Genomic DNA, 63384 nt, shown 5'->3' on the forward strand with positions numbered 1-63384 from the left:
AGCATGGAGAACTAGTGCTGTCAAAAAAGGGGGTGAGGAGGGGCTGTGCAGCAGGGCCACCTGACTGGAGCTGTAGGCTTTAGAAGAGAGAAACTATCAAGTCTGTAGTCAGCAACCCAGCAGGGCGCAGATCATGAGGGGACAAGCCTCCCTACCTTCCTTTCCTCACACTCTCTGCTCTCCTACCAGGGTCCCCCTTTTGTTGAATCTGCCTGAAGGCAGAGTCTACAGGTCAGCCCCTCAGAGTACAGCAGGGTGCAGAGGGTAGGAGGAGAATCTGGAAGGGAAGATGATGGAGGAGGGGCTGCAGCAAGTACTTAGCCTCCTTTGTGGAAGAACAGATAGCTGATGTTCACTGTCACCAAGCAAAGATTTCATTGTATACTGAACATTCTCGAAACTGGGGTTGTTAAAGAGTTTATTTTCTTTATTATTGGAAATGGTATTTTAAAAGCCCTTACATTTCTTTTTCTTTTTTTGTAGGTACTGGGATTTGAACTCAGGGCCTCTCACTTGATAGGCAGGTGCTCTACCACTTGAGCCATGCTCCCATATCTTTTTTGCTTTAGTTATTTTTTTGGATAGGGTCTTGTGTTTTGCCAGTGGTCAGTGTCAGACCATAAGCCTCCTACCCATGCCTTCTGCAGAGCTGGATTACAATTTGCACACCACCACGCCCAGCACACACACTTTTACTTTGTAAGATGAATGCCTTTCAAATTGTTAACCACAGTTAATAGAAAGTTAGTATAGAAGAGTTAGTTAACCCAGCAGTAAAATTCAGTACAGATGGAAAAATGCTCCCGTTAATTTTTTTCTGGAAGTAGAATAGCTCTTAGATTTGTCCAAAGCCTGCAAATTTCTGAAGCAATCCCCCAAAACTCTGCTGCAAGCCTATGGTGACCCAGTGGGAGTCATCCCTCACCCTGTGCTAAGTAGGACTGTCTGCAGAGGACTGGGTGGGCATGCAGGATGATGACTGAGGACAGCTGACCAGAAAGGAGAAACAAGTTCAGAGCTGGAAATTGCACCACAGAATGAGGACCTGGCCATTTTTTCACAGAGCAAGGCACAGCATATGAAATGGCATGGCCACAAATTTGGGCCTTTAGAGGCAACGCTCAAACATGGCTAGCTATTTGGTTTTGGAGCTAGGACTGACTCTTTGGAAGAGGACAGAACTCATTCTAACCCTTATAAGACAGAGGCTTTCTCTACATAACCCATCACTGTCACCAATGTCAGCAGCCAGACAAGTTCCCTGCATACTAGGCTACACTGATTCTCGCCTTTGCAACCTCCCACCAACTCACTCCTCCATGCCTCGCTCACAAGGATTTCCCTGGGTAGACCTTATTGTTTCGCATCACTGTGCCTTTGAATATCATGTCAGACTGCAGGTTGAGTGCTGAAACAAGGAGACAGCAAAAATAGAGTGCCTTAAGTTAGAGTTTATAGTTCTCTCTCAAGCAGTCCAGAAGGGGTGGCACAGCAATGGCAGGGCAGCACTACTCCACACAGTCATTGAAGGACTTGGGTTCCTAATAGCTGGGTCCCTCACTTTCTCCTGGGGTATGGCCATCGTCCCCAGGCCTGCAGTGGGCTTACCTACATGACAGAGAGAGAGTCCAGGGTAGCTATGTCTTTGATGTTGCAAACCGATGCTCACTCCTGGTAGCATGACTGCACAATTACTGGAAAGTCTGATGCTAGGTGGTGACCATGTGCCCCACCCACACACATGGTCTTCATAAAAGGGGGACAATTAGAAACTTCCACCATAATGTCAGCTATTTTTCTTGGCCTGCAATGGCTTGTATTGACCTTGATCACTTTCCTTCCCTTTGTGAGTTAGTAAAAAAAAATCAACTTTCTCTATGCCTCAACCTGACATTTGTTAAATCCATTCTGTTGTAATTATCTGTGTATGACTTGGGCTGTGAGCTGAAGCAGAAGGCAGCCATAAATTACTGAACTCACTCCTGCAGTTTAATAACTTTTATAGTGTCTATAAAACCTCCCAGTTAACATGGCCTTCACTTGATCACTCTGCAGAACGTGATGGCTGTTGAAGAAAAACTGTTTACAGCCCTCATCATGCTCTTTTATGTGCTCCAAAGACAAAGACCTTCTGTGACAAGATACCATATCGTCTCAGGCACTGGTTTACAGTTCAGCTACACTGTCATTCCTTGCAGTGTCTGTGTCTCACTCTGCACTCTCTTGTAGGACCCGCTCAGCATTAGAAACAGACATTATTGCAATCATTTTCTTTCTTTTTTTTTTTTTGTGGTACTGGGATTTGGACTCATGGCCTTGCACTTACTAGACAGGTCTGGTACTTGAGGCATGCCCTCTGCTAGATATCATTGTAATCACAAAATTCTCTCACCTGTATCAAAATAAAATTTGCTCAATGGCTATACCTTGGCAGCTCATTTGTGCAGTTCATGGTGCAGAGAGCTGAGTTCCTCAGACCAAGGATCACTAATGTAGGCCTTCACTGAGTGTGTACAGAAAGTAGGATTCATTCATTCAACAAACAAATGAGTAAGTGAGTGAAGGGGCAAATAAAGTTGGCCAGTGTTGGGTCCAAAAGCTGGTTACAGAGTCTGGTTATGTCTTACTCCTCCACCGTCACTACAGGTGAGGATCTGACCGTTGACCAAAGCAGATTGTCATAATAAATGGATCTCATCCCGCTGAGGGGTAGGACAGAGTTTCCTGCTTTTCAGAGATCTTGGAAATTAAAGGAATAAATCCCACAGACTGCTTCTGTAGAAGGTGATGTAAGCAGGCCTCACAGGGCAGTCCTGTTCTGGCTCTTCCCCAATCCTTTTGGTGCAGTCCCTATGAAAGGAAAAGAAGAGACGGCAGAGCCCACAGGCCTCCTGTTACCTCAGAACCAAGCCTGCACCCTGTGTGTGGTGGAAGTTACCCAGAATCATGGTAACTACAGGCCACCACATTCACCCAAACAGGCTGGTTGGGACCTGGGTGTTTAGGAGAACAACATAAATTAGAAAAAGGATCTTATGTTAAAGATTAATATTTAGGGCAAAATGACAAACTGACTACATCCTGGATTGATGGACACTGACCCAGTCTCCTGTCTTGCATTCATTAATGTCTGGGAACTCTACAGGGCCAACTGGTTCTAGTGACAACATCTCAGAGTCTCTGGAACATACCAAGTCTTCCTAGAGTCAGTCATGTTTAGAGTCTTATATTTTCCACAATTGGCGTATGGGCTTTTGATTTTATAAACAGTCTAAATGAAAAATTCACTTTTAGTCTATCCCCCGAGTTTCCTGAATTCATTCTATCCTACACAAAATAGTGTAAGAAGTCTAAGGAAATTCCAACCTCCATCTTATTAACAAATAGATGTTTGGTGTTGATGTTTTTTTCCCCAAAGAGTAATAGGAAGCATCTTAAGGTATCAATTTAGAGGTTTTAAGACTTCCTCAAAACTAACCACTTTTTGGATAACTCCAAAAGTAGCAATTGAATAATAATTTGTATCACATTTTTAACTTGGGAAGAAAATACCATTGTTGAATGCAGCTGGGAAGATTTTCATGTCTGTAGAATCAAATTAAAGTTTAGTTAAAGTGAGAGAACAGGCTGTTGAGAGGAAGGCTCAAACACCCTTGTAACAAGATTTCCAAACTGGTGAAATAATATGTACCACAGCACAGTACTTTATGTTGTCTAACTTTGGGCCCAAATAGGATTCAAACACATCTGGATCAATCTGGTGAAGGGTAGGCACATCTTGGGGTTAACCATTGCCATGATAACTGCAGTGTGTGGCTGAAGGAGCAAGGGAGGGCCTGTGAGTGTGTGTGTTGTATATGTGTGTGCACACATGCGTGTGTGTGCACACGGCGTGTATGCGTGTGCGTATGCTTGTACATGTACGAGCATACCTGCACGCATGTGTGTGTGCACATGTAAGAGGAAACAATCTAGAACAGGGGCTAGCCAGCATGATGTCACTGTTCCTCACAGCTGATGTGATCCGTGAAACCCAGAGAACCCTTGTAATTGGGTGCCGTGGATCTGCCACAGGAGAAAGCACAGCTTTCCTGCAGCGTTCCTGCTCAGAGGCAGAACCCTGACCTCTAAGCTGTCTCCCCACCTTCACGCTCCCATTTCTCCTGCTGCACAGTGGATTTGAGCTGGATGTCTTTGTGGGCCTTCCTTCCAGGAATAACATTCTCTGACTCTAAGACTAGCTGCGACCAAAGAGACCTTAGCGTGGTGTGACTTAATAGCAAGGCCAGTGAAGGAACGCAAAGAAGAAGGGCATGGAATAGAAACTGCAGGTCCTGGCTCCTATGAGTGGAAGCAGAATCACTTCCTAGGCACAGCCAGAGGTAGCAGCAGCAGAGGAGCCTGGATGTCAGTCCTGTGTCACGTTCCCCACAACTTGTTTCCTTGAGAATAAGGGAGCAAGGCTGCTTCCTAACAGATAGGGGGTTTAAGTCACCTCTCTTCTCAAACTTTCCTTCTATCTGTTTCTGCTGTGCTGAATTCTGCTTTGCTGGTGTGCAAATGGAAAGGCAAGGGGCCACTGAAAGCAAAAGAAATTGTCCCCACCAGATCTGCCGGCACATTGTACTTCAGAGGTGGGTCGTGGGGGAAATGAAACCAAAGAGAATGAGTCTGAGATGGTTGGATATCTTGTTTGGCACACTGCACGCAACTTTACAAAGCAATTATGATTGGTTCCCAAAATTTTCTTAACGTTTTCACCTCCCTCTACTCTACTCACTCCCTGTATTTCAGCATGTTTTTTCCCCTATCATACTCTAGTCCTTGAATTTTCCACAATTTCCTTATTACTTACAAAGATCCCTAAGTATGACAACGATAAGGAGAATGGTATAGATAGACAATATAGGAAAACATCTTCCAAAATATCTCAGCAACACTAAATTCTTATCTGCAGTTATCTCTGGCTATTGAGAGGTGGGGAAAAAAAAGGTAGTGGAGACAAAGCAACATATACCTTTTTTAAAATGAGCTACTGATTGAGTCCTTTATTTGGAGATCCAATTATTTCCAGAAAAAAATATAACCAACAGTCCATTCTCTGCCATCCCCAGGTTGTTTTGTTCTAATGTGAATGGCATGCTCTAAAAGTAAATAGACGGGAGCCAGGCACCTGTGGCTCACGCCTGTAATCCTAGCTACTTGGGAGACTTAGAATTGGAGGATCACAGTTCAAGGTCAGCCTGGGCAAACCGTTCATGAGACTCTATCTCCAAAATAACCAGAGCAAAATGGAATGGGGGTGTGACTCAAGCAGTAGAGTGCCTGCTTTTGCAAGCATGATGTCCTTAGTACAAACCTCAGCCCTACCCCCTACCCCAAAAAAAGTAAGTAGAGGTAAAGGAAGGTTATTTTATAACTTACTGGTAAGTTATTTGCAGAATTAGAGGAAAATAACAGTGGTAAACAAGGGTAAAGGATATTGATTATACTAATAAACCAATGTTTAATGACATAATTCCACGCTCAACAGCAGTGCCCTCCCACACTGACTCTTGGCTTGGTTGTACTTATCGCATTTTCAATTAGGTTATAAGCAATGTTGCTGGAAGTAAGAGCTTCAGAAAATTCTCCCATGCTGGGCGCCAGTGGCTCACACCTGTAATGTTAGCTGCTCAGGAGGCAGAGATCAGGAGGATCACGGTTTAAAGCCAGCCCAGGCAAATAGTTCACAAGACCCTATCTTGAAAAAACCCCTCACAAAAAATGGTTGGTGGAGTGGCTCAAGGTGTAGGACCTGAGTTCAAACCCCAGTACCACAATAAAAGAAAAGAAAGAAAAAAAAGAAAATTCTTGCATGATTAGTACAGTTATTATGGAAGGCAATATGGAGGTTCCTCAAAAAGTTAAAAATAGAACTACCATCCAGTAATCCCACTTCTCGGTATATATCCAGAGGAAATAAAATCAGTATGTCAAAGAGACATCTGCACTCCTGTGCTCATTGCAGCATTATTCACAATAGCCAAGATACTGAACCAATCTAAATGTCTGCCAATGGATGAATGGATAAATAAAAACATGGCATATAAACACAATGAAATAAAAAGAAGAAAATCCTACCATTTGTGACAATGTGGATGAACCTTGAGAACGTTATGTTTAGTGAAATAACAAATGCTACATGCTCTCACTTATCTGTGGAAACTAAAAAAAAGTCAGACTCCAAGAAGCAGAGAACAGTGGTTTCCAGGGGCTGAAGGTGGGGGTCGAGGTAGGGGCTGTGTTGCTGAAGGAACACAAAGTTTCAGTTAGACAAAAGAAAGATGTTCAAAAGATTTGTTGTACAACATCGAAACTATAGTTACTAACAATGTATTGCACACCAGAGACATGGTAAGAGAATAGATTTTACGTGTTCTTGTCACAAAAAAAAGGTAAGTCTGTGAGATAATGGGTATGTTACTTAGCTTGATGTAGCCATTCAATAATGTATACATATGCAGAAACATCAAGTTGTATACCATAAATATATAAACATTTTATTAGACAATTAAAAATGATTTTAAAAGAATCCTCACATTTCCACTTCCTGTCTTGTGCCCTGGGAACAAGGGGATTCTGGGAATGAAACATGTGTTGTGTATCCAGCCTCTTAGCTGAGGCCATCATAGATTGGATGTCAGTTAGATGAGTCCCACCCATGTGTGTAAGAACAGACAGGCCCCAAACTGACCAGAAGAGCTGCCCAACAAGCTGTAGACAGGAGAAACAACTGTCATTTTATATCACACTTATTACATGAAGTGATTTGTTATGCAGCAATAGCTAGCTAATACAAATTAACTATTTATTGAGTGTTCTCTACCAGGCTCATTTTTATGCATCATTCACAAATCATTTGATCCTTGTAACAACTCTTGCAGGACTATGACAAATCCCATTTTTAAGTTCAGTACATGGAGGCTAAAGTACAAATCTTCAAAATGATTTTTCACATACATTTAGCATCACAAATGCCCTATACCATAGATAGGAGGTATTATTTTCTCCACTTTACAAATAGAAACTAAGGCTGAGAAGTGCTGAAGATTACAGCAACTAAATGGCAAGGAAGTGACAAATCAGGATCTTCTGATTTAAAGTTGTCTGGTCCTCCTTCCACCACATGAGTTCAGTGGGTCTGCAGAAGGCCATTCAGGACAGAGGGAATGCAAGAATGACAGGTGCATGATTTTTTTTCTTTGTGTCATTTTCAGAATGGGGTTTGTGTTGTTATATTTCAGCAAAACTCATTGGAAAGTTTTTCCTGCCTCTATTTTGTTCAGAGCTTGCAGAAGGAGGCTTAGCCACCTAGAAGAACAAATCTCTTCCTGCTGTACAGGTTCTGCTTCCTTCCAGAGCACCATATGCGTTGTTTTTAATAATGGACTTGAGAGCTGTATCATCCATCCATTCAGTAAATGATAACATAGTATTCACAATAGTGTTTCCTCTGGACTCTGATGACTCATGTTTGGCAGTAATAGAATAATTGGGGTTGGATTTACCCTTTCACTGTAATCCACAAAATATATGGGCAAGTGTTCTCAGGCAATAGGAAAGAAACAGTGAAGGAATGGGATCCTTGACATAAGGGATCTATAAACAGTGAGCACCCTGTTCACCTGAACTCTGCCCAGGGTCATGTTCTAAAACAATGCACAAGAAGATGGGTTCCAGTGATGATAAATGGCTGTGCTGACTGAGGAGGCAGAGATGACAATGTGGAGCCGTGAGTGTAATTGGAATTTGCTGGGCCACGTGCTGGACAAGAGGGAGCTGCCCATGGAGTCTGTGTGGACCTCACTGCAGGGTATCAACTATGGGTAGACAACATGAGACTTCAAGAAGCCCCGTAGGCAGTGGCTGTTGGGGACCATGCTGAGCAGGGGTTCCAGGGTTGGACAATCCCAACAGATTTGGAGTTCTGTTCCTGCTACAACAGAGCAACCCATGCTGGCCCCTTGGACACTCAGATGAAACTCTAGAAAGGCCAAGTCCTGGAATGGTGGTCATATATTACACAGAGGTCTGTAACTTAGGAATAAGGCAGCCATCAAAATACAGGCACCCTGGCAAAGCCTAAAGTCAGGGTGAAAAGGATTTAATATATCTTCTAGTTATCTAACTGCCAGAATCAACTCCAGTCCTTTCAAAGAAGAAATCATTATTTAACTCATTACAAAGTATTATTCACAATGTTCAGCATACCATATAAAATCTTTGAACATTTAAAAATCAAGGAAATGTGGCCCATCATCAAGAAAAAGGTCCTTAACAGAAACAGATTCCAAGATAATCCAGGTGTTGGACTTATCAGGTGAGAGGACTTTAAAACAACCATTATGAATATGTTTAAGAATTTAATGAAGATTAATTCTAGCTACTCAGGAGGCAGAGATAGGGAAGATCACAGTTTGAGGCCAGTCCCAGCAAAAAGTTAGCAAGGTTCCATCTCAACAAACAAGCTAGGAGTAGTAATGTGCACTTGTAATCCCAGCTACATAGGTAGGAGGATCTCAGTTTAATGCCAGCCCTGGACAAAAATGCAAGACCCTATTCGAAAGATAACTAAAGCTATAAAGAGCTGGGAGCATTAGCTCAAGTGGTAGAGTGCTTCCCTAGAAAGTGGGAGTCCTGAGTTCAAACCCTAATACTAACAAAAAAATAAACAAAGACTAAGATGAAGAGAATAACTAATGAGTAAACAGATTGGAACCTCAACACAGAAATGAAACTAGAAAAAGCAAGGAAATAAATGGAAATTCTAGAACTCAAAAGTAAAATGTTTGAGATGAAAACTTCACTAGATGTCTTCAACAGCAAACAAGATGCAGCAGATGGATCAGTGAACTTGAAAACAGGTCAGTAGGCATGCTCTCATTGGGAAAAAAGATGTAAAAAGAATAAGAAGCTACTCTGTGACTTACAAGGCCATGTCAAGTGATTTAATATGCATGTGCTTGACAGTACAAATGAAGAGGAGGAAAAATACAAAGCATCTTAGAGGAAGTAATGCTCAAATAGTTCCCCACATTTTATGAAAAACAACAACCAACAGAAATGAGAAACTCAGCAAATTGTAAGTACAATCAATTCAAAGAAAACCACATGTAGATATACTATAGCCAAACTGCCTGAAAATTAAAGATAAAATCTTTAACTTACCTGGGGGGAAAAAATTTACAGAATGTCAATGATGAGTGTGATGTCTGACCTCTCATCAGAAACTAGGGAAGCCAGAAGACAATGAAAAGACCCCTTTAAAGTGCAGAAAGGGGAAAAGATTAATATACTCCAAAAATGAGGGTGAAATGGGCATTGCCAAATATGTGAACACAGATGTCCTCATCGCAAACCTCCACCAGGAGAAATGTTAGAGAGAATTCCTCAGGCTGAAAGGAATTTCACATGCAAACAGATCTACAGAAGTAATGAATGTATATGCTGGACTATAAATGACTATCATTTTTACCTTTTCTTAATTACATTAATAATTCAGGACTGCAGGTATGGCTCAAGTGGTAGAATGCTTGCCTAGCAAGCGCAAAGCCCAGAGTTCAAATCTCAGTACTGCCAAAAAAAAAAAAAACCCCAAAAAACTGATTGTTTAAAGTAAAAAGAAAACTTATTCAGGTTTACAATTTGTGTATAAAATATATAATAACCAGGCATTAGTGGCTCACACTTGTATAATCCTAGCTACTCAGGAGACAGAGATCAGGAAGATTATGGTTGGAGGCCAATCTGCGAAACAAAATTGACACCCTATCTCAAAAGTACCCAACACAAAAAAGGGATGGTGAAATGGTTCAAGTGTGAGGCCCTGAGTTCAAACCTAAGTACTGAAATATTCAGTATATGTTCACAGCACAAAGATATAAACATACTAGGGACTTTAATTTCTGGTATCTAATATTTATTATAGTTAAATGTCATTTAGTCATGATTACAGTTTGCCGTTTGTTATGTTAGTAACCAACCAGGGGAACAGAAGAAATAGAAGGCATTGCTCCTTGACCTCAAAGAAGTTGCAAGGAACAGAGAAAGTAAAACATACAACTTTAAAACACCTCACCAATAACTAGGAAGTGATGAGTGAAGAATCATAAGAACAGGGAAGGTGACTACACTTTCCTAGGTTTTATTAAACAAAGGAATATTGCTCATCTGCAGATATTTTATGAAATAGGAGGAGAAAAATTAGGTTTTGCCTCACAATTGATGTCTAGCCCATGGATTTCAGCCCCACCTGACCTCACCTAGGCACTTTTGCACAATGAAACTACATAAATATCCTCAGTGGCTCTGGTGTGAGTGAGTAGATAATTGGGGAAGAGCTCTAGGATCCTGAGCTGTGTATCAAATAAAGGCCTGGACACAGATTGTTCTCCAGTCCCAAGAAAGTAATGACTTCCTCATGACTTTTCAGCAAGAGCTTGAAAGAATCTGAACTCCAGTACTTGTTGTGAATTTTCTATCTAGCTTGAATAAACTTCTCTTGGTCTTTCTATTTCAAATGATCTGATGGAAATGTTTTATATTTATGTTTCATCTTTAAATTTCTTTTTTCAGAAAAATTACCAAGGCAGGTGTTCAAATAAAAAGAGAAAACATAAGGTTTCCACTTGTTTGTTAGTATTGGATATTAAAAAGCCCAATGTTACTAAGCAATAACTCTCTGGAAGGATCTTACAGGAGCCTTTTCCCTCTTTCTACTGTACACATTCATATGTGCACACATCCGTCTGCGCTGCTACAAATATTAATTTAAAATTGGCAACATGATTATCTTAAAAGATGAAATGAGTTGTCAATTGCCAAATTGGGAATTACTGGCTCCTGCCATTTAAAATGATGACTATGAAGGGTGTAGAAATTTAATTTTAAACTTAGAGTAAATGATATCACTTGTATCTTAAACAAAATAAACAGCTGGAGGTGTGGCTCAAGCAGTAGAGGGCCTGCCTAGCAAGTGTGAAGTCCTGAGTTCAAACCCCAGTATTGTCAAAAAACATGATAGCATTTGATGTCCTCAGTGCAAAGGAACTAATGCAGAAACTTTAAAGTGACAGAGGAGAAGGGGGCTAGGAACTAGAGAAAAGGTCAGTTCTAGAAGAGTCAACTTAGAATGTAACACATATGTACAGGAAAGCAATGCGAGTCAGCTCCCTGTATAGCTATCCTTATCTCAACTAGCAAAAACACTGGTCCTTCCTATTATTACTTATACTCTCTCTTCAACAAATTTAGAGATAAGGGCAGAACAGTTTCTGCCTGGAAGCAAGGGGGTGGGAGAGAGAGGAAGGGGGTGGGAAGAAAGGAAAGGGGAGGGGGTAAGGGGGGAGAAATGACCCAAACATTGTATGCACATATGAATAAAAGATATTTAAAAAGTAAACAATTTAAGATAATTTTTCTAATGATGCTCTCAAGATGTATAGCTTTCATAATTACCAAACTATTCATGTATACTGTAGAAAATTTTGAAAATAAGAATAATTAAGAAAAATACATATTCCTCTCATTTAGAAATAAGTAATGCTAACATTTTTGTTTTCCTTCTGGTTTGTCTTTTCTATATGCACAGGCATATCCAGACAATAACATAAAAAGTCATTTTTAGATAACTTTTATTTTTTATTTTTACTTATTTATTTTGTGGTGCTGGGATTTGAACTCCAGGCTTTGTGCTTGCTAGGGCAGGTGCTCGACCACTTGAGCCATGCCCCCAGACCTTTAAATAACTTTTAGATTATGCTGCACTAACCATTTCTAATGTTTTCTTTCAGGTAACCTATTGTTAAAGCTCTTTCAAACACATTATCTTAAGTATTGGTCATAATTATCTACTGCCATTGTGGTAGCTGACTCCAGGATGACTATTGTCTTCTGGTATTCACGACTCTCTGTAGTGCCCTCCCAAAATAAATAGAGCTAGCCAATAAGAAATTTAAAAAATAATAGAGTATGACTTCCAAGGCTAGGTCATAAAAGACATTGCAGCTTCCATCTTGCTCTTTTCTGGATTATTCACTGTGGGAGAAGCCAGTTGACCTGTCATAAAGACTCAGGCATCCCTATGGAGGCTTCTATGGGTTGAGAAATTGAGATCTCTTGCCAATAGACAGCACTAATTTGTCAGGTATTTGAGTTTGTCACCATGGAAGTGAACCTGCCCACTTTGGACAAGTTTTGAGATGACGGCAATATTGGCCAACATGTGGACTATTGCCTCATAGAGATTCAGAGACAGGACCACCAGACCTCTCTACTCCAGGGTTCCTGACCCACAAAAATAGTATGTAGTAATAAATAGTTCTAGTTTTATACATCTAAATTTTGGGGTAACTTGTTGCACATACATATCTAATAATTATCTTGGCACCACAAATGGGATACTTCCATAACAAAACCAGAAAATGTGGAATGGCTTCACAACAGGCAAAAAGAGAGACTTTGAGAAGTGAAAGTAGAAAGTGTACTGAACAAATTTTTAACAGAAACCTTCAGGGGATAAAGGAGACCAGTGGAAGGGGTGAATTCAAGTATGATATATGGTATGTTGTAAGAACTTTTGTAAATGCCACAATGTACCCTTGACAAGCACAATTAAAAAAAAAAAAGGAAAGAAACTTTCAACCTGATAACCATCAAGGACACTGATGAAGATGTAGAGAAAAATTGGAAACTAGAAGAAAAGAGATTCTTGTTAGATTGTGATAGAAAATTTAGCAACACTGTCACATGAAACAAATATGGAAGAAAAGATGTAACTAATGAAGGGGGTGATTTAGCTTAGGAGATTTCCAGGCAGAATGTTGTTTGGATTCTTCCTACTGCTTACAACAATATGTGAGAGAGTGGGAAGCTAAGGGAAAACTGTTAAACAAAAGGGAGTTGAGACTTCCTGGTCCTGAAATTTTCCAGATGACAGACAATACTAACATTGTAGAATGGCTTGCAGTCAAATATCAATGCAGGGAAACATAATCTGAAGATGAAGCTGAAGTAATGGCTGCAAAATCTTAATTTCATAATTAAGAAAAATTTAAGTAAATACTTCAGAGTGCTACAGAGCTTCTAAGAAGGCTAAGGACTTTGTCCTTCAGATGTTTAACAAAAACTGAAGGCAAAAAATGGCTTGTCTTGAAGAAATTTATTGGTATAGCTTTTGCCTAAAGGAACAAACCTGTCTACAACCCTTTTGCAGGTTGTTTACAAAGTGAAATATATGCATATATGTAATTATATTATGGTTAAATACTATACACACACACATAGAACCAGAAATCATAGAACATAGAAAGAAACACATAGAAAGATGACTTCAGGTACCCAAAACTGGATAGGCAGAAGTAGGCTGACAGCACCTCCCAGCTGTAAAATACAGGGCACCTCTAATAGAACAGGAAGTAACAAAACCAACAGCTAAGCAGGTTAGGTTACAGCCAAGAGCCATGGAAGATCACTCCCAGAAAATAGATTTCAGTCCTAATTAAGAAACTTGCAGCATTTACCTGGTTGAATGTAGAACTGCTAGGGACCCATTTTCCTGTTTCCCCACTTTGAATGAGGATATCCACAGCAGTTATCCTATGCCCATCATTGGTGTATGTCAGATGTGGGAGGGACAAATGACTTGTCTCTTTCATTCATGGGGCTTCAGATCGAGAGGAACTGTCCTTGAAGATATATACTAAAAGAAATATACCTGAAAGGCATCATCCTCCCCTGGACCCAATTCAGATGGTAAAATTCTGGAATCAGATGCTACAATGGCACAAATTTTGGGGGGGTAGGAGGGTCTCATGAAGAGGACATGTGAGGGACATGAAGACTGGGGACTAGAGGACAGACTATAATAATTACTCACCTCAATTATCCTCAGCGACCTTACCCCTGGTTGTCATCTCCTTGTTGAGTTCCATAATATATATATAAGACTAATCCATGTGATCAACATGGAATTGCAAGAACAACAGTGTGGCTTTGTAAAACAGAAGGCAGCTTCCATTTTGCTCCTCTGTGTCACTCACTATGGGAAAATCTAGTTGCCATGTCACAAGGACGTTTAAGCAGTCCTGTGGAGAGACCTCCTGCTAGTAAGCAACACTAATGCACCGAGCCTGGTGTGTAAGCAGCTTTGGAAGCAGAAACCCCAGCCCCACCCATCCAGCAGTGACTACAGCCCTGGACAAAATCTTGACTGAGTGGCATGATGGATCCAGGGGCAGAACCACACTGGTACTCCTGGGGTCCTGATCCACATAAACAAATGCTCATTGTTTCAACGGAATACTCCATTTTGGAGTATTCTCTATGTATTAATGGGTAAATGACACAGCCTCATTTCATCATAGGGATAGACCATAAGTTATGTGACCCTTCTCCAATGTTGAACATTTAGATTTCTTCTTATTTTTCATCATTATATGGTATGGTTTGTCCCCTGAAGTTTCATGTGATGGCATGTTGGTCCCCAGAGTTAGGAGGTGATGGAATCTTTAAGATTGCTCTTTAAATAGATATTTAGTTATTGAGCCCCAACTGACAGCCAGATATTGTGTCCGATAGACAGGGCATCTATGTTAACTTTCCCAAGAGCACTGACAAGAAGACATTTTATCATCAGTTTAGATAGGAAAGTGATACTTGAAAGTATTTACATAGTTAATAAGAGGAGTCTAGTAGAAGGTGATTGGGGTACGTCCCTTAGAAGGGATTAATGTGGTTCTCTCAGAACCCAGTAAGTTCTAGCAGGAGTGAGTCGTTAAAAAGTGAGAACATCTCATGCATTCACTCTCTGCTGCGTGCACCTGTCCTTCTCCTTTCTCTGCCATGTTGTGATTCAGCCTCACCAGAAGCTGAACAAATGGGGCCTCCCAATGTTGGACTTGAAACCTTCAAAACTTTGAGCTAAATAAATGTCTTTTCTTTTTGTGCATCTTAATGGGTTTCATCATGACATTTTTCATACATGTATGTAATGGGTTTTTGATCAGATTGACCTCCCCCAGCTTTAGGAATTTTGTTACAACAACAGAAAATAACTCATATGTTATAATACTGCCATGAAGAGACTGATAAATAATAAATTGTCTGGTTATCTAAATATGTGCCTATACTAAACTCCTAGAAGTGAAATTATCAGATGTATTATCCAAGAGGAGTTTTTTTGGTGGTACTGGGATTTGAACTCAAGGCCTTGTGCTTGCTAGGCAGGTACTCTACCACTTGAGCCACACCTTCAGCCCTTTTCTCTTTAGGTATTTTTCAGATAGGGTCTCCAGTTTTTACTCAGGCTGGACTCAAGATAGTGATCATCGTACCTACACCTTCTGCACAGGTGGAATTATAAGTGTGCACTATCATGCTCAGCTTAGAGCTGTTTCTTTATTGCATTCTACTTAAATCAGTGCATTCACCAAACAAGTTACACAAATACATGCAATAATTTTAGCTGAACACTACATGTATAACCCTCAAATGTGTGTGCATTTTCTTATAATCTCTAATTATTGCCAGGGAGTTGTCGCTGATTTTGAAACTATAATTACCAGGAGGGGAGTCATGGAGAACCTGGTGACTGAGGCAGTTTGTCCACCTGAGCCAGCTCACTCCTTACCTCAATCTCTGGAGAGTCTCCTCTCCCCAGACAATCTCCTCTGAGATGAATAAGCCAGGTCTCCTGTTTAGCATTTGCTTCTGGGGCCACTGCTGAGCCACTCTCCCACTACTGGCAAGTTCTTGCTTGTGAGAGTTTCTGCTAAATTAGCTGGTTCTTACCCCTCAGGGAATATTCAAGCCCCAAACCTGACAGGGTTTCTTCCTGAAGCTTAAATGTGCAAGATTGCATGTCGTTAACTCAACTACCCATGGTGACAAGTCTCAGGAACAGGTGGATCCTGTAGCTGAACCACATAGTTGATTTTGCCTATGAAATGCTCCCTTCTCTACCAGCTGCCTGGGAAGGGATGGATTTAATCAGGACGTGCTGCTTCTGCTCACTTTTGTCCCATGTTCCCTGAAGACAACCTCAATGCTGAGGAAAAGAGATAAACACGGTAAAGAAAACAAGAGAGAGAAAAGGGTTTAACAAGTGAACAGCAACTCAGGAGCAACAAGGATTGTGTGTAATCTCAGTTCACGCTGCAGTGTGCATCTTCAGGCTTGGCGCACATGCTGAGTGTGACTGCCGCCAAAAGGAGACTCTATAATTCCCACACATGAGGACACTGGTGGGGAAAGATCTTTAAACGGCCTTTCAAGAACACAGAAAATAGAGAGTAGATGGTTTTCCATAGGCAAAGGAGAGAAAGTGCCAGAAGCCAACACATAGACCATTGCAGTACTCTGTGAGCGCTCTCTGACATGAATGGCAGAGATCATGGTTTCCAATTTCAGCAAAAGAGATAGCACTTGTGAGAATTCCTCATTCTTATTTGGAAAACTCCAAGCTGAAGCATGTGCCATGTTTACTCACAGTAAACAGCAACCTAGACCTTCAGGGAACAGGGCAACTGTGTTTGAAGTGGTTAGAGAAAACCTGAGAAAGCTATCCTTGGTGCTCACCCATCCATAAATCTATTAAAATATCACATCCTGGAACCTCCAGAGAGTAAATTTCCCATCACAGTTTCATGGTGCTTTACCGTCTCTCCATTTAGCTCATGAGATATTAAGGAATTCACAAAACGGATTTATGATTAATTTTATTTCAAATGAATATATAGCATATCAGATCAAGTGAGCCAGAGAGAGGGAATTTGAAATGAAATTAAAATAGAACGTGAATTTAAAAAGGAGCCAAAAACCATGACTATGTAGATAACTCTAGGAAACGAATATGGATGGAAGAGTGAATGGGTCAAACAGCCTTTTGGAAAATTAGTGGTATTTGTAAATCCTTGTTGAACCTTGATTCATGTTGAATGTCAACAGCACATGTCTCAGTCCATGATTCTCAGTTTGATTCAGACAATACCATGTGCCTCACACTGAGATGGAGTGAAAGAGAATACTTCTACCCAGAGAAGAATCCAGAGGACAATTTTACTACCTTATCAGCAAAAGGAAGCAATGCACTAAGTCAGTTCAGCAAACATTCTGGAAAGCTGACTGTAGGCCCTTCACAAAGCCCCAATAAAAGCCCAAATAACGTCAAGCTGCCAATGACTCTTTAAAGTCATACCACATATTGACTTTGTAATTAATAGTATGCATCTGAGCACAAAGGATTTGCTTCTCTAATTATGCTTGCTTAGGGTAATATTAAAATTAGCCTGATCACCTCCAGAGGAGGAAGTGTGTTGGACAACAAGATAAACAAGGATTAAGGATACCCAACTGTGAAGAATTCTATAATAAAAAGATTAATATCCATGATCCTACAGATAAAGCATGGCTTCTCTTACAGCCCTCTATTTCTTCTTCTCTGTGCCTTTTTATTTTCTGAGAAATTGTATCTGAGCACTTAAAATATGAAAATATTTATAAAATCATGGATCATGAGAGGAGAGAAAAAATATTAGACACCTACTAGAGGCTAGATATTATATTGTGTTACATAAGTTATCTATTTTAATCTTCCCAAGATCCCTGACGAGAAGGTATTTTATCATCAGTTCAAACATGGGGAAACAGAAAGTTCTTATATAACCAATCAAAAGTTGAATATGGTCCATCAAGTTTCAAGCCTATGCCTTTCAACTATATAGTGAGCTCTAACCCTTTACCATCCCAACTTACAACAGCTAATGGAGAAATGGGCCAGGGAGAAGATATGACAGTTCTCAGGAAAAGAGCTACAAATAGTTCTTAAACATATTTTTAGATGTTCAATTATACTCCTAATAAGAGAAATGCAAGTTAAAACTTCACCTATCAAAATGTTACTGGATGGGTGATCTAAGGAGACTCTGGTCAGAGGATTCCTAGGCATTTAATTTGTGAACATCATTTTCAGTGGTCATGTGCAGTCTGTTTCATGACTCCAATTTGATTATTATAATAGACTGTTAATTCACTGTGACTTTGCTCATTGCTTGGAAGAAGTACTTATAGTGTAATTCTGCTATTTTAAGTACATAGTTTTGTAACACTGTCCTGAGACAGTGTATTTTATTGTGTTATCAGTTTTGATTTAATGTCTCTATCCCATTCCCCTGATGTTTCTGGAAGACAGAAAATATGTTTTCTTATATTTCTTTGTATTCCATCTTCAACTTCTAACTATGTTAACACAATGAATATTGAATAAAAGTGATTGCTTGGTCAATTGATTCTGAAGCAATTCTAAAAGCTAAAAAAACAATAACAACAACAACAACAAAAAAAAAACCCCACAAAAATGTAAAGTTTATTGAAGGTGAGGGAGAGGCACCTACAAGAGATAGTAGGGGTGACCTCTGGCTGGGTGGGATAGAAGCTCTGGTTTTTGTTTCAGAGGGCCTTTATAAATTGAAAGGGCTAATGGTGGGGGAAATCTGGGCGGTCCTTGCAGGATAGGCCAGGTGGTTGACAGGTTTGATTGACAAGGTCTTGTCATGCAACAGGGGTCACTCTGCACATGCACTTATGCTAACTTTCAGGTATTTTAATTGCACATGTGAGGTGTGATCAAAATTCAAGTTTTAAGCAGAGGACTTTTACCTGAGAGGTAATCAAGGATGAAATTCCCTCTAGGATTCCTGTCTTACAACTGCAAAGGATTTATAATTGAAAAGAAATTTATAATGGCATTGGGCTAGATAAGAAATTTAGCATGAAATACACTGAGAAAAGCCTCATGGTGTCAAAGTACCATGGTAACTTTTCCCTTTCTTATTACTAGCCTGCCTCAAAAATAGAAGAGATGAGCCGGATGTTCGTGGCTCATGCCTGTAATCCTAGCTACGCAGGAGGCAGAGATCAGGAGGATTGCAGTTCAAAGCCAGCCTGGGCAAATAGTTCATGAGATTCTACCTCAAAAAAACCCATCACAAAAAAGGACTGGTGGGGTGGCTCAAGGTGTAGGCCCTTAGTCAAACCCCAGTACTACAAAAAAAGAAAAAAGAAAAATAGAAGTGATGAAGAACATATGGTATCTTGGTATATCATGTGTGTAGGATGTGAGGAAACAAGAAGTTTGCCAGGATAAAAAGATGCAAGTGGTCTGAAGAGCAATTTGGCAAAATTCCTATCAAAATGACCCTGCTATGATTTTATCCTTCAGATACAGTTGTGGTTAGAAGTGACATATGAACAAGATTATTCATTGCAACATTGTTTGTGATAGCAAAGTGTTGAAACCACTTGATACTCATTAGGAAGAGACTTATAAGTCATATCATCCATGCAAAAAAATTTTATAACCATTAAAAAGTGATAATTATTGTTGATATAATTGCTTGGTGACAAAAGGAAGGTGCTAGGTGTTTCTATTTTTGTAAAGGGAAAAACACATACAAGTCTTTGAATGTACCTAGATTACTAAGAAATTAGTACCACTGGTCACCTTTAAGCAGGATCCAGTGCACTGGGGCAGAAAGGACTTATGGCTGTACAGCTTTGTGTCATTTGAATTCTGAACCATATAAATGTATTACCTTTTTTAAAAAAATGTAAAACTTAAAAATTAAATTCAATGGATTCCCATTGATTTAAGGGCATCCTATTTAACAACTGAATAATACAATGTTAAATAAAAATTATGAGAAGCCATTGTTTTGGACAGAGTTCCTGCAGGCGGTCCCAACTGATCATACCAAACCAGAATGGAGTCACTCATGCTAAATGCTGTATAATCAAGTGAAACTTTAAGGAAGCTGATAGCTCCCAAAACAGACCAGTTTTTCCTGATCAGAAAACAGGAAATTCTAGTCTACCTGAGTCAGCAGTAATGAAGTCCCTCTGCTTTAACCTTTTCCAGAAAAGTAACCCCGAGGAGCCTGACGTTAATCTATCAGCTTTTTTCTACTCTTCTGTTTCCTTGTTCCTTTCTTACTGTTACTGGAAGAGTGGTGAGGGGGTTTTCACAGCTTCCCAGTTTCCACACAAAATCACAGCTACTTGAGATCCACACGGGAAAAACATTTCAGGGTGTCTCACAACGTGAGTATTACAATTAGCAAGGACATTTTAGTATAACAAGGTAAAATAAGGAGAAGTGGTGAGGGAGAAAGACACATTTCCTGGTCCTCATACAAGAAATGGGAATAAAGATTGAAAATGGTGGTTCCTGTCTGTGGTTTTATATTTTCCAAGCTGGGGGGAATATACTAGTCATATCTAGCAACCTCTAATTACTAAGACAATGGATCTGGATGGTTAAAAACATGGAGATGTCATCTACCCAAAACACAGGGACAATAAGTGAATGAAGACTTCCCTTTGCCAAACAAGCCTTTCATTCTTTCTGTTCCTCTACCCATCCAAGGAGCCCTGTAGCTGGTCAACATTTCCAAAAGGAAGGCAGATGCAGACAGTCCCTTTATGTCTCCCTCTTGTAACAACATCTAAAAGGAAATGGGAGGGGGCTAGCTGTTCTGGCTTTTTAGCTCTGACTTCCTCATTCCAATGTCTGAGTCTGGCCTCTTTAATATTTATTAATAATAACGTCAGATCCCTGTCTCCTCATCTAATTATCCTGCCTCACTATAAACCCCATGGTGTTACCTTTACCCAGAAGCAGCACTTACTCTACTGCATAGAAAGAAGGTTGCCCTGATGCATGAATTGCAAATGGAAGATAATTAGATGCATAACTAAATTGGTTGTCATTTTGTCTTCCAACAAGAAGGAGGGCAATGATATTTTACTGGATTCCAACCTGAAAGTTCTAACCCTTTCTTTGGCCATTCATATCTTTGGAATTACTTCTTTTAATTGTTGTTAGGGCAGTGAATAGAGCTCTTTGATTCTCTTTTCCTTAGAACAAATCTTTGAGCAATAATGAGAACAATTTATGTGAGGATCGGCTGTTTGTAAAGCTGTCTCACTTAATCTTCATGATAACCTTACTCTGTGAGAATGTCAGTTCCATTTTAAAGGTGATAAAACAGTATTTTCTATTTTCATTGGTTTCCAGATAGCACAAAGTTACTGTTTTCTAATATGAATGGCTTTGAGAAGGAAGAAACTTTAAAAAAAAAAAAAAAAAGCCTTTAAAAGCCTACCGTGTCACACAGAAAATAAGATGCTGACAAGAAATTTACTCCACAGACAGAATTCTAAAGGGCTTTCCTCACATTCAAGTGCTACTCAAAAAATAGTCTGTGGTATATATGAGAGATTCTGATATCTTAAAGAAGGAAAAAAACCCACAAAATGATAGCTGCTAGATTCCTCTGGCCATTTGTCAATTTCTCAAATGCAATGTGTACAAAACAAGTCCTCTTCTTTTACCACAAAGAGCACTGACTTCACCAGGTGCCAGTGGCTCACACCTGTAATCCTAGCTACTCAGGAGGCAGAGATCAGGAGGATCACAGTTCAAAGCCAGCCAGGGTAAATAGTTCACAAGACTCTATCTCAAAAAACCCATAAAAAAAAAAAAAAAGGCTGGTGGAGTGACTCAAGTTGTAGGCCCTGAGTTCAAGTCCCAATACCACTAAAAAAAAAAGCACTTAATTCTTTTCTCACCATTCCTTGTACTTGCCTCAAGCATTCTCTCACAAATTTTCAAGTCATGCTAAAAGATACAGCAGAGACTGTCCACTAAAATACATTAGTACTGAGTTACAAAGAACAAAACCAACTACTCCACTCAGTTGGGCTTTCCCCCATCACTATTTAGGAGGCTTGAAGTGAAGTTACAATGCTTATAAGAAATGTTGACAAAACTGACCTTCACTTTCCTGTTTTTCCAGTTGATAGCTTCATCAGCCTGAGTTCTCCAGTCTCCTGTCTCATAGCCATGAAGAAGAGCATCCTATCTCACACAGGAACTCCCAAGAGAGGGCTTCTGTGTTCTCATTCAAAAAAGAAAGGGAAACTGAAACAAGTTTTCCTACAAAATTGCCATTGTTAGGTTCAAACTATTTAACAAGGCAAGTATTTGGCAAGCCTCTCTCTGGCTTTTAATAAAGTTCTGTCCAGTCTGTTGAAGTCAGTTCGTTTTCTTTCTCATCTATTCTTGCTTCGTTAAATAGTTTGAACTTACATTTGGTGCTGGCTTCAGGTCCAGGGCCTCTTTACCCTCCTTTCTTTTCACCCTTTACATCTCTCTCTCTCTCTCTCTCTCTTGGGGATTCAGTAAGCTCTTCGGGCTCACTTTGGCTAAATGGCAGCTGGTATGCAACCTGGAGCTCAGTTGCCCTTCAGAAGGGAACAGCTCTCACTGCCTCATTGCTACATGAGCAGTGCAGAGACCTCTTCAGACCTCTTACTGGCATTGCTGGAAAATCCCAAACCACCCCACCTCTCTCTCTCTCTGTCTGTCACTCTTCCCTTGACCGACCTCTCCAGACTGGAGACCATTTGCCACTTGCCGGCCACCATCCATCACCTGCCACATTTCTGCGTAAGAGCCTCCAGTCTCTCCCAGGTGGTGCCCTGAGACAGACTTCTTTCTCCATTTTCGGACCCTGGAGGTCCTCTCCTGGTGGCTGACTCAGGGACTCTCGATTGCTCCCCCAGGAGGCTTTCTTCCTGGCACTACCAGAATCAAGGGACACCTTGACAAAAGTTGCTGCACCGCCGGCCCTCCGTCCATTACACTCCCATTATGGGATCAGGCAAAAAACTTCACTGTCTCTACATACAAATCTGGCCTCAATATTCTTTAAACAACCAAATCACTGGCCTGAATATGGGACCTTTAACCCCAAATCACTTACTGTGACCTCAATAACTTCCTCCAATGAAATGGCAAGTGATCAGAGGTTCTCTATATTCAAACTTTCTATCTGCTCTGATCTCAACCTTCTCTCTGTATGTCTTGTTCTATGTTTCAGCTTCTCTTCACAGAGACCCCAGAAAGTTTCTTCCAAGAAAAACCCCCACTGTTAATCCAAAGCCCCCTTCAAAGCCCCTACCCCCTTCCACCTCCTCCCTCTCAGATCCCAACCCAGCAGACAAATCCCCTCCTTACCCTTCTCCAGTCATTCCCTCAGCCCCCTCCTCTTCACCCTCCCCCTTCTTCCTAATTCAACTCCCAGCTCCTCCCTCCTCCTTCAGCCCCTTCTCCCTTCTCACCCACTGTAAAAGCTAGCCCCAATCCCACAACATGTTCTCCCTCAGAAAGGTGGTGGAAGCAGAGGGTACTGTCAGAGTCCATGTCCCTTTATCCCTTTTTCTAAAAAATCAGAGAAATTACACAAGGACCAGATGAAAGCCCCTCCCTTTTTATGGCTCGCCTTACTGAGGCCATCACCAAGTACACCAACCTAGACCTCACTACTCCCTCTTTTTACATGTTCAATTTATTAGTCAATCAGCCCCAAATATTTGAAAAAAAGCTCCAAAAACTACAACAGGGACCCCAAACACCCCAGTAGAACCTCTTAAATGCTGCCTCTAGAGTCTTTAATAACAGGGAGGATGAGGCCAAACGGGAGAAGGAAAAACATCTAAAGGTCAAATATCAACTGTTGGCCTCAGCTTTAAATCCCCAGGTCCCTAAACCATATAAGGCTCCCAAGCCCAAGTCCATCCCACTGATCCCATACGGCTCCCACAAGTGCATGCTTCTGCTGTGGCAATCCAGGAAATTGGGTAAGGCATGCCCTAATTCCAGGCTTCCCTCCAAGCCATGTCCAACCTGCAGACAATGGGGGCACTGGAAAATGGACTGCCCCCAAGGCCAGACATCCCGGCCCTTGGTTCAGCCTATGGAACCAGTAACTTCCCCTTACACCGAACTTCTGGAATGAGGAGGCCTGGACTCCCTCGCCCCTATTGCTCACAGTGGTGCATCTGGGAAGCCTAGGATCATGGGGACAGTGACTGGCCAATCATTCACCTTTGTGGTCGACTCTGGGGTGACTTTTTCCCTTCTCACTGAGTGGCACAGCCCCTCAACTAAGGGCGCCCAACCCATTATGGGAATCTCAGAAAAAATTGAATATCCTTATATAACTCCATGTGTTCTATGCAAATTTGGAGACCTCATGCTGACCCACTCCTTTCTTGTCATGTCACAGTGCCCTATATGTCTCCTAAGGAGAGACTTCCTCCATAAGTTAGGAGCTTTATTTTACATTCCCCCCTTGCCTCTGCCACCATATTTCTTTTACAAGAAGTCTCTGATGATGGCTACCCGCTCCCTAAGCCTCTCCCTGATTCCCCAAGGGTTCTTTAACCAGACCACCCACTCATCAATCCTATTGTATGGGAGATAACCAAACCCCAGGTAGCCTCTCATCATAAATCCATCCTAATCTCCCTTGAAAATCTGGCTTCCTATATTAACAGCCCCCAAATATCTAAACATCCCTTGGAAATTCCATATTCCCTACCAACCACAATCTGCCAGTAAGGTGGAATGCACCAATTGGAAATGTAAAACCACCCTAACCAAACTGGCCATTAAAACCCACCTAGATTGGATTAAACTACTACCCTTAGCCCTCCTCAAAATAAAGACCATGCCTAAGAAACCCCTCCAAATCAGCCCTGTTGACATTCTATATGGGTGACCTCTCCTCATACCAGGGCTTCTACCCTCTCCCCAGCCACTCTGCCCCCACCACTGCTTCAACTGCTCCTATCTCACCTCAGAGCTGTCCTTTGGGTCCACTCGGATTCTCACCTTCCCCAGCCTCTGTCCTCCACCGAGACCACTTCCTCTATCAATATAGGTGACTCGGTCTATCTCTCACCTCACTCTAGCACTTCCCTAAAACCCCAATGGATGGAACCATACAAAATTATCTTAGCCACGCCCACAGGCATCAAATTGAAAGGATACCCAGCCTGGGTCCACATATCTAGACTTAAACTATACCCCCTACCCCATTCATATTGCTCTACCCTTACAGGGCCTATCTCTGTGAAGATCTCTCGGCTTCCATCCATCCCAGAACATGAAGAAACCCCTAACTAATGTTCTCTATTCCCACCTTTTACAATTCCTAACTGACCTTGGTATTGACCTTCAAAACCTCCACTCTCCTTCCCTCAATCTTTCTGTCTCACAGACCCTAGATTTACTTGAGGACTTATGGCTCCAGGGAACTTTCCTCTACTACACCCCAGACCACCTTCTATTCCCTTTGCCTTATACTTTTGCTGTTTTCTCACTAAGTGCCTCACTCTCACCAAGCAATGTGCAACCAGCATCACCATTACTTCCTATCCTGAATTCCTCTGCATCATTATTGTTTGAAACAAACCCCTCCTGGTCAATGTACTGGATTTGCACTGGGTCTCAACCATCCACTGGCTCTTTACTTCTATACCAGTGGAAGTCTGGACCATCTCCCTCTTTGCTCTCTCCTTTCTGGACCCATTCTCACCCCAAGACTGTAAGTTACTGCCCACCACCACCTCCAACGCCAGTGTTTTCCTTCATCAAAAAATGGAAGACTGATGTCAGAAAAGCTGGTAACCTCCACCAGCTCACCACAGATACAAACCCCTCATGGTGGCACATCTGAGCACCACCTTCAGCTCCTACCACCGACAGATCAATACAGACCAGGTAAAACTCCTCATTGAGATCACATCCTAGAGCTGCCTGGAGTTAAAACAAGGAATTTTTTTTGTTAGCAGATATTAGGCTTATATATGCCTGCCCTCTAACTAGACAGAAGCCTGTACTCTGGCACACCTACTTCTCCCTTTTATCTTACACCACTGATGCCTCAATCTTCCCCATACTTGTCATTCATTTTTTGAGACAATGAAGCGCCAGCTCCCTCTCTGTCTTTGGTAACCTCCCCGCATGGCTCCTGCCCATTATCACCACATTTATTGTAATCTTGTTACTATTAACTTTTCTTACTTGCTTTATAAGCCTTCTGTAAAGACTTTTGATTGATCAAGTGACCACCATACCCCAGACCATAACATGCAAACAAGTCAAGACCGCACTCCTCCTCCAGACTTTAAGGGATCCCCACATGTTGTCTGTGCCCGCTTGGTCAGCAGGAAGCAGCCAGAATACGATAACGCTACCCCCACTCCTTCTTATATCCCTTTAGAATCTGGAATAAAGGAAGGTTACAAAAGACTTGAAATAAATGACCCTGCCTTGAGGCTACCTCAAAATTCCTCTACCCAGAACTGTTGCACTACTTGCAAAATGACATATTTCACCCACCCAGACACCTGTTCTCCCTTCCTGGAACCAACTACCTGGTGACATTTTTTTCCCTCCTCCCTCCCTACTTAAGGACCACACGTTACCATGACCACATGCCACTTACTTTCAGATTTGTCTGGGAGTATTTGGTATCCCTCTCTGGCTTTTAATAAAGGCCCATCCAGTCTGTTGAGTTCAGTTCATTTTCTTTCTCATTTATCCTTGCTTCATTAAATAGTTTGAACCTAACAGCCATTTTGGCTCTTTATGGATTTTCAGTGTGCTCTGAGGTTTGAATTAGAATTCACATGTCTTGATGATAAAATCTCAGTGTTAGTAAGCTGGAGTGACTGAACTCTTCCAAAGGCAGAATTTGGTGTGTGGAGCAAGACAAGTAAAAATTATATTATTACTCCATTGTGTTTTGGTGGATATGGGTTTTGTTTATTGCTTCCACATAATTCAATCAAGTGATGTTTGATAGACAGTGTCTATATAGGTATTGTTCTAGACACTGAGGATGGTGACAAATACAAAGCCAAGTCCCTGTCATCAAGGAGTTTAATATTTTACTAATGTTAGAAATAAGATCCCTGAAGACCATTGGGGTCACAATTGAAGACACAGATACAGAGGATTGTCTCAGCAAGGCAAAATTTACTTCTACAGAAGGGTGCACAGACACATGGACACAGCATGCATGAGGAGCAGACCATAGGTCTGCTCTTGGATTGGTCAAGTTCAGGTGCACAATCTGCTCACGATTGGCTAACATTACACGTGGAATTTGGGGGTGTGGTAGATAGTGATTTGGGTGTGAAAACAGAGCTCAGTGAATAAGAACCCAGAACTACAAGCAACTAAGATGGTGACACACTTTGATAGAAAAGACTGTCTTCCTCACAGTTCCCCCCTCTTTTTATTTTCTGTTCTTTTCTTCAAACTCATTTAACATTATCTGACTCCCTCTTTTAGCTGTACTCACAATAATTGGTATGATATGGGAGTTTGTTTAGTTAGGGCAGTTTCTATGAGTCTAAGAATTAGTCCCCATATACAGGGTATAATACAACACTCAATTAGAGCCATTGCCCCAAATACAACAAGGAGTGATGTTAAGATAGAGGTCATCATCCCTTTCCATTTCCCAAACCATTGCTCTGGCCAGTTAGTAAGAGGGTCATTTATCCCTGAGTTCTTAGCCAGTTCATTTGATAGGGCTGTCAGGCCTTGGAGAGCCTTGGTTATGGTCCCATCTGGAGCTGTGTTGTTGGGATGAATGTACAACATTCACCTCCAATCTGGACACATCCCCCCCCTTACTGCCAGAATCATGTCTAGGGCCATTCAGTTTCCCCATGCCATCTTACTGGTGGGGCCTAGTTTTTCTGCAATTCCCCTCACTGAATCCCTAGTATAGTTGACAAATCTCTACTGGTTATAACAAATATAGCTAATCCAGTCCACATTTTTATTAATAGTGGAACCACCAGAATAGTACTGATTTGAATCTTGCTGCCATCTGGTTTCTTGCTTTGAATTAATCAGGAACTCCTCATGGGACTCCAATGGCATCTATGTAGACACAGGAGTCAAATGACCCTCCAGGAAAACAAGATCTCATTTCTGTCTTTCCTTGGTTAGGGAAGGTTTGGGTTTCTGGAATGCCAGGATGATAGCCAATTGAACTAGAGTCCAAGTCCCACCCCATTTAACCAGAAGACTCTCAAGTAAAGGTTCACCACCATACCACAATACCCTGGCAACAATTAGAGCAGACATATTGCTCATCTCTCCAAAGTATTGGCCTTCACTGCACTTGGATGCATTTCCCAGGAACTCTAATTCCTCTCCCCACCCTGAGAGTCATGAAGTGTAGTTAGAGTTTTAGGATGGGGGTTTAATGGACCAGAGTGGCTTTTACCCCTTGCAGAATCTTTGACCATGGGAAACAGAAGTGACAAGGTTGTACAAGACTCATTGCCCCAGACTGTTTTTTTTGGAAGAGTATTATTATATGTTTTATTGTAGCAGAGTCTGAAGTCCATCCCAAAGGGAAAGGGACAACTTGAGGCTCTGGCCTTCCTGTCAAATATGAGTAACTTCACTTTTGTTTAAGGTGCAGACAGAATATGTAATCCATTTCAACCAGACATTAGTTTCCACATAACCAGTTTTAATAGTGATGATCTGTTTTTAAATCTTTAACCTCCACTACAATTACCTTGGCTTGGTCACTATTAGGTTGGAGGGGTGGCATCGGAGATAGGGGCCTATCATCAGGAGATGATGTAATTGTATAATCTCAGAGGGAATGTACCTATGGGGTCTCTTCCGGAGACATCAGCTCACAATCCATACTGCCTCAAGATGGAAGACTTGATGGTCATGGTATGTGGGTTGTCTATGACCAACAAGAGGGAGTTGCATTGGTAGAGTCAGCAACTGGGAAGAGAGAGCTCTACTAATTTAGATCTTACTTTGTTATTGTTTCCACTTTTCCTTCCCGTAGGCTGACGAGGTCCAACCCTTATACTTTGTAGTCCACCCCACGTCTGACCAGCCCCCAATGGCCCATTTAAGTTTTTATCAAAATCATCATGATAGTCCTCTCCAGGGCCAAGGTATGAGCACATACATGTAGAGTCATAACCCAGAGTTGATGTTGTCCCTAGAGATCACCTCAGGGGAGTACAAGGCATGCATCAAACTTAACAGTCAAAGGAGACGTTTGGGTGACATCAAAGATAAATACACAGTTTTCCATGGGAAAATAGTCTCACAATAGTCTTTTTAAAGTTACTTTGGTGTTGCCAGGCTCTAAAGTCACAGTCCAGTATTCCTCCCTGGGGGCTCATTTTATGCAGGTGTAGTGAGTCCATCCCTTCTCAGTGGTATGTACTGCAGTCTCTGTAGTGAGTAACACTTGATAAGGTCCCTCTCAGGATGGATGAGTTTCTCTCACTCCAAATCTGGATCTGGATGTAATCTCCCAATGCAGACGTACTGGAAATTCTAGTGATAGGGTCTTAGGCCAGAGTCTGCCTAAGGGATGATAGAGCTAATAATTTCAGAGAAACTGATCCATAAGCAAAGGTTATATTCCAAAAAGTTACAGTACTAGCCTCACAATCAACTATAAATAAACTTCCACATTTATCATAAGCAAATGATGTTTTTTAAAGTATGGCTCTTTTAAATACTTTTTCTTACAGCTGGGATCACTTTTAGGCCTTTAGGGGAAACATTGAATGCCTCCGCAGTCTTGAATGCCTGTTACCCTAAAATAAGTTACGTTTGCTTCCCCCTAGGAAAAAATAGGCTGCATTGCTTTTTCCTTACTAGGGCTGTTCATTTAACTTTTTTACCTTTAGAGTAAGATTTAGCAAAGCTTGTAGACCTGTTACAAGATTAAGGAGATGGTGTTAGTGCCCCCACATAGAATTAGTTTTTTTTAATTGACCAAGTGTTGGTAACTTTAAACTTTTATAACTTTAACTTCATAAACCTTTGTATAGCATTTAAATGAAATTTAAACATCCAGCCCGCACATTTTTTGCATGATAAATGTATTAAGATCACTGAAAAGACTTTTAGTTAGGAGTTGGTTTCCTAAAGAGTCAAAACCCTGATGAGTTCTACAAGCAATATTTTGACATTAGGAAATCCCTTGGATAATTCTTAAATTACTGTCAACTTAATTACACACATAAACCTTTATAAACTCCACCTATCAAACACTTAAGACTTACTCAGGACCTTCATACGACATTCTGAGCCTTCTGATGGTTTGCCCTTATCCCTCTTTATTTGGAACAATCTTTTGGACAAACCTTTCTTTACAAAATTCTTTCTCATCCAAAAGCACTCTTTCTCCCTTTAACCTTTTTCCAAACACATAACCAATACCTTTTTATATCCTTTCTACTTGTTAACTTTGTAACCTGTATTTTATAACTTTTATAAGAATTTTAAATTTAAATAAAATTGTCTTTGCAATTAGCCTTATTTTTTACTATATAGACCCATGAAGAAAGACAATTTTAAACTGTTCGTACAAGTAAAGACACATCCAATGTCTATGAAGACACATCCAATTATGAAAGAGTTGAATGTAAAGCAGGATGAAACAGATCAAGATTACTGCCCATAAAATAATGCCTGTATTTTGGTGAGATGTGGTTGAAATAACACCTTGAAAACCTGGGTTTTCTAAAAAAGTAGTAGAAGAGGTAAGGGAGAAAAGAGAACAGAATCAGCAGTTCCTTTATATTAACTCTATAATAAGAATTATTTTAAAGTTGTTTAAACACACACATGTGCAAAAAAAAGTTTTAAATTAGGCATGCCATAAATGTCAATTTAAGTGTGAATAGATGACCTGAAATTCCAGAACAATCAGAAAGGCAAGACTAATAGACATACACACAAAGACACATAAAAATAGCTAGAATGCCCTCGTAGAAAAACCTTTTAGACCATGTGTAAGTTAGAATTTTCCTTAGGGTAGCAACAAGATAAGCTCAGGGCCTTTAATTTTTATGCAAATCCCAACAGATCTCTTTAAACCTCCTGTTTGAATACATACCATCCCTTCCCTGTGAAAGACCAAAATAGAATCTAAATTTCCCTGTTAGACAAACTGTAGAAACTCAGTATCAGTTTAAAAGTACACCAAAAAAAATTTTTTTTAAATCAGAATCTGCATGACAGGCAAGGAAAAGGGATTATATATCTCTGATGAAACTGGTGATATCTAGCTATCTTAGTAAGCATGGAAAAGGAAGAATGAATTAGCCTGTCAAGAGTTAATTTCAGGAAAGGAGTCCCTTCTAAACATTAAAAAAGAAAAGAAAAGAAAAACCACCCAAATGTCTTATTGAATCCATAACAGAACCCAAGAAAGGTTTCATGTTGCCTTTTAGCTAACACAACAACTGGGAACACTAAGGTTCCAATTTTAAACACATGGGTATTTGTAGGAGATATAGAAAAGCTTAGACAGGAAATTGAAATTCCCTTTCTGGTCCCTCCAGCCTTTGTGCACATAAGGCAGAGGGCATGAGTCTATAATCCCGACTGCATGGTGTCTTGGCCAGGAGAGTGAACGGGCCAGCCCATGGTTGCCTCCTGCAGCAACCTGGACATGACCTGTTCCCCCTCCTGGTCTTGACATGTCTGTGATGGGAAAAGTGTCCCATGTTGAAAGCCAGACTTAAAGAGGTTAACTGTTAATAGTAGTTTAGAAAGATTTAGAGACTTAGAATTAGGTGGAAAACAATTCAGGAAAGAAGCAGCTCCAAACCTCAGCCACATGCCATTTAGATTAGTTTCACCTTGCTTAGAGCTCTTTTTACTTGTGATGTTTCCCCATCCCTAGGTGGTGTGAATGCCCGGTAGACGCTCAACCTTCCTAAATTCCTGGAGGTGTCTCACACACTACCCCATGCACTTCATCCGTCTCCAACCGATTCCCTTGTGGGAATATGAGTTGGTGGTGCTACCTGGCAATAAGCAGATTGGGATGAGCCCCTGACTAGGTCCGTATGGACAGCCACTAAGTCCTATGGAGTCGCCTGGATATCTATGTAGCTGTGGACTAGGACTCCACACTCACCCTGTGTCTCAGCCACATTTCATCGCTCTCACAAGGAATACTTGGCCAGTCAATGCCATTTCTTACCTTCCCTGGTCTGTGCACAGAGTTTCTGGGTCACTGCAGTGCTTACTAAAGCTCTTTCTCCCCGTGTTGCTAAGATAATTCAAGCTTGGGATGAATTTCCAGTCCAAGAGCACTGATTGCCCAATACCTCAGGGCCACCACAACAAGGCAGAGGGACGTGTCTCCCTTGGGGAAAGGGGTTTCCAAGCACCTCCCTGGATGGAATTTTCCTGGATGAGCCCCAGATTGTTAGAAATAAGACTCCTGAAGACCATTGGGGGTCACAATTGAATACACAGAAACAGAATTTACTCCTGCAGAAGAATGCACCAGCTCATGGCACAGCAAGCACAGGAGCAGACCATAGGTCTGCATTTTTATCCCTGACATAGTGGGGCCGTGGCCCCCTTACTCGGATTGATCCAGTTTGGGTGCACAAGCTGCTCGAGATTGGCTAACTTGGAATTTGGGGGTAGGGTAGGTAGTAATTTTTGTGCCAAACGGAGCTCAGCGAACAAGAACCTGGAACTGCAAGCAGCTAAGATGGTGACACACTTTGATAGAAAAGACTGTTTTCCTCACACTGATGATACAGAAAATATGCAAGTAATTACATACAATTAGTCAAGTAAGTGATAAATGACATTAAAAAAATTAAACTAAATGAAAGTTTAAACTAACAAAGTGTGAATTTCAATTAGGGTGGCCAGAGAAGGCCAAACAGGTGTTGAGGCAGGGCAGAGAATAGGATAAGAAACTATTAGATTTCAGATTAACCTCTCTCTCTCTCTCTCTCTCTCTCTCTCTCTTTCTCTCTGCCTGTCTCTCTCTCTCAATCCTCTTCTTCACAATTGTAAACTTCTTTCCAGTTGTAAAATTTCAGCAGTTGTACAGCCCTTATAGCCCTTTTCAATTGTATAAGGTAAGAAGCCATGGAAAATTCCACCTTCAAACCTTATAAGTGAAATTTTAAAACCCGAGAATTAGCCTAAGTGCATGCAGAGTGTTCCATGTTGAATGGCAAGGTCTTGTCAACAAACCTGTTGAGCACCCTAGCCTATGCTGTAAAAGCACCCAGATTTTTCCTACTCCTTACTTTTGTAAATTATAAAAGCCCCTTGAAACAAAAGATCTCTCTCTCTTTTTTCCTTGCCCTCCTCCACCTGACCTGGCAGGGCTCACTGCTGCTTTTTTCACCTTTAATAAACTTTATTATCACTACATCTTCATGTCCTGCCTGCATTCCTTCTACACAGAATATCTTCTGAGCAGAATTTCCAGAGACATACTGCAGTAACAGTGTGACTTGCACAGAGATCTGAGTGAAGCCTGTGGTTATCCGGGAAATGAGACTCCAGTGCACAGGAAGCAATGAGTTCAAGCCCTGAGATTGGAGTGTGTTTGGCAGAAACAGCAGAGGCCTATGCTATGCAGAGATGGTAAAGGGAGAAAAGCAGGGAAAGGAGAGCAATGTGATTCAGTTGCAGGCATTGTGGATCACAATTGGGAAGGCATTGAGCATTTCTGAGCAGGTGGGTGACATCATCTAATTTACATTTAAAGATGACATCTACAATTATCTCAAAAAGTTGGACAAAATAACTCTGGCTGCTGGACGGAGAGTGGACAATAGGGCTGTAGTGGGCAGACTCTGAGATGGCCCTAGTGATCACCAGCCTGCCTTGTGGAATGCCTGTTTCAGAATACAGGCTGGACTTACTGACTCATTACAATGAGTAGAACATGACAGAAGAAATGGGTTGTCACTGCTGAGAATAGGCTACAGAAAGACTGGCTTCCATGTTGACCATTCTCTCACATTCCCCTCCACCGTCTCAGCATTCACTCTGGGTGAAGACAGCTGCTCTATGGAGAGGGCTGCACATGGGGCAAGAAGTTGACTCATGCGTGCAAAGCCCAGGGGGTGCAGAAGCCTGTGACGGCACACTAATGACCTTATTAGCACAAAAGTCAAATCCTGAGATAGCTGTACCCTAACCCACAGATGGCTAGTGATGTCATGAGAGACACAGAGCACCTACTAACAGGCTCTAAGCTTCCTGATTTATTGCTGTGTAATTTGTGTTTGTTAGTTTTAAGCCATTAAGTTTTGAGGATAGCTTGTTACACAGCAAAAGATAACTAATATGAAGCCATGCATGGTAGTGCGTGTCAGTAATCCCAACTACTCAGGAGGTTCAGGTAGGAGGATCTCAAGTTTTGAGCCCAGCTTGGGCAACTAAGTGAACCCTGTCTCAACAACAACAACAGCAACAAATCTGATACAGAGGAATAGGAGTAGAGTAGAAGTAGAAAGACCAGTGAAAAGCCAGTGCCTAGTTAAGAGACTCACGATAGTGTAGTAATGGCAGAAGTGGCTGGGTGGGAAAGACATCAAGCTCACAGCTGTTGGCAGAGAGAGAGCAGCTCTGGAAGGATTTGGGTTCTTAGGAAAAGTGTGGGGACCCGTGTGAAGAAGAGGCCTGGCTGGGCACAGGCTAGGACTGTGAGGCAGGGATTAAATCACTGATTAGAGGGGCCAGGAAAATGAAACTGACAGGCTCTGACAACAACCTCATCTTACAGGGATAAGATAACAGTGACAAGTGAAGAGCACCTTGGCTTGGTCCAGGTAATCTGAGAAACTCACCTAAATAAATCTGTCACTCTGAGTGGCTAGGATTAAAACTGATTAAAAAGCCATTCTCTCACTTGCTCCTCTATCCAAAGTAGGTCACCAGGTGACTGGAAGTGCCACATGCCCTGGGCAGTCACCAGACACACAAGCACCAGCTAAGTGGTTAAAACCAGGGACAGTCAGGGCAGGAATCCTGGCTCTCCTGTTGTTACCTGTGACCCTGGTGGGTGGTCAGAAGGATTCGATAACCCTGGTGTCTGTTTCCCTGAAAACAGTGCTGGGGACATGGTCAGCTGGCAGCAGACAAGCCTCAAGCTGCCTCTCTGTGATCTATCACCTGTGCTGCTGTTCCACCCCCAGACAGGCACACAGGACCACTGAGGAAGGTGCCAGTGTCCTGGATCTCAAAGCAGAGCTGACAGCTGTGAGAGGTGCACACAGCCCGGCACAGCCATTTTTCTAGGACAAGCTGGGATCAAACACCCACTTCCCCATCAGTGAGCACAGCTGCTGCTCCCTTTGGCTCTCTTCCCACCCTTGATAAAGGAGCCTTAAAAATGCCTTCTGCCTGTGAGCTGGGGAGGCGAAGGTGGGGACAGGGCCCATTCACTGGAGAAACAATAGCCCACAGAGCATCCCTCCTTCCAGCCACTCCATGCACACAGTGTCCCCACATCTGCTTCCCAGCAGCTACTGCTGATCTACAGAAAGACAACCACAGCATAAGCGAGTGGAGGCATGGGTGGGTCCCTGAAGGACAAGGTGCAGGCTAAGCCACTGTTCTTGTTCCATTGGCCGACTCCCATGCCTGGGCATTTGGGGCCACCAGCACAACTCTGCTAGGAAGAACAGTCACCTTTGTGGATAGCAAGACCACAAGCCAATAGCACCATAAAAAACAAAGAACAATGCTATCAGCAAATCAAACAAAGATATGCAACTATATATAAAGGTACCTCATCTTATCAAAAACTAGATACTAATGATTATAGCAGGTAACATCAACTGGAAAAATAGAATGTTTATTTGATATATACACCCAATTGCCAAGTCCACAGGTTAGTAAAAAAGATCCACCTAAGCTGGGCCTGGTGGTACACACCTGTAATCCCAACACTTGGGAGACTGAGGCAGAAGGATCATGAGTTTGAGGCCAGCCTGGGCTGCATAGCAAGACTTTGTCTCAAAAAAAATCCACCACCAACAACGAAAATCCACCTAAATGCAATAAGATGGCAACATCTTGGCTTCTCGTTCTAAAAAAGGACCTCAGAAATCCAAACGTACTTGTTAATCTAAACATGTCTCTCATGGGCTATAATTAAGCCAAACTCTGCTAACACCCACAAACAATTATATTTAGAAACAGAAGTATAAAAAGTTACTCAATTTGCAATTTTCCTTAATATTCCTCCCCTCTGTGGGTCTTTGCCATCATTGTCATTTCTAATCCATAGTGCCTGCCTATCTGACATACCAAACAAGAGCGAATGTTTGTGGCAGGAGAAAATAAGCAGAACATCCATTCATTAGCATCCTGCTCTCACATTCACTGTCAATTACAAATATTTGCTTGGGTTAAATTTTGCACCATCATTGAAACATTATAGTCTGTGAGTAAATGATAGATTTAAAGAGTCAAGCTTTTGGCGTTTTGCAGCTGGGTCTCAGGAATGATCAACATGTTGGTAAACTAATCGTTGGGTCCCAGCAGAGTGTCTTACTCCAGATAACAAATAATAGTCTAATTCCAGGCAGTGAAGTCAAACTCTACAAGTCAAACTCTGATTCATGAGTTTCATAGTGACATTTCCGGGCTGATTCTGTTAGCTTTTGCTGAAAGCCTTTTCAATTGCTACTTGGAGAAATTTTTAAGGGACATTCACGTACAGACAGTCTCTGATTTATGATGGTTCAACTTGAGTTTTTGACTCCGAGATGGTGTGAAAGTGATACGCACTTGGTAAGAAACCACCTTGAATTTGGAATTTTGATATTTTCCTGGACTAGCTGTATGCAGCATGATCCTGTCGCAAGGCTGGGTGGTGGCAGTAAGACACAGCTCCCAGGCAGTCACATAATTATAAAGGTAAACATGTAGGTTATGCATTTTAAACAACAATGTTTTGGGTTTACCGGATGTAACCAATAAAAAAACCCATCAGAAGATGAGGAGCACCTGTGCGCTGTGAACTTGTGTTAGGCACATGCAGCAGGATTCTTGGGAGAGCCCTGGATCTTACTAAGTGCAACAGAAGGTGTGTCCCACCAAGTGCACCTGTTCCCCAGCTGCTGATGGTGGCTGCTAAGGATGCACAGCCAACCCCTGCCCCTTCTCTAGAGACCTGTCCTTGGAGCGGTCTTGCGGTAGAAGCTAAGCCCTCCCCACTCATCTTCAGACCTCAGCCAACCACTTACTACCTTGAGGTCTAAAAGCCAGGTTCCCTTCTCTCAAGGGAAGGCCAGTGGTGGAGCTCATGCTGCAGAGCTTCCCAGTCTCCTGAGACACCACATTCCTGCTTAGTCTTTTCCCCCAGTCTATCCTGGTTTTCTCACTTTCTCCTGAGAAAACTCTGAATTAAAAAAGAAAAACTTCCCATCTCAGGGGCTGCAGTTAAGACACTGAGAGCTCTTTGCCCAGAGTGGTGGACCTGAGCTCCACCAACTGGCCTGGATGCCCAATACTTGAAGAAGTAGGTATCCTTTCCCTTGTGGTAGCCCAAATGTTTCGCTGCAAGACACCCAGTCTGAGTACTGCGTCTCATTCATCCCCAGTCCCTGGCATAGTTCTGGCAGAATCCTTCACCTCAGCTCCTCAACTTTCCTAGAAGTCCGTTTTTAAAAGACCAAAAACTCCAATAGACAAAATAGCACAGGATCTGAAGAAACTCAGCTCACTGAAGTGGAAATAGAGACGTGAAAACATAAGGCAGGCTCATTGCCACTCAGATAAGTGAAGTGTGAATTAAAAATACACTGAACGAGCAGTGTATCAGAGTGGAGAAAACCCAGTGTCATTCTTTAATCTAGTTATACATGCAGTCCAATGACAGTGGGTTCTTTTTTCCCTTGATAAAAATAAATTGTTACTTCAAGAAATGCCACTGTAGGAGTCCACAGCTGGGAAATGAACCTGCTAAAGCTCTATAATGCCCTGTGGGGGAAGGGAGCGTGCAAACATTAATTATTAACCTGAACATCGACTCCCTTGGGAATGGCGTGTGTCCCTTCTTAGGCCATGAAGATGGCACTGCTTTATTCATTTTCTTCTTCCTGCCCCAGCAAGTGTACTTATTGATACTTTTATCTATTTTCATTTTCTCTCCAAGACCAGAAAATGTCTTCTCACATAAGGAGCACACCTTCAGTGTGTCACATTTTCCTGCCCATCTTACTGCAGAGGGTGTGGTCATTGTCCTCTACCACTCTGTGACTGCTAGGTAAGTGTATGTATGTCTGTTCCCTCCTCAGGTCTTTCTGTTCCCCAAATTCACTTTCTCTTTGTAGAAGTGTTATATTCTTTCACCCAATCGTGTCAACTTTGGTATTGCAATTTGCTTTGCTCAGTGAAGTGAGAGCAGAAGTCACACTGGCCTCTTACAAACAGAAGCTTTGAGAATTATCACACAGTTCTATCACCACCTTCTTTCCTCTACTGCCAGAACATCCCCAGGACAAGATTCCTGGGTTCCTTCAGCCTGGGTCCCGGGGGAAGAATGACCTAGAGCAGAAATGTGAAGGACATGAATATGAGAGAGAAGACTACTTTTGTGGCCTGAGCTCCTGAGTTTTGGAGTCATTTGCCACTTCAGTATAACCTAGCCCAGCTGTCTACTATGATCTGTAAGCAACCATACATGTTAATTCCTTTGCAACTCAAACAGCACCTCATATAGTCCTTTGCCCAAAGAATAGTGTGGGCATTCAATTAAAAATGATTGAATAGAATTTTTCTTTTTTACTTCCCTTCTCTTCCCTTTCTGAATAATTCAGTCCAAAATCCATTATGAGGAGCCAAGGAAGGTAGCTGTTTGGCAAAGGGTTGGGGATGAAATGTGGAAACCCACAGCAGGGTGCCAGGGCCTAAGCAGGATGAAGACACTTGATCAAATAAGTAACTACAGGTGGCTCCTGCCTGTAATCCTAGCTACTTAGGAGGCAGAGATCAGGAGGCTCGAGGTTCAAAGCCAGCTGGGCAAATAGTTCCCGAGACCCTATCTTGAAAAAATCCATTACAGAAAAGGAGGTGGGGTGGTGGAGTGGCTGAAGGTGTGAGTTCAAGCCCCAGCACAGCAAAAAGAAGAAGAAGAAGATGAAGATGATGATGATTAATGAGGTGTGAGCACAAGAGGCCAGAGTACACTGGCTCTTATTTTGCAGGCATTCCAGGGACCGAGCCCCAGAGAAGGCCGCAGTGCTCTTGGGGTGGGGGAAGAAGGTCGATGAAGTCCAGACCTGGAGTAGAAAATGGAGGAGGAGGTCACCTAGCACTGAGCTGAGGCAGAACTCCTGACAGAGCAGTGGCTATGGAGCTGAAGGGGACCAAGTCATCCCAGAGCTGAGTCCTGAGACCACTGCCTGTGCAAAAGGGTGAGGCTGGTGGTGACCATGGAAACCAGAAAGCATTTTCCTTCTCAGAAGGAGACAGCCTGCTGTCTAAGGGAAGCTGAGGACAGCACTGCTTCTAAACTTTACAACTGGCTCATCTTCCCTTTGATCCTTGGTATCGCCATCTCTGCGGTCTTCTCATCTGGCCTCTTTTAGGAGGGAGAAAAGGCAGTAGAGACTCAGCAAAAAGTCTTTTTGCTCCTGGTTTCATTGACAAGATGCCAGACATTACAAAACCTTGCTATGCCAAGAACCCTGAATAAGATTCTTTCCTTCTTCTAGGCAGTGAAGAGTTGTCTGCACGTGTTGCAAAGTGGATGTACTAAGCACTGAAGTTTAGCACTGCTTTGGTGCCATTCTTCCTTCCAATGGTCAGAGCGTCCTGATTGTCCTGTGGGATATCACCACTTCCTCATTCTTATTCACATGGTTAGTCACATGACCCAAGTGACATCAACATGGATCACAGGACTCTTGCTAATTGGAAGCAGTAACTTTGGAGCTATCATGAAATAGTTGATCTGAGTGGGAAAATCTCAGTCGCAATGGAAAGAATGAAACCAACTGCCAAGAGAAGTAGAGCTGAGAAAATGAGAATGTACTGATACTACATGACCTTTGATCCAGCTACTTCTATGTTTCAGATACACAAGCCTATCAATTATCTTTCATTTAAGCCAGATTAGGTTATTTTTCTGTCTCTCAGAAGAAAAGAGCTTATCAATACAGTGGATATATTGGATCACAATTTTTACTAAAATTTCTAACCAATAATTTGGTATAGGCATCTCTAGTATACAAAATGGATTTTGTCAAAGCCTATTGTATTACCAACTGACTAACTAGAGGTGGCAGATGAAAATTAGAGAAATCACAAAGAAGTTACACTCTACAATTAAAAAAAAAGCTTTTAAGTTTCTTGCCTTTTCTGAGTTGTCTTAGAAAATGGATTATAATAGTAGTGATGATAAATCAAAGGCTAATCAATTGTTAAATTATTAACATTCACAACAGGTATTATAAACATTTTAAGTTGCATTTAGAACCACTTCTGTGCTGGTACCCAATATTCCTTCTGTATTCCTAACCTTTTTTAAAGCTCTCCTTAGTAAGGAACTATTACTATTTCCATTTTATAGATGAAGACTTGGGTCTGGGATCATCTCAACATCTAACAGCATATTTTGCTAGATGCTATCTGTCCTTCAATCTGAGCACTGAAAATGACTTCAAAAAACCCTCCAGCATGCTGAGGGGACAGGAATTCCTTTAAACTGGTGATCACAAGTCTCAAGAAGGCCTCTGGTATGCCTGAGGAATGCTACTTCATTTCCTTTGTTTATTTAGTCTCAGTTTCCTCTATAGCTGTCCCACACTTTCTTCTCTCTTCTCCAATTTCTGTCCTCTTGCCCTTTCTTGCTGTTCCTGATTAACTTGTTTTGTATTTCACTGAAAAAATAGCTGCAATCAGAAAATAACTCCCAGCACCTATCTCTCCAACAAACCAATCAACAGGCCTTTCTCGGTATATAACACACTGCTTCCTTTCTTTCCATTACATCAGAATGAACCAAACTGCTCACCTATGTGGCCAGGTGTCAGTGGCTCATGCCTGTCATCTCAGTTACTTGGGAGGCTGAGATCTGGAGGATCACGGTTTGAGGCTAACTTGGGCAAAAAAAAAAAATAGTTCATGAGCTCTCATCCTAACCAATAGCTAGGTACAGCAGTGCCTGTCATCTCAGCTATGCAGAAGTGTAAACAGGAGGATTGTGGTCCAGGCTTGCCTGGGCAAAAAGGGACACCCTGTCTCAAAAAATAACCAGAGAATAAAGGGCTTAAGGCAAGGCTCAAGTGGTAAAGCACCTGCCTAGCATGAAGTCCTGAGTTCAAACCCCACTACTGCTGAGAGAGAGAGAGAGAGAGAGAGAGAATTCATGACAATTAAGAAGTTCTGAGAAGAAATTTAGGCAATGGTGGAGTTTAGGGATGAATTATTGGGAAACATAGAAAACTAATTCCAGAGCCAAATTCTCCACAGTGTGCTAGTTTCTAACCCTTATTTGCATTCGGTAAACTTTGCCCAGCAAAGGAAAAGTAATCATAGTTTACCACCTGACTGGCTTATCTATGAATTAGGTTTGTGTAGTCATAATGAAGTAACCTGAATATTGATCTAAAAAAATTATACACCCACTGTGGAAAATAAGAGTTTTGCTCCTGTTCTTTCCCACATCCTCACTAATAAAATAAAAGTAATAAATCATCTCTATTCTGTCATCCCTTCCTTGCTGCTCAAGGGAGAGTCTCACCAGAGCATTTTTGAGCATTTTCTTTCACGAGAAAGGCTCCATGGCTGCTTCTGTAAACAAGCAGGAAGATCGTTAATGACTCCCCATCCCCTTACCACTGGAATCTAGAGTGCCTCCCCTCCCCCAGTACCAAGATTGTGGCTCTCCATTGCTACAAACCCAGTCCAGTAGCTATAATGTCACCTTTTTTCCTAACTGTATTCTACTTGCACCCAGACATTTAGTCTGAAAAGAACAGGTGCAAGGTAAACAAAAGCTTTTTTTTTTTTTTTTTTGGTGGTACTGGGGATTGAACTCAGGGCCTCATCCTTTTTAGAAAGATGCTGTACCACTTGAGCCATGCCTCCAGGCTTTTTGCTTAAGTTTGGTTTTTTTCTGGGTCTCGTGCTTTCACCTGAGGCAACCTTGTACTGTTATCCCCCTATCTCTGCCTCCTGAGTATCTGTGATTACAGGTGTGGGCCACCATGTCCAGCCCTTAGTGGACAACGGCATTTTAAAATAAAATTTACAGAGACCCATTAAGTCACACACTCTGGTGCAAGTGGGCCATGATAGAGGAACTTGGTGATCAGTGCTCAAGTAAGTGGCCATTACCTTATGTTCTAGGACTGTGTCAGTACAAGAACAGAATCAGGGCCAGAGTCAGAATTAAATTCACATCCTCTGTGCCCATTTGGCTAGCTGCCTCTTAGAGGCTGTACCAACCAGGCTGGCACAGTCGCTGGTAATACAAAGAAAGAAGCATCACACCCAGCAGTGGTCAGGATAGATTCCCAATAAGTCTACAGAACCTTCCACTCCTGATTATCATCCAGGAAGTGACTGAGAAGAAATGATTTCTTCCGGGAAACAGCTGCATTCTGTTTCCAAAACTGCCTTGCTAAGGGATATGGACCAGAAGGTGATGAAGGAGGTAGAATTTAAAAACAAAATTTTGTTGGTGTTGGGAATTAAACCCATGGCCTTGTGCATGCTAGGCAAACACTCAACCACTAAGCTACATCCCCAGCCCAAAATTAAACATTTTTTGAGTGGGTTTTTCTTAGGAAGTTGTTCTAAGACCAGATGCCTATGGACTGCAGGACACTTGGATGGTCTAATGAATGTCTTAAAATTTAACCCTAAGGCTTTCAGGATAAAAAATGTACTATTATCAAACTAGCAATTGTCCAGAAGGCAAAATACATAACATGGGTGAGTTTCAAGGTATGTAATTCCAGAACATTTTGTCCCTCTGGAGGAAGGCACTATCTGTATCTTCCATCTGAACAGAGGCAGACAGAGCCTCTGCAAGATGTGCAGACCATGAGAGGCCTGTGTCCTCTCAGTAGCCAGTTGTCACCAGAAACAGTGACACAAATATATATATACATTCATATACATACACACACATACATGAACACACACATATATCAACTAATAGAAGAAACAAATGGGTTAATGATCAAACTAATATTGTCAAAGTAGGAAATAAATGAGCAGAATCGAGCCTGTACATTTGATACTCTGAGAATACAGTAGCATTTATCTTTTTTAGGCAAAAGTTCATATCCTGAATCTAACTGTGAGGAAGCAACAGGAAAACCCAAACTGAAGGGCACTTGCTGAACAATGACACGAACTCTCTAGAACGACATTCTCAGGAAAGACAAGGAAACACTGAGGCCCCAAATTTCTGGAAATTTCCATTTAACACTTTCAGAGCACAGCTGAATATGAGAAACTGAAACCTTGCAAAGCAAAACTGTGGTTGGGAGGCTAGGGACTGGGTAAGTACAACTCCTCCATGTGCTGCTTGGCAGAGAATTGAGAGCTGTGAGGTAAGGACAAAGGAAAAAGCCTGACTGAGTGCCTGTGTCATTTACCCCACAAGTGGACAAAGGAATATGGTTTTACCTAATTTGACATGATTAGAAAATTTTTCCAAGAAAAATTTAACCCACCCAGGAAGTACGACCTGTCCAACCATCCTTTTGGTCCTTTTGCATGAAACTCATGGTTTACCTGTCAAGAGACCAGGATTTGGAAGGGTAGCCATAAGCTCAATTTGGGATGATCCAGGATGGAGAGAGGGATGTCATAGGTCCAGTAAAACCCATTCCCCGCACCTGGGGTTCATAAAGGACAGGCAGATAACCTCAAAATCATTCTGGGAGAAAAGACCACAATGACCAACATTTGTAATGTAAAAGAATGCTTTTCCAGGCTCCAAGGTGTGCTCTCCTTCAAGGCGGGCTTTGGTTGTACAGTTGCGTTGCCCATGAACAGAGGCAAAATAAATGTACGATGACTCTCATTTTGTGCCTTTTCAGATTGACCTCTTGTTTTTCTCCTGGACACTGACCAAATGGGGAACCAAGATATAGCTCAGGGCTCTCCCCTTGACTCTGCTATTCAAGACCAGAGATGTCTAGATTTTAAAACCAATCCTATACATTATATGTGTGTGTGTATATACAGATATATGCAAATATATATGTACATAATATATGTATATGTACATATATATACTGTATTGGGTTTGTTTAATTTTTGTTGATTTTCATATCCCTTTCTACTCTATTTCTTATAGACTCAGAAGTGTTAAACCAAGTATATTTTTAAAACAGGTACTATAAATAGGTCATGAGAAGCAGCCAAGGAAAATGTCACCAACTCACAGTGGCAATAAAAGAAACATTTCAAAGAATAATTGACTCAAAGTGCTTCCTTGCTGAGCACTTGAAGATGAAAGAAACTTAGTTTAGTTCAAAAAGGGCAGTTAGGACAACCATCCCACCTTGCCTAAACTTTGTCCCCTGACTTCCTCCCAGAGACATCATCTTCCCCCTCGCTTATTGTGCTGTATTTGAAGGGGTGTTGGGTAATTTGGGTTCTGAGTTTTCCAATGAAGAAAAAGTATTCAAGAGAATAAATTGTGTATTGATGAAGGAAACAGGAGAAGAAACAAGGTGGTAAAAAGAAAGAAAAAATGTAAAAGAAATAGCAAGTAATATTAAAAAAGAAAATCCAGCAACAAGCAACCCCATTCCTCCCTAGCTGGCTGCAGCTTGCAGGTGGGCTGAGGGGAGCGCTTGCCCACAGAGAGCAGGCTGGCCATAGGCCTTCCAGGGCCTGGCCTTCCAGGCCCTCAGTTCCCTGCTGAAATATGGCTGGTCCCTGGTCCCAAGGAGTTTTGTGGTGAAGTTTTTCCTAATCTATGTGAAACAAATGGAAAAGAAAATGACATAGTTAATGTTTTCTGAGGCTAAAATTCAATGAACTCTCTTATTCTGCTGTGTCTTTCCTAAACTTGTGATGTTAAAACTTTGTTTTTATTTTATGGTCATAGTGGATACTAGGTGGTTTTTCTTTTTGTTCCTGCTAGTTGCTTTTAAATATGCCCTACTTGGCAAAGTTAAATAGTTGGGAATTCTTCCCTTCCAATTTTACAAATATTTATCTTACTGACTCCTAAAATAAAATAACTTAGGAAACGCTAGTCCAAAATGCCTGTCAAAGGGATACCCCAGGAAATTAAATCCAAGTAGTGAAATGTGTTCAAAACAGATATGATTATGGTTAAAATGTACTTCAAACAAATAAGAAAATAGTAATGGTGTTCCAATAATCCTTTTACATTGCAAATGATGTGTAAATATGTCACTCCTCAAAAATTAGACAGAGTTAGTGAAAAAAATTGATTGGTCTTTAAAGAAACTGCCTGCTTCATAAACCTTTTTCTTACTTTAATAGTTTTAACAACCATCTTTCAAAAGCCGAAAAAGAAGCTATACTACTGGGCATCCCAGGGTCTGCAGCTTAAAGGCAGCCAGTTATGGAACTTCTCAGCTGCCATAATTGTGTGAGCTAATTTTCCAACAAACTCCCTCTCGTATAGCTACATATATCTACATGTATGTATCTATATATACTTAAATATGTATAAAAAGAAATTTACTTTTATTTCAACATCTTTAATAAAGTCAGAGCAAAATATGAATGTAAAGTCTAAACTATTTCATTCCTGTGGTCTAAAACATTATACCTTACCAACAAGCAGTAATAATGTCAGTAATAGCATAAGTATATATATTTCCCTTCTGAAATATTTTAGAATCCAATTTTGCATTGCTAAATTTTTTATAAATCTATTTACCTACATCTCTTGCTTCCTGGACAAAATTTATGACAGTAGACCTAAAGTCTGATCTCAAATGCAATTACATGTCTATAATACCAGCACTCAGGAGGCTGAGGCAGGAGGATTACAAATTCGAGGCCAGTCTAGGGTACCTAGGAAGACCCTGCCTCAAAAAAAAATTAAACAATAAGAAAAGACATGAGTATGGCCCTTAAAGATTTAGAACATTGGCCTGGAAATCATTATAGAATCATAGTATTAGACAATAATTCAGAGATCTCTTGACAAATGACAATTCTTGATAGTGTTTTTACTCAGTGCTTTTCAAAAGTTCTATGGTCAGGCAACCGTAGGAGATTGTGAATAATGCACTTCCACTGTGCAGAATCACAATACACATCGGCATGCCGAAGGTTCTAAGAAGTCCCGAGTTAAAGAAAGATTTTGAACTTGATTTAATCTAATATTCCCACAATTTTATTTAGCATTTAACACTCATGAGTGAAACATATTTTGGGAAACAATGACCTAATACGAGCTGATTTTCTAGTTGGAAAATGAGGATAAGAGAAAGAAAAATTAAGAGTCTTGTCGAAGATCACCCAAGTAGGTAATAGCAGAGTCAGTCAGACCAGAAAAAGATGCTGGTTGTCAACGCAGGGCACTTTTATTATGATACTGAACCTTTCTTTGACCTCATCAAAATCTTGGAAATTAGGATGGGAAGGCTGTTTATGAAAACGAAATAAAGTAAATTTAAGTGGATACAAAGTGATTTTGTAACCACTTACCTGTCTTTCTAGTTGATGTTAACACAACATTTAAAAACACTTGAAGGTAAGTGTGTGCATATTTTAGAAGGGGCTTTGTGATCAGTGGATGGTAGGGGGAGTGTTGCTTTCTGACCAGGCTGTGGTTATTCAGATTATATGTTTGCATGAATGAAATGCTGAAACAGATAAGTAGCTTCAACCCTAACACCATCTCGGCAGGTCAAATTATAATGGATTGGACCAGAGTGAATTTGGATACTCTGAGTTAGAGATTACTTTGGTCGTGTGTCTGACAGCTGGTCTCAGGAATGAGAAATACATTATACAATGTAAGTTCTCCACAAAATCTGTGACTGCTTATTCAGCAACCCCTAATATCTTAAAGTTGACTGTGCTTCATTTAGAAATTGCTTAATGGTAATTTAGCAAACTTGAATTGAAATAAAATGTTCCTTTTAAAGTTTTAAAAATAATTTTCATGAAGTCTCACGTCAGAATAAAATTAGACAAGTCCAATTAGTTTGGGTTTTTTTATTTGTTGATTGAACCCAGAGCCTCATGCATGCTAGGCAAGCAGGCTTCCTTCAGCTATACCCATATTAGTTTGGAATACTGTGAGATAGCTAACCTGAATGATTTCCACTGGTCCCTTAAAAAAAAGACCTCACAGGAGGGCAGACATGGGGCAGAAATGACCCAAACATTGTATGCACATATGAATATATGAATAAAGGGGAAAAAAAAAGACCTCATCAATCCATTTTGTATCAATAGGTTAAAAAAAGGAAGGAAAAAAAAACCCTTCCAATTTAACAGTTCTTTTTATTGTGTAGAAACTACTTCTGAAACATAATTAAGAAAATTTCACAAAAAGTTCTCAAAACTGTATCTCAAATTATAAACATCTTCTTGTGATGATTAGAGAATAGAATTTCAGAGTGGTCTTCATATAATTAAGGACAGAAGTGGTTGGTGACAGTGGCTGTGTGTTCAAAACTGCTGAGTTGAAAATAATACGAAGTTCAAAAAATTTACAATTTAGTATCCGTCCCTTTTTATGTCTCTTTATTCTTTTATTCACAAGAAAGTTTTTTTCAGCTTTAGATTATTTTTAAATTACAGAGGAAAAGTCACACTGCTAAGATTTCCTTGTAGCCTCATGATATCTCTCTGTTCACTGTATCCACCCTTCATAACCCTGCCATTGTTTTCCTACACTTCTGTTGCAGGCCCAAATCTACAATGGTCTCTGCCCCCTATTGGCTCTTCTATGGTTAGATTAGTTACATGGCAAAAGAATTTTGCAGGTGTTATTAAGGTTACTAATCAATTGACCTTGTAATAAATGACCCAGGTTGCCTACCATACTCACATAAGCCCTGTAAACAGTTTTCATCAGTTGGTAGTAGAAGTAGAAATCACAGAGATTCCAAGTGTGAAAAGGATTTGTCACTCCATTGCTGGCGTTGAACATGGATGGAGCCATGTGGTGAAGAATATCAACAGCCTACAGGAACTGAGATCAGCACCTGGCTGACAACCAGCAGGGAAATGGTAACCCCAGTCCTTTTACCACAAAGAGCTGAACATGGTGCACCATCTAAGGCTACTTAGAAGACTTAGTCTTGCTTTCTTAATCCATGCTGATAGTCTCTACATTTTAATTGGAGTATTTAGTCCATTAATAGTTAATGAAATTATTAATATAGTAATAATTTAGCTCTACCAGTTTTTTATGTTTGACCTTCCACTTTTTGTTGAACTTTTCAATTTTTGCAGAACTCTGTTTGCCTCTCTGATGAGTATCATGTGCTAGTTCATTGCTTATTTACCTGACATTTTTCTAAATGCCAATGAGATTCAGCACTTTTCCATAGGGTTAGAACTAAATGAATATCCTCTTTATGAAGCTGACCAGGTCATTGTCCCATTTTTTTCTGTTGAATCTTTTGATTTTATTGATTTTGTAGCTTTTTACATGATCTTGATATATGCCCTGATTGGGTCTAAATGTCTCAGTTTTGTTCTCCTATCCTATTGCTCACCTTTTTATTATATTAATAGTATTTTTAAAAATAAATATACACTCTTAATTTTAATGTATTCAAATTAATTCTTTTCTTAACATCAGTGTTTCTCACTGATAAAGGCCATGAAGACCTCTTCTAAAATGTTTACTGTTTGGCCTTCCTTTAGGTCTTACTTCGATTTGTGAATGAGATTGGACTCAAATTTCTCATCTTCCCCCTCCATGCAATATGTTATTTTGTTGGTATCATTTGTTGAAAAGGTCATTTTTCTAATCCTCTGATAGATAATGTCATTTTTGTTATGAATCAAGTGTTCCTACATGCATGAGTCTATTGCTGAGTTTTACACACTGTTTTATTGGCTTATTTTCTGACTTTAATAAAAAAAAAAAAGGCCTTATTTAAAAAATTCCTAACAGGTAAAAATAAGACTAGAGGCTTGGTAGAACCAATTCTTCTTTATGAATATGTTGTCTATTTTTAGCTTTTTATTTCCATATAAATTTAAAATCACTACTGATATACACAATTTCTACATCCTTTTGATTAATATTATATTGAATCTACAGATCCATGACCCGATTTGATGAGTTAATAGCCTTAAAGTATTTGGACTTTCACTCCATATCTCTCTACTTATGTAGGTCTGAACATTTTTTTCTTTCAGGATTATGTTTAGGTTTCTGCACTGTTTTTTGTTTTCATTAGATTTGTTTCATTAAATATTTTTGGTGTTCATGATAATATTGCCTGTTATAAACTTCATTTTCTGAATGTTAATGACATATAAAAAATATGAAGCCAGGTGTGGTAACATATACCTGCACTCCCAGCACTTGGGAAGCTGAGGCAGGAGGATAGTGAATTTGAGTCCAGCCTGGGCTACAAAGCAAGACTCTCTCTCTCTCTTTCTCTCTCTCTCTCTATATATATCATCTATCTACATAACTATATAAATCTATATATACATACATACATATCTATCTATCTCTATAAACATGTTTCATTTACTGTTTATGATTCCAGGAACACTGCTAAATTCTAAGTTCTTAATCTTATTATCTGAATGTAATGACAAGCTCATTTTCTTATTTCCAGCTCCTGTGTCTTGCTATTTCTAGATCTGCTCTCTTCTTTAGGACCTTCAATAGAATATTAAATGGAAGTGGGCAAATTTTTCTTTCTCCAATTTTCAAAGGGAACCTTTTTACTTTTCTAGTTTAATATAATGTCAATTACATTATATTATAGAGTTATAGACACTCTATCAGATTGAGGAATTTCCTGCTTTTCTCACTTTACTAAGAGTATTTTTTTACAATAATGGATAATGAATTTAATATAATCTTTTTTCTGCATTTATTGAGATAAGTCTATGGCTTTTTCTCCTTTAATCTACTAATCAGAGTTATGTTGCTAAATTTCCTGAAGTTCTCACATAAATCCACTTTGGTCATGATACATTTGTTTTTAATGTATGGTTGGATTTGTTTTAAAATCATCTTATTTAGGAACTTTGTATTCATGTTCATAAATGAAACTGACCTTTGGTTTTATTTCCACATCTTGTCCTTATTGGATTTCTGTGTGAAGATTTTGCTAGACTTAATTTTCTGTCCAAGAAGAGTTGGGAAGATTGGGGTATTTCTACCTAATTGTTTGGTGAAACTCATTTCAATCACCTGGGCTTGGATGCCTTCGTTCATGTGTGATAGATTTTTAATGATGAATTCAGTTACCTTTTGTTTGTTTCAGACAGGATCTTGCTATGTAGGCCACACTTACCTCAAACTCAAGATCTTCATGCCTCAGCCTCCTGAGTGCTGGGATTGCAGACCTGCACCACTGTTCCCAGCTTGGATTCAGTTACTCCAATTGTAATGTGACTCTTTTTCTTTTTATTCCATAGATTATATAAATTGCATTTTTGTCAGCATTTGCCCATCCAAATCACATTTTCAGATTTATTAGCATAAATTTGTCAAAAACTATCTGCTTGTTATCTTTTTAGCATCTGTACGATCTGATGTGAGAGCCTCCAAAATTCCTGATCTTCATTATTTCTGCTTTCTTCTTAAGTAGGTTAAACAGGTTAATTAGTTTTAATCTTTATAAATTATGAACCAACATTTAGCTAGTTGATCCTCAGATATATTTGCCTTCTGTCTCATTCATCCTCTTATCTTTAACACTCTTTGCTATTTTTCTTTTTTAACTTTCTTTTTTAGTGGTATTAGGGTTTGAACTCAGAGCCTCGCACTTGCTAGGCTGGTGCTCTACTTGAGCCACTCTGCCAGCCCTTCTTTTGTGTTCTCCTGAACTATTTGCCAAGGCTGGCCTCAAACTGCAGTCCTCCTGATCTCTGCCTTCTGAAGAGCTGGGATTACAGACATGAGCCACCAGCACCTGGCGTGGCAGCATTCGTGTTCTCTCCCTGACTAAATGTCAATATCAGTTGCCTCCTTCTCCCATCCCTCTCCATTTTGAATTGTGACCAAAAAATGTCTCTAGATGTTATTGCCAAATGTCCCTTCAGAGACAAATTGCCCTAGTTGAAAACCACTGATATGGTGTAAATTTTCTCAGTACATTATGAACAGATTCTAGTAATGTCAATGACAATACATAGGATAAAGTTGGTGGTTTACTGGCTGTGTCTGCATTCTGTGCTTTATTTCTGTGCCACTGATATCACTGGTAAGCCTCCACTCCTTACCACTGTTCTCAAAATGAGCATCGTGGATCTAGAAGAAGTTAATACCTCACCCCTATTACCCACGATTGGTCTGGAGAGAATGAAAGAACAATGATAGGCAGGCTGTGGAAATTTAAAATACCACTGGTGAGATTTTATCCTCAGAGGCTCTTCAAAATAGTTGCTTCAAGCATCATGGGATAGAAATTTTTTTCTATCAAGTGATTTCTGATAACTTAAAATTTGTCTTACCTGTGTTGGGCTCATGTATGTGTATTACCTGGCAAGCTATAAAAAAATAGAACCAGAAAAATTCTTTCAAGTTTGAAAAAGAACAAATTTGAAGGATTCACACTACTAAATTCAAGACTTGGTGGAAGTTAAGAGTTACAGTAATTACAACTGTGGGCATGGCACAAGAATATACAAACAGAGCTGGTGGAGTGGCTCCAGAGGTAAGAGTACCTACCTAGCCAGTGTGACATCCTGAGTTCAAACTCCAGTACCACCAAAAAAAGAATACACAAACTGATCAGTGGACAAGAGGGAATAGTCAGGAGGAGATCTGACATATGACAGACCTCAATGCAAATCTGTAAGGAAATGAGTGGTTTTTCAATAACTGGTATTGGAATAATTGTATAGTTTATGAAACAAAATGAAACGACCCCCTACCAAACATAATAGACAAAAACTAATTTGAGATGTTCCAAATGTGTCAGATAAAACACTAAAGCTTTTAGAATTAAGCAGGAGAATTTATCCACAACAGACAGTCCTAAATAGAATACTAGTCATAAAAGACTGACTTCATTAAAATTAAGAACTATATTCATCAAAAGACACAATTAAGCAAGCCAGAAAGCAAACTACAGGTGAAGATTTTAATTTTAAATATATTCAACAAAGGACTCATAATCAAATCAGCTAGAAAATGGCAATCTAATTTCAATAGAATGGTCAAAGACTTGCATGGGCCTGTCAACAAGGAGCTATTCATAGGATCAATACGAATATGCAAGGGTGCACAATATAGTTATTTGTCACAGAAATAGTAATTAAAACTACAATGAGGTAGCATACCCACGAGAATGGCTGAAATTCAGAAGACTGTCAGTATGAGATGTTAATGAGTTATTAATATCCTGTTAATTAAAATTGGAAGGAAACAATTGGAACTTTTACTTACCATTGATAGAAAGGTGAACTGGTGCAGCCACATAGGAAAACTGTTTGATGGTAGGAAAATTAATGGCGCCATGTGCTTATTAAACAAAACACACACACATTTCTACTTCTAGTTACATAGCCAAGAGAAGGAGCATACGTGTTCACTAAAATGTGTGTTTAAGACTATTCACTGCAGCATTATTCATCATGGTCAAAAACCAGAAGCCACTCAAATGTCCATCAATAAAAGAATGAACCAATAAGTCTTACAATGGAATAGTACACAGTACAGAGGGTCCTCTGTACCCACTAGTTCTGCACCCCAACCTTGGTTCAAAGACATTTGGGGAAAAAACCCAGGCATGGTGGCTCATGCCTGTAATTTCAGCTACTCAGAAGGTGGATTTCAGGAGGATCAGGGTTCTGGGCCAGTCTAGACAAGAAGTTAGCGAGACCCCCATATATATGAATGTATATGAAACATATGAATATATATATGAACATTGAACATGTATAGACATTTTTCTTGTCATTATTCCCTAAACAATACAGCACAACAATTATGTACACAGCTTACATTGAATCAGATACTAAAAGTAATCTAGAGATGATTTAAAGTATTGAGGAGAACTGGGTAGGTTTATGCAAATACGCTATTTTCTGTAAGGAACTAAGAATCTGAGGGCTTGGGTATCCATGCCGGGTCCTGGAATCACAGGTATCAAAATCCTCAGATACCTATGCTCCTGAAGAAAACTAGCCTAGTATTTGCATATAACCTACACACATCTTCCCTACTCCTACCTCATGGTTGCCAAGAAACATCCGTACTTTAAAACAAAAACTGGCAATGAAAAGTGGCCGTTTTTTCCTTCCTGGCTGCCTGAAGATCAGCTGTCATCATGAGTGACTTGGTAACTATCCCGAGCAGGAAGTTTCTGACCAATCCTCTACTTCAGAGGAAACAAATGGTCACTGATGTCCTTCATCCTGGTAAGGCAACAGTACCAAAGACAGCAATTTGTGAAAACCTAGCTAAAATGTACAAGACCACACCAGATGCCATTTTTGTATTAGGATTCAGAACCCATTTTGGTGGTGGAAAGACAAGTGACTTTGCATGTTTTATGATTCCTTGGACTATGCAAGGAAAAATGAGCCCAAACACAGACTTTGCAAGACATGCCCTGCACGAGGAGAGAAAGACCTCAAGGAAATAGCAAGATGAACGCAAGATCAGATGAAGAAAGGGGACAGTGAAGGCCAATGCTGGTGCTGGCAAAAAGCCCAAGGAATAAGGATTCTACAATGACTGCCTGCGGCAATTGTGCGGATTTTTCATGAAGGTTAATAAACTGTAAACTCTTCAAAAATATTTGCTCTGGGGTTGTGGCTCAAATGGCAGAGCACCAGCCTAATAAACATAAGGCCCTGAGTTCAAGCCCTAGTACCACACACACGCATGCACACACTATTGACACTCGCAACAAAACAGGTTAATATGATAAGTGAAATAATATAATAAGTGAAAGAGGTCACAACAGTACATTACACTTCCCAGCCTTTATTTATTTATTTATTTTGAGACACAGGCTGACTAAATTGCCCAGACTGCCTCAAACTTTCAGTCCTCCTGCCTCAGTCTCCCAAGTAGCTGGGATTATAGATGTGCACCAGTCTACGTGGCTAGATTACCTTTAGGGCAAGATACTGACTAGGAAGGGGCAAGAGGAAACCTGGAGGTGGAGAGGAAAGGGAAGGGTACCGAGGGGTGAAGAGGGTCGAAGTATGCTATGTATGTACACATGAAGAAACACAATGAAACCCACCAAACACGTGTGAAGCACAGGGGACGAAGAGGGCAACGGAACAGAATGGAGGGGTGAACTTTTCAAGGTACACTGTATATATATGGAATTATCACAATGAAATTCCCTCATATTATTAATGTATGATAATTCAAAATAAAATAAAAAATTGAAGAAGAAAACCTGGAGATAGAAATGGTCTATAGCTTTATATGGATGGTGGCCTTATGGATTCGATCTGTAGCAGGGTTCATTCCTTTGAGCAGTGTTGCTCCAGCAGAGGGAGTGGGACTAGAAGTTTTCTAGAGATGAGAAAGTAGTATACTTACATGCTGAAGGGAACAGTGAAATACCAAAGGACTGGAGATGATGCAGACAGAATGACAGATTGACATCTTTAGCAGGATGGCCAGAAGGGAGGCTGGGGAGGTTCTACAGGAGGAAGGAGCAGGAGGAAGCTAGGATGCATGGACTTGTGTACATGGGCGGATGTGGAGACAGTGCCTTAGGAAGATTCTTCTGCTTGCTTCTATTTTCTCAGAGAATCAGGAATCATCAGCATCACAGTGCAAGTGTGAGAAAAGAGTGAAAGAATTAGGAGAGGAGCAGAGTGGATGGACCACTCATTTCTGCCAATTGAGTGGTGTGAGAATTGCTGTCTAGAGGCAGCGTCTTTCACAGAGAAGGAGAGCAGGGTTTCACCAGCTTTGATATGGGGCAAATGTAAATTTTGTGTGGGAAATCATATATACTTAGGAGTCTCATTTTTACCAGTTGGGGCGGCATTAATGCTAGACTCTATCAACAGGAAAAAGTAGGACTGAAGAAATGACTCAAGTGGTAGAGCTTCTGCCTGACTAGCAAGTTTAAGGCCTTGAGTTCAAACCCCAATACTGCCAAAAAAAAAAAAAAAATTAGGAAACACACTGAAACTATTTGAAAATGAGTTCATATTAACACAATTCATACCTATTACAGAAATCTTTCTGAACATTTGAGGTTGTATTTGTACTACCCTTTTCTCTAGCAGTGAAAGTCTTGGGAGGTATTTCTAACACCTGTTTTACTATCAGCAATAAAACTACCTAGCAAGGCTTAAGATTTCTTTATAATTCTATTTGTTCTTAGAATATATTGTTCAATGCATGGACAGGTAGAGTTTTAAATTCAGCTGCCACTTGGAATAATTATTTTCTCTGCATAGGCTCTAACAATATGAAATAAAAACAGGCCCTTTATTTTTTGAGTTAAGTTTGGATGTTTGCTTTACATGTGCCCTCTAAATTAATTTTTAAATATACAAAACACATCAGTAAAAGAAAATCAAGCCAGGCGCTGGTGGCTCACACCTGTAATCCTAGCTACTCAGGAGGCAGAGATGGAGGTTTGAAACCAGCCCAAGCAAATAGTTCACAAAACCCTATCTCGAAAAAACCCATCGTAAAAAGGGCCAGTGGAGTGGCTCAAGGTGTAGGCACTGAGATCAAACACCAGTACAGCAAAAAAAAAAATCAAAAGTACCTTGCTTTTATCTCTGTTCTCTCCTCATGCACTCCTTATTCCTTAAGGTAACCATTTCTTTTCTCTGAAGGTTGGTTATTTTAAAGAAAAGAATTAAACACTTACTTTGCCTTTGGGGAGGAACTATAATTTTCCTCCAGAGAATGAGGGAAAATTTTTTTGGAGAAAAATGTCAGCTAATAAATGTACAAGGAATTATTTAATTGGAAATCCTTTCTGCAAACCTCAGTGAAATAATTCAGACAAGAATGCTACAACCATTTGGTAAAAGGTTGTTGGAAAAGAGGATCTTGGCTGAGATCCAAGTATCTTACTGTTGCCACGGAAAAATGTGTGATTACAATGAAGAAGTCTGACATCATCCCGGCTAGGTGATCTAGCTTGTCATCATGTGCTTAGCAATGAGGCGAAGGAGGACATGCATGGCCTTCTTCTCAAGAGTTTCACATGATTCTAACTTAGGAAAATAAACTGACAGAGGATCAGGTTAATCAATCAGACAAATCCAAGACAGATATCATCTTTCAAAACAACTGATCTGGTCCCCTCATATGGCAATGTCAAGGAGGAAAAGTGGCAGAGCTTCTGGGCATCAATGGCTCATGCCTGTAATCCTAGCTACTTGGGAGGCTGAGATCAGAGAATTGAGGTTTGAAGCCAACCTGGGGCAAGTAGTTCACAAGACCCCCATCTCCAAAATAGCCAGAGTAAAATGGACTGGTGATGTGACTTAAGTGGTAGAGTGTTTGCATTGCAAGCACAAAGCCCTGAGTTCAAACTCCAGTCCTACCGAAAAAAAAAAAAAATTGGCAGGGCTGTCCCAGGTTAAAAGAAACGAAACAAGACTAGATTTTCAAAAGACATGATGAGTCACAAATGGTGAAATGTTCACAACAGGTATCTAAAGTTCAATGCTTTAGAGTATTAAATTTGGTATAAATAGTTGTAATGTGTGAGATGCGGGGTTGATTCTTCACTTTAGCAACAAGAGGAACACTGAACAATATAGGGCTGCATAGTTTTATTTATATAAATAATTTAAAACACTTCACAAAAAATTCAAAAATTTAAATTCAAATTATTTATTTAAATTTTTACTTAAAATTAAGACATTAATTATATTCAGATTTATTTTTTAACAAATTAAAATATTTTAAAAGAACTTTTGGAAAATAATCTTAATACTTTCCACTTTGGATGAAATATATTTAAATATACACATATATTTTATGTTTTATATTACTGTCAACAAAACACAAATTATAACAAAATCCTTAGAAGAATGAAATGAATATTTTTGTTAAAATGAAGGCAAGACAACTTGAGAAAATTTCTTCAGAATACAGATTTGTGAGGAAGATATACAGTGAAATAGGTAAATATGTAAAGAATAGAATCAAAATAAGCAGAGTGAGAGAACTGAACAAAACAGAAACATTAATTAAAGGTATATATCTTTATCATTCATTCAAACATTCAGATATGTGCAATAATTGAATTCAGTCATTTGACATTTTGTACTTTGTCACATTAAAAACCATTGTTACACATCTTTTTCAAAATTATTGTAATAAAAATTTATCTACCAGCAAAGGAAAATGGAATACACTTAAATTTGTTAGCCTGATTAAAACATTTTAAACAGTAAAACCTACTGTATGTGAATCTTCTTGTGAACTCTTGTCTTGGGCCTTGCAAACATTTAGGATGGGTCTGACTGCAATTTTAAATGTCAAGAATAATTGAGCGATATTTGTAACGTTTTCAAAGAAAAACACTGGAACCCAACAGTGTTCAACCCTGCACTATTCAAAGCTCCTTTTAAAAAACCTCTAAAACCAATGATAACTGCAGATATTCAAAGGCTTACAAAATATGTATGATTCCTTCTTGAAAAAGTCATATAAAGATGCTATTAAACAATCCAAAACGACAAGCTTGAGATTAAGAGATTTTGGGGGATTTTTTTGGCAGAACTGGTTTGAACTCAGGGCTAGGCAGGTGCTCTTACCGCTTCAGCCACTCCACCAGCCTGAGATATATTTTAATTCAAAGAAATTCATGATTTGTGGATGAGAAAAAAATACCCTAGCTAAAGTCAATAAACTTGCAAAAGTATTACAATACCAAATATATGTTAAGTAGCTTTTAGAAAACAATAGTAAAAAAGCAATCTGACTGAAAAAATGAAACTAAGGTTATAAATATGCAGAGGACTAAATAATAATAGGCACAAGAGTAAAATCAAATACATATATATGTATATATTATATTTATATATAAATCCAAATATATATATGCACATATGTGAGAAGTTCAAAACACATCTAACATATTCCTATAGAGAAATGTAAATTAAAACTTATAGAAATACAAGCTGTTGATAGCCTATCACTTCACATGCATCAGATTGTTAAGCACTAAGCGTTAGTGAGCACCTTACCACAGATCTCATTTCATTCCATCCTCCCCATCGCCACTGCAGCCACACTGGGCAGCCTGTGACCTTCACACAAAGCACTGTTCCTTCTGTCCCCAAACACTTTCTTAGATATTAACTCCGACTTGCTTCTTAATTCAGGTCTTTGCCCCGAGTCAACTATTCAAAATTTGCCCAGATCACCCAATCTAACCCAGAAATCCCCTTACACATGCTCCCTCTGCCCACCTTGCTCTATCTGCCTTCACAGCACTTACTAGTTGCCCTTTATATAACACTTACTTTATTGTATTTATTTATTGTCTGCTTCCTCCAGTAGACCCTAAACTCATGAGGTACAAGGACTTTTTCACTCTACCACATCGTGCCAGACAATGAGAAAATCACTAGCAAAGCTACTGATAAAATGGAACGTTCTTTACTTGTGAGGGATATGTATATTTATAATAGCATTTGTGAGTTTGTGCAAAATTATATATATGTAGGACATTCCCTTTAGCCTAGCAACAGGTAACTATTCATATAATCTAAATAAAGCTTCAAAAATCTAAGGATTTATATAAGGATGTTTAGAATGGCAGTAATTACAGTGAGAAAAAAACTACAAACAAGGAACACTCATCAACAAGGCTCTGGTAAAATAAAATGTGGTTTATACCCAGTATAGTCTATGTAGGCCAAAAGAACTGACATTACATCCATGCATATTGACCTAGAAGGATCTGTACTGTATTTCAAGCAAGACTCAGGTATAAAACACTGATTAGGCTTCCACTCTTACACATGTGGATGTGTCAGCCTAGTGGAATATGAGGTACCATTTATTAGTAATGGGATTTGGGTATAGAAAACAAAGAATCCTCACACCCAAATGAGTACAAATCGTAACGTCCCCATTGTGTACTGTAATGAGTATGACAGGTACTATAGGTTGTGGACCCAGCAGCCATTGCCCATCGCTACCTCTGCTGGCAATGTCTACCTCTCAACATGGAAGTAGAAAATGCCAAAGCACTCTTTCCCAGCCTCTTACAGTTGAACATGACTGATGGGAAGCAAAACTGTGCGAGGGTCTCCTAGGAAATTTGTTTTTTTCTCCTTGAAATGAGAAACACAAGGAGAAACAGCCCACTTCCTTGCTTCTTGTGTTTGAACATACCTACCTGAGTAAGTCATGGCTGGAGCTGTGAGAGCCATCTTGTGACCACCAGATGAAAGCTAAGTGCACCATGGAAGCGAATCCAGAGCCCTGACTTGACCAAGTTGCTGTAAATCCTAGAACTCTGACCTCCTGCCCTCTTAGTGTATGCTATATAAAATTAGTAAGTTTAATTAACACTTAATACATTTCTATTGTTGACATTTCTTTCAACCAAGAACTTAGGTCAATTATAAGCAAACATTTTCACCAACCCTGCATTTATGTGGGTTTTATAAACACATGGAGATTTGAACACCAAATACTAACAGTACTTATCCTGCGTTAGACAGGTGGAAGGAAACTCCAGATAACTTATTTGTTCCTCACATTTTTATAAATTATGTGGATATTTAATAAGCAAATATAGTCAAATAAAAAATAATAAATCTGATTTCATTGAAAATATGACATCAGGGTCAGGCAGCAAATAAGACAAAATAGACATGAGTTAAATGCAGTAAATGTGATTATTAAAAAAAATCACAAGTTACAAGTCAATAAAGAAGCACAATTTAAGAAATGTGTAAGATAATGTACTTTAAAAGACTGGGAAGTCTTTAAAATTGAAGCATTTTCTTAAATGAGAGTCTAAATAAAAATGTTCCATGTCATTGCTGACATTGACATTTAAAGAACACAGCTTTAAAGAAATTCTTTTTAAATTTTCTTTTTGAGACAAGGTCTCACTATGTAGCCCAGGTACTAGAGAGCCTCCTGCCTCAATCTCCTGAGTGCTGGGATTATAGGAGTGAGCCACCACACCCTGCTAAAGAATGCCAAAGCATGTGCAAAGCCCTGTGTTCATTACAATAATAAAGACAAATTACTTCTGTAATAAAGACAGAAAATCTCAGAGTTAGAGAGGGTGAAAACTGACCAACATCAGAGCTGGGGTATAGCTCCCTAGTAAAGTGCTTGCCTAGGGGCTTCTGGCTTGTAACTGAAAACAGTGGAGAATGGATAACATTACCAGTCTTCCTTCTCAGAACCATAATGAATAGAAAAGAACAGGAACAAGGACTTCTGACACGAAACAGCATGCAAATCAGTTTCCGTCCCTTTCTCCTCCTGGAAACTGGACAAAACCAACAAAAACCTGTGACCTTTCTCAATCAAGCACACGAAGTGTGTAAACCACAGATTATAATTTATGGTTATACGTAAGTACAGATGTTCCTTAACTTACAGTGGAATTGTTCCAATAAACCCATTATAAGTTGAAAATCCCCTAAGTCACAAATGCATTATATTCTTAACCTACTGAGCATCACAGGTAGCCTCAACTACCTTAAATCTACTCAAAACACGTTAACCTCCAGTTGCAAAAGTCATCTGACACAAAGCCTGTTTTATAATGAAGTGTTGGATCTCTCTCTCTGACAGAGATGGGTGTTTTGTAGATGTGAAGGGATTCAAACACACAAAACACAATATTCAAAAAGAAACTACCAACAGTACAGTGTGAATTATCACCTTTGACCATCACAGTCATATGACTGAACAGGCGCAGTGGCCCATTGCCACTGCTCAGTATTACAAGAGATTACCTTACTGTAGGAAAAGATCAAAATTCAAAGTATAGTTTCTATGGACTATGTATCTCTTTTGCTCCACGCAAAGTAAAAAGAATCCTAAATTGAGCCATTGTAGGTTGGAGATTGTCTACACTGCCCAAAGCACCCAAGATGGTGCAGAATAAAAGAGACAGCCCAGTCCAGCAGATCTCAGAGAGCACCAACAAAAATACAATTGCACCCTAAAACGGATGTGCAAGAGTGGAAGGGAGCAGGACTGGCTCAGTACAAAGCAGTATCGAGAAGTCCAGTAACAGAACTGTTGGCATGGCTCAAGGGGTAGAGAGAGCACTTACCTAGTGTGAGGCCCCAAGTTCAATACCCAGTATCACCAAAAGCAAACAAACAAAAAGCATGTAACCACTAAAAAAATCCAGCAACAGAAAAACTGAGAAATGCTGGAAAAGTATATTCAAGTTGCAACTTACTAAATCACATTTTTAAATGAGCCCAAAGATAATTGTCAGAAATACTTGGGGAATGGGTATCAGTGGGAGGGGGAGGACAAAAGGAGACAGTGAAGGGGGGTGAGTATGGATGAACTACTTTTATACACATGTATAAAAACAATAATGAAACCTGTTAAAATTATATTTTAAAGGGATAAGAAAAAGTAACAGAGGGAATTTGACCAAAGTCAAATAACATGTATGGAAATATCACAATGAAACCCTTTTGTACAACTAACATATGTAAACAAAAAATGAAAAAGCAGTGAAAACTACCCACAGTTGGAGAGTGCTCCTCCAGGAAATATGAATAAATTATAGTAAAAAACAAATAAAATGCTTATTGCATTAGGCTATTTTGTTAGCAAGCAATGGAAATCCAATGAAAGCAAAACAATTTTTCAAAATAAAAAATTAAGCATGCATATATGGATTATAAATGACATTCCTTCACATTATTAATGTATAGTTATTCAAAAATAGTTTAAAATAAAATTTTTTAGTTAAAAAATTAAAAGTCTCAAAGTTGGGAAGAGAATTCTTTGCTTGCAGAATGCAGAAATTCTTGAATAAAAATTGAGAAGAGTAAGAAATGCAAGAGTTCAGGAAAAACTGGAACCAGGAACCATGAAATACCAGTTCTCATGCTCTCCTTATTGATTCTGGTGCCCATGGGCAGACACACACACTCCTACCTTATAAAGGTGGCCAAGATGGAGACAGTTTTACTTCACCTTGTGTTACTCGGTTACACCTTGTGTTAGATGGTGTTACTCTAGTAACAGCTCTTACTGGTTGCACATTTCATTATTAGGTGATTATCTGAGGGGCTGTCAAAAATGCCAAAATGGAAAAAATGGGTAAAGACACGTATACACACACACACACACTTTAAAATTTAACATTCCTCAAATAGGACATTAAAACTATACCAAAATACTTTTTTGCATTTGTCCACTGGCAAAGAAATACTAAGAACACACTGTGTTGATGAGGGTGGGGAGTCGGTCTTATACACTGAGGGTGGGAACACAGTGTGTGCTCACTCTGGCAGCACACACACCAAAACTGGAATGCACATTGATGCCAACTTTGAGGAAGGAATTAATTGTACATATTTACTTAGCTTTTAACCCAACAATTTACATTTCTAGTGGTTTACCCTGAAGACAGATGAAAATCCACCTGTGCTACAGCATTTGTACCTGCACATATTGCAACGTATCTAGTCATACAGAGCACAGAGGGGCTGCATAAACTGAGGGCAGACAGTGAAGTCTTATGCTTCCATAAATAAGAATGAGTACTCTCTAGGAACCGCTGTGGAGCATTTTCCAGGACATACTGTCAAGTGAAATAAGCAAAGTGCAAAAGAGTGTTTACAGTACGTTATCCTTTGGGTAAGAAAAAGTAAGAATATACACATTCCTATTCTTTTGTGCGGAAAGAAATAACTAGAACTCAAAGATTAGAGCTTAGTTACCCACTGGAGAGCAGGCTGGAATGGGATCAAAATGACAGAAAAAATTAGAGGGGAAGGGAAGATGCCATTTTTCTAAATATCCCTTTATAAGTTATTCTAACTTTTGTAACCACGGCAATGTATTACATAAATGAAGAAGAAAGAGAAGAAAGGAAAAGGCAAGGCAAGGGAAAGAAAATGAAAAGGAAGGGAGGTGGAAAAAAGAGGAAGGGGAAAAGAGACAAGAAAAGCAGAGGGGACAGAAAAGAAAGGGGAAGGAAGGGGAGAAAAAAGGAGGCAGAAGGAGAGAAATGAGAAATGATAGGGGTATAGTAATACCAAACGGTATTTTGATTTAGTAACACAACCACACTGAAGGTAGAGATGAATGGACAAAGAAGTCAAGTTTCAAACAAAGTATCTGAATAATGTGAGTGTTAGACATATAGCACAGATCAAAGCACAACAGACACATGTATGGAAGTGCCATAGTGAAACCCCGTTGTACAACTAATATATTTGTTTTTTTTAATTCAGTTTTTGAATTCTACTTAGATTTCCTTTTAGCAAGGGCTAACAATTCTTGAAATAGTTTGTGTATGGGGGTTGGTGGTTACCCTGCATCAGCACAGTATGCAAAATGGAAC

At 40.0% G+C, this 63384-nt stretch overlaps 1 pseudogene; it reads left to right on the forward strand.

Moving 5' to 3' along the window:
• The first annotated feature begins 53184 nt into the window (after positions 1 to 53184).
• Positions 53185 to 53580, forward strand: LOC109693546 (small ribosomal subunit protein eS24-like; annotated as a pseudogene).
• The last annotated feature ends 9804 nt before the right edge of the window (positions 53581 to 63384 follow it).

Source organism: Castor canadensis, chromosome 9, assembly GCF_047511655.1.
Source record: "Castor canadensis chromosome 9, mCasCan1.hap1v2, whole genome shotgun sequence".
NCBI lineage: Eukaryota > Metazoa > Chordata > Mammalia > Rodentia > Castoridae > Castor > Castor canadensis.